This window comes from Amblyomma americanum, chromosome 6, assembly GCF_052857255.1.
Source record: "Amblyomma americanum isolate KBUSLIRL-KWMA chromosome 6, ASM5285725v1, whole genome shotgun sequence".
NCBI lineage: Eukaryota > Metazoa > Arthropoda > Arachnida > Ixodida > Ixodidae > Amblyomma > Amblyomma americanum.
The window spans coordinates 9,608,663-9,666,580 of record NC_135502.1 but is presented as its reverse complement, the minus strand read 5'-3'; the positions used below and the strand labels follow the sequence as shown (position 1 = coordinate 9,666,580).

General features: G+C 45.2%; 2 protein-coding genes across 3 annotated transcripts; both read left to right on the top strand.

The window, feature by feature from the left end:
• The first annotated feature begins 1,327 nt into the window (after positions 1 to 1,327).
• Ctu1 (Cytosolic thiouridylase subunit 1) lies at positions 1,328 to 41,513 on the top strand. Its single transcript, XM_077668487.1, has 15 exons — positions 1,328 to 1,447; positions 2,478 to 2,601; positions 3,612 to 3,730; positions 5,112 to 5,168; positions 5,848 to 5,905; positions 15,438 to 15,515; positions 16,569 to 16,610; positions 18,945 to 18,994; positions 21,087 to 21,151; positions 26,476 to 26,541; positions 29,299 to 29,357; positions 29,607 to 29,666; positions 32,133 to 32,220; positions 39,603 to 39,639; positions 40,404 to 41,513. The coding sequence occupies exons 1-15, from the start codon at positions 1,391 to 1,393 to the stop codon at positions 40,500 to 40,502; spliced, it is 1,059 nt and encodes a 352-aa protein (XP_077524613.1). The 5' UTR covers positions 1,328 to 1,390; the 3' UTR covers positions 40,503 to 41,513.
• Positions 41,514 to 45,279: 3,766 nt separating this feature from the next.
• Positions 45,280 to 57,560, top strand: p24-1 (transmembrane emp24 domain-containing protein). Of its 2 annotated transcripts, none has more exons than XM_077668486.1 (3): positions 45,280 to 45,561; positions 54,501 to 54,746; positions 55,687 to 57,560. In XM_077668486.1, exons 1-3 carry the CDS (start codon positions 45,382 to 45,384, stop codon positions 55,912 to 55,914), a joined length of 654 nt encoding a protein of 217 aa, XP_077524612.1. In that variant the 5' UTR covers positions 45,280 to 45,381; the 3' UTR covers positions 55,915 to 57,560. The 2 variants fall into 2 exon arrangements, with proteins under 2 accessions (XP_077524612.1, XP_077524611.1); XM_077668485.1 differs by lacking the exon at positions 45,280 to 45,561 and adding an exon at positions 53,272 to 53,387.
• Positions 57,561 to 57,918: the final 358 nt, after the last annotated feature.

Genomic DNA, 57,918 nt, shown 5'->3' with positions numbered 1-57,918 from the left:
GTTCTAGTGGTGTCAGAATCCGTCTCACATTCGGAAGGTGTTGGGTTCGATCCCCAGGGACGCGGGGAACTCACCGGATTTTATATTGGGTATGGACGTTCCCTGGCTTGGTAATCAGCCTTCTAAGAGGATGACGTCTCCAAAGGAGGCCTATGTGGCTCTGAGCACTGTTGCCAAAGAGGATAATGGGTTTCCCTTCCCGTCCATGGTCGGTATCATGTAGAGCATCCGCCGCTGCCATTGGAGACACCTCTCATGGGCGTTACTGGGCACACACCGCTAAAATAGGTACGAGTGAATCCCCCGGCCTGGCGGTCGGCCCTTCCCGGGGGCTGCAAGCTCAAAACCCTCTGAAGCGCATACCACAGAAGGACCACAAGTCTCGGAGCATCCGGCCTGGTCTTCGTGCGAGCGCCCCAGGTGCAACCGACGGGAACCCACCTGCAAAAATGGGTACAGATATATCTTTCGGCCAAGTGCTGGGGGCATCAGACTGCTCTGTCCGAACATGCACGGATGGCCTTGTTGTTGAGCACCAGCCACGGCCGTGGAAGGAACTTCGGTGTCGCCGGGTACCTACCGGCAAAACAGGAACGAGCGCTCTCCCGGCCTGGTGCGGTCCTCGGCCATTATGGGACCCCAACGCTCGGAAAGGTGATCCAGCTCGTTTTAGCTAGGGAATTGCCCTGTTGGTAGGGGCGGCCATCTTTTCCCCTGCCTAGATGGAAAGTCTATCCGCTAGAGATCGAAATCCGCCCTATGCCTTAAACCCCGTTGCGGCCCTTATACGAGTGGTGTCAGAGACCCATTCCCAAGCATTCCAGGACAGGGAAACGCGTGTACTCATTGTATCACCGTTGGGTTCCCGACGGCCCTAGGTATCGAACTCAGCACATCCGAATGCAACGCAGATGTTCAAACCACTAGAATTCGATCTGAAGGTGATCACTTCAGTGTCAACCTTCTCGAATATTAAGCTGCTCTAACACGGTTTATTTTCGCAAGAAGGCTGCTACGAATACACGAACTTAGCTAGCCGAAGGACTCCTATATTTTGCAACGTCGTGTTTGTTGCGAACTACAAGTGACTGCCACGCCGGGAAAAATTTGTTGGTCCGTTTTATCTTGAACAAAAATGTCGCGTGTTGAAATTTTAAATAGTCCGCCATTTTAAATGCAGTAAATAGAAGTTGCAGCAAAAATAGAAAAGCTTATTATTAATTTTTTGGAGTAAAAGAATTCTAAATGTCTGCCTCTTTGCAGGTAAGTTAAAACATATAAATAGTTTTTATGTCTTCCAGAACATTGTTGCGTTGTGTTGCGTAGGCGCCTTGCCAGTGGGCTAGCCATGCCAAGTCAAGCTAAACAGTACCGCTCGTAAACACGAAAGATGCGTTTGTGCAGCAGGTGTCGAGTCTCAAACGCTGTCCTCAAGCGCCCCAAAACAGTAAGCCAGTCCATATACAGTACTTATATTTTTCTTGACTCGCATTGGCTTGTATAATAATACTCTAGGAAGTACTGGCCAGTGCTCAACTAGTGTTTTTCCCGTGTTGACGTTGCAACACCTGCGTGCGTTCTGAGCTTGGCGATGTTCGCACATGACGAGGGTTATGTGCATTTTCCGCTTTATTGTCATTATTGTTACGATAATTGACCTAGTTGTGATTCACCTGGGAGTTCGTCCGCCATTCCTGTAGCGTTTAAAAGTCGCTCGGAGAAAAAGCAATATGTCGTCGATGTTACCTTTCAAGTCTCGAGTTGAATGATTGACTTCACTTTACGCGGGGCCATATGCATGGCAGCCGTTTAGACGTGACCGGCCGCAATGTCAAAACTGCCGACAGCAGTTTCATCGCCCGCGTTCTGGCTGTACGACACGGCCAACGTTGCTGACGTAAACGTTAACTGAACGGACTAGATTCTTCGGCTATCCTTCGAGCATTTCCGTTCGCAGGGCAATGCTATGCTGCAGCAATGCGGAATTGAATTGGTCTTTCTGCTCCTTAGGCTTATAATTTCTTTGAGGGCATGGTTTTGCCTTGTTTTCTTCTTGTGAGTTTGAAGTACGTTGTCGGTAGTATGTGTAGACATAGCTGCACAGCGCTGAAGCATAGGGGAATGCTGCTGAAAGCCACAAAAATGTTGTTTTGTCAATGGCAAAGTTATGTCATATTCGGTTTTTAAGCAACTTGAAAATGGGTCTTGAGAGCCTCTTAACCCTCAGCCTGCCGCAAGATTCTTTCACATGACTGCAGGTTTGAAACAATCTCAAAAAGTTGTCTTTATGTTAAGGAAGCATGAATGTGTAAATTACAGAAATAAAAATGCTAGCTATGCAATTTTAGCTCTCCTGGTTCTGTTGGTATAAAGTGACTGCCCCCACTTGCTTCTTTTCCTCGTAGTCCTGTATCTACGTGGTAAACTTGTGTTTTCCTCTGTGCACATATTCACTGTATTTGTCCTTGCTGTTGCAGGGGGATGCATTGTGCAAGGAGTGCTTCTATGTGGCCTTTGAAACAGAAGTGCATGAGACCATCGAACGGGCAGGCCTCTTTCAGCCGGGTGACTATGTCGCCATCGCTGCTTCAGGGGGCAAAGGTGCCTGATGCTTCTTGCCAACAGAGCTTTAGAAAGAATGCCTGAACGCTTGGCAGTGTGTTAGTTTAATATACTTAGAAAGGAGAAGCATGAAGACACAAGTGCTGTTGACAGTTTCTTTTGGTGGTGCCTTCAGTATAGCACTTGTGAGCAGGGGCCATCAGTGGTTGTGTAGTCCTAATGTGGAAGCTTAGGGCACGATACAGCTCTCGTTCTCATTCTCACTCCTTCACCTTAAGGTAAGGAGAAAAGTCTGGAAGTTAATTTCTCCACAATTCTTTCAGGTCTTGCCATCATTCAGATAATTTTCATTTTATTTGTCATGTCACAGATGTATTACACTCCCATTGCCTGGTTTTGTTTGTGAGTCAAAATGTGTTTACATGTGCTTTGTTAGGAAAAGAAAACGGATCAAACATTGTCTTGTGAATGGCAAAGTGTCAAGGTACGGCGCATACACTGAATGGCATGTGCCTTTGCTGCTTCCCACATAATGCTAATGCTAAGAGGAGAGAGAAAGCCTCTAAAAAAAAAAAAAGTGCCGTTGGGGGGGGGGGGGGGGTACGTGGCTTAAAAGCCCTTTAAGTGGATGTTAATTAGAACAAACTAAGTTGCCCACTAGTGACAGCATTTGGCCTGCAGAGGAGAGTCTTGAAATGGAGCACAAATATCAGCTGCCTTCACTAACTGCAGTTTAGCGCTCGTCCTTGTTTGTTTGTTCCGTCTTCGTCTTTATCTGCTTTTTCCATCATGCATCATTACAATGGGCTTGCCATCACATGTGAAACTGCAATGTTGCAAAAGATTGTTGTGCCACTGAGGTAAAGAAAGAGCAGTTAGTATTATTTAAAATGGTTCGAGGGCAAGAAGTGTTTGTGTTGGCTACCCATGATGATCTTTGATGGGGAAAGGCATAGTTCACTGTAGTTAACAGCAGTGGCCTGGCACATTAGGATTGAGGAAATAGTGTCGATTGTGCTTCTGATGTGCATGGCATGGGATGTGCACAGATTCAACGGTGCTGGCATATGTGATGAAACTGCTCAACGAGCGGCACAGTTATGGACTTCGACTGGTATTGTTGTCCATTGATGAAGGCATCGCAGGATACCGAGATGATTCACTTAAGGTATGTGAATCAATTTCAAAGCTGTTTGTTTCCTTGACCAACCCAGCGTAGTGAGTAATGAGAATTGCCAGTTTTTTGGTTGCTCCTTCCAGTTACTCAACTGCTTTATTTGCTTATTCTGAAGAATTGATGCTTTTCAGTAACAGAGAAGCATAGCTTGGGCGACCTTTTAAATGGACACTATTGTGATATTGTGGATGGAAAGGGAAGTGTTTATTAGGGGGGGGGGGGGGGGGGGGGGGGGTCAGAAATGCAGTGACAAGCTTAGAGAATTCACTATAGTTCGCTAAAACATTATGACCATGTCTGCGGCAAGGCAGGAAAAACGGAACATTGAGAGAGAGGCCTCTTGCCTTCAGTAGGCTGATACCTGCTGCCTTGGCTCAGTGGCTGCCTTGGCTCAGGCACTCATCTGCTGAGTGCAAGTCCACGGTTTGAGCTGTAACTGTGGCTGCTTCACTATGACAGAAGTAAATTGTGAAAATGGCAGCCTACTAGGATTTTGGCGTACAGTCCCAACCATAATAAAAACAGAGCACGCTTCGGTAATCAAGCTGTTTTCATTCCCTACCTAGCGAAGATTACTGTTGCGTTCACGTGAAAGTCCACTAAACCGTCCTGTCTTCTGAACTTATTGCACGAGAAAATTTCCTGTGCAGAACCGTACTCCGTAATAGTTCGGCCGCACCTGTACAATAAAGAACTTCATGTAGTTCACGAGTTCTGCTGAACTGCTTTACTCTAGTGTGCCTCATAGCCCTTACTGTTGCATTGGCACGCAAAAAATTCAGTGATGACGATGATGTCTGTGAGGCATTTGACGGAAGCATTGTTAGCATAGGAATTACTTATTGGTTGCGGGTGAGAGTTCTTGCTTGATTATCGCAGTAGTAACCTAGCGGTTTGGGCACTTGTCTCGTATGCGGGAGGTGTGGGGATCTATCCCAGTTCTGCCGGGTGCCCACCAGTTTTCCAGTGGGTGCGAGCTTTCCACTGGCCTGGCGCTCAGCTTCTCTGGGGTGAAAATGCTTGGAAAATGGGTCTCTGGCCTCACCTTGTGTAGTTGAAGAATACCTTGCATGATTAGACAATTCATTATCATCAGTTTGTACTTGAACCGAAAAGGTCTTGATACGCAAGCAGATATCTTAGACTGCAGCACACATGGCAGTTGTGCTAACAGAAATTCATGCTGCATGGATGTGTAAAGCCTTTTCGGCATTGTGCGGTGTTGAGAGGGCAGGCAACGAGATGCGGTGATTGTAATGGTACTTGAGGGCTTGCTTCTAGCTCCTGGTGGCTCCTATCGGTGCAATTTTGTGTGATAAAAATGTGAAATGCTGTTTGTTTTTTGTTTTGAGAGCTTTGCATTATTGTGCAGACCGTCGAGCGCAATCGGGAGCAGTATGGCATTCCATTGGAGGTGCTGTCTTACAAGGTGAGTTGAACCTCAATGACGTCCATGAATCTCGGTTTGGGTTGGTTTGAGACCAGGTCTAGGGAGATTCCAAGGAAGAAAAGCTTCAAGCTGTAATTTGGATTATGATGCACAGGCACATCTCATAGCCACTGTGCCATCCAGTTGAACTCAGGGAGAACTGCTGGTGGTAATTTGCTTTTGTTTTGCTTTCTGTGTGCACTAGATAAACCATAGTATGTATGTACTTGTCTCATTCTCTTCAGTTTGGTTGGTGACAAGTTAAGGTTGAGCTGTGTTCCCCTCCATCCAAAAGGGCAAGAAAACAGGTGTCTTTAAATCCGATATAATGTCACATGTTGATTTTTACTTGTGCAATAAATAATTGCCCTATAACCTGATGTGGTTATCCATTGCTTAAACGAATATAGCTGGAGGTACATCTAAAATACACATGGCAATTTCTCTTGGACGGCATAGTGGGACATTGTAGATCTAGTATTAGCAACGGCGCCCATTGCAGGCTTGGTGTCACTTTTCATGCACAGAACACCTGAAGGCGGCTGTGCACGTGCACAGGGGCAGCTTGGTCGCACTGGCCACCTCACTGAGTCGATTCCAATTCTCCTGTAACTCAGTTTCCTTCACTGCTGTGAGTCTGTTTCATGCAAGTCTCTTTTATTTCCCTGCTTTCGTGCAGGATCTGTATGGCTGGAGCATGGATGAAATTGTGGCCCAGATTGGACGCAGGAATAACTGTAAGTCTTTGCCAAGGAGATCAACACAAGCTGTCTTGTAGTACTTGAGGCAGCTGGATACAAGGTACATAGGAGTTAGCATGAGCTTCATGAAGAGTAGTGTGACCGGAGACACGCTGGGCGCTGACGAACAACTAATATCTTATTTCAGGGCCATGGTGTATAAATACAAAGGTGGCACTAAAGGATATATCAGAAAACGCATAGAAAACAACGATGAACAAATGCTTTGGAAAAATGAGGTAAAGGTTAAGCTTCTCCCAGAAGTGACAGCTCCTTGTGTGTTAGGACAATAAAAGGAGTGCCGATACTAAAATCTCCCAGCTTTCTAGTCTTCCATGCATCAATTATTTCTCGCGTGTATCACAATTCTTGGCAACCACCGTCATATCGTTGCAGCTTGGCACACATCTTTTCCACTTTCGTTCTTCTTTGTCACAGTCTCTACAGTGGATGCCAAGGGGGCTGAATATTGCCTTCGAAATGTAGTGGCTGTGCTGTTTTTTGTTAAGAAGCTAAATAGTCTGTTCTACATATTGTCTGTGGAGATCGCGATGAAGAACAAGGGGGGGAAAAAAGAGGACAAGATGCATGCTGCGCTACAGACGTACGGCTGTGGTTAACAAAAATTGGACAGATACATGCAAGAGATAATTGAAGCATGGAAGATCGGAAATTTGGGAGATCAGTGTGTCAGCACCCCTTCTATTACCCTCTAACGCAGGGAGCTGTTACCTCTGAGAGAAGTTAATCGTCTCGTTTTTTCCCAGGAATTTGTCCATGGTTGTCTTCTTGTGTTTTCTGATATCCGTTAGTGCCATCTTTGTAATTTTACTTGACATCACTGAAATAAACTTTTAGTTGGTAGTTTTATCTTCATCTGTGTTTCGTATCGTGCTCCTCATTCAACACTGTGTGCCTTTGGTCACGTTGTATGATTCATGATGATTCCAAATCAGCTAACCCACCAAAATGCCTCAACATACCATGATCTGATGTGTTGTATTTGAAGGAGTTTGTTTGTTGTGATAGGTAGTAAGACTCTTTGCGTAAGTGTATCTCATGTGGTATCTAAGGGTGACCATTTTTAAAAGCTTGCCAAATTCGGTACACTGAATAAGGAACTCAAGGCTTTGACTAAACTAAATTCAGCTAGAAGCATTCTGCCACAGTGAGTCTCTACTAAGGTTTGCTCACATCTTAAGATGGCAGTCTACTAAGATTGCCTACTAAGTACAATAGTTGACCTTGTCTGCTCCCAGGAGTGACCAGAGTCAAAGCATACAATGCAGTCTTCAATTTTGTCTTGGCCTGTTAAACGGTTCATTACTTGATGGTTGTGGATCATGTCGCACTCAATACCTGTGCCCGTGTTGCTGTATGGATAAGGCCTCTAGTTTCCCGTTACTCCGCGATTGCACCAAAAGTCGAGGATTTAAGCATTTTTCACAGAATTGTGTGTTAGCAGTCACATTTTTATTTTTTATGCCATTGCTGTTGTGGATATCAGTAGGAACGGCACTATGATGAAAAATTGACTATTTTTACTTTTCGTTAATAAGAACACTTTGGTTCCAGAGTAAAACTTTCCATAATGCGAGTCATCCATAATAATGAAAAAAAAAAAAACATGCTGTGATTACGGCTGGCTTCTGTGCATACTGGTATGCAGCGAAGTTGAACTTAGACATGATTTTTCAGAGCTACAAACCCATTGTCATGGTCGCCGTTCTGCTTAAAATAATATGGTGAGCTTGACGTGCCCAGTGGTCATGCTAGTCTGCTTAAAATAATATGGTGAGCTTGACGTGCCCAGTGGTCATGCTAGTGGTACAGTGAAAGCTCGTTAATTCGAATTCCACGGGGACGCTTAACGAGTTCGAATTAAGCCGAATTCGAAATAACGAAAGGCATGAAATAAAACGCCAGAAACGAGACTGGGTTGCTAGAAAACAATTGCAACTCACTTTATTCATTGACGAAAGTAATCAGTGATCACTTTCTGCTTTTTTTCTTTGAAAGCAATGTTCATCACTTTGCTTTCCAAAGTGCGACATTGACGCAGAGCATCATCCTCGCCCTCCTCAAAACTGAAAAACAGGCGCGCGACACCGATCGCCTCCATCACTTGCGAAGCTGAAGGCCGCACTGGCGCCTCTTCGTCGTCTTTTTCGTCGTCATCGACGACAGGTTCTTCACCCGTTACCTGCGCGATGATGTCCTCGTCGGTCAAAGCACCACACACCACTGCACTGTTGTCTGCGTCGTTGTAGTCGTCGAAGCTGACATCTTCCAGCGCATCACGCAAACCTGCGGGGATGATCCACTCCTGACTTGGCTCACAAGCTGCTTCCGTGCCTGGGCCCTCATCGGCCACACTGAAGCCACAGTGCCGGAAACAGTTAGAAACTGTTGCTGCCGTGACCTGATCCCAGGCACGCACCAACATATGCAAAGCTGTGAGCAGTGTCACAGAGTAGTCCGTGCCCGCGCACAAAACCAAGCGTTCCAACATGTGGCGCCTGTAAAATGACTTTACATTCTTAATGACGCCCTGGTCCATGGGTTGCAGAGCTGCAGTTGTGTTCGGCGGGAGAAAGGCCAGCTTAATAGTCTTCAGTTCCACATCAACCATGTGTGCGGAACAATTGTCCACAATAAAAAGAACCTTTCTTCCACTCAGTTCAAACTTGCGGTCGAGCTTGATCAGCCACTGTCTGAATATTTCCCGCGTCATCCACGCTTTACGATTAGCGGTGTATTCCACTGGCAGCGTCCGGATGTTCTTGAAGCAGCGAGGCTTCAGGGCCTTACCTACGACGAGCAGGGGCAGCTTCTCCGTCCCGGTCATGTTTGCTGCGACCAAGACGGTTACGCGCTCCTTGCTACGCTTCCCGCCTGCACAGCTGTCTCCCTTGTAAGTCATCGTCTTACTTGGTTGCAGCTTGTAGAAGAGCGCTGTTTCATCCGCATTGAATATATCATGCGGCGAATAGGCTTCCAGGTACTCCCGCAAAGCACCCATTTGCCACGTCGTGCATGTCTCGCTGTTGACATCTTTGCTTTCACCCGACAAAGCGCGAAACACGATGTTGTGCCTGTCCCGGAAGCGATGAAGCCAGCCTTCTGAGGCGTTGAAACCTTCGATGTGAAGGCGAAGCGCGTAGTCTGCTGCCTTCGTCATGACCATCGGGCCACTCACTGGAATGTCCTGGCTTCTCATCTCTCTTATCCAACTGACCATCGCGTGCTCCAATTCCGGGTGCTTCGCAGGCCGAAGTCTCTTGCGACTGCTGGCGAAAACTTCGGTTTCATAGGCATCCTCAATCGCTCTCTTGTTCTTGATATAAGTTGAGAGCGTGCTTTTAGGGATGCCATGCTTCTTCGCAATTTCCAATTTGCTTGCCTTCCCGGCATCCACTTCACGAAGGATTTCTACCTTCTCCTTGAGCGTTTTGGCGCTGTAGCCTTGGCCGCGAGAAGACATTGCGAACTCCGCAACGATCGAAGGAAACAGCTCTTAAGACTCGAGGCACGGATCGCACAGCAGCAGGACGATTCCGGAGCGTCGAAGAAAATACTAGGCCTAGTGACACGACACAAAGGGCGACCCGGCACAACGAGCAACCCACAAGGAAAAAGAACCTGTTGCTACTCGCGACACCTCGCTGCCCTCGCCCCCTCGCTCCGCTCATCCGGGACTGAGCTGATGGCGATGATAGTGGGTGAGCTGGATTGGAGCGTTCGCGCCACCTATCGTTACACAAAGAAAGCTTGTAGTGAAGTATGAAATATCACCACGCGGCGGCGCGCAGTTCGAATTATCCATGGAGGAGCCGATGTGCAGACGAAATAACGAGTTGGTTTACCCATAGACACCTATGGAGCGTGGCCGGACCGTAACGGTCAGTTCGAATTATCCAAAAGTTCGAATTAACGAGGTGCGAATTAACGAGCTTTCACTGTATATGATATGCTTGATGGCGTCTCACAAAGGCTAAATGACCTAACTACTATTATGACTATTCATGAACCGCTACTACATATCAGTAGTCAGTCGGCCGACAGCTGCTGAATGCAGCTTTCTACGTGGCACAAACTGTAGAGGGAGTTTTCATCATAGGCATTCAATGCAATATTTAAAATAGTGAGGCGATAAATTGAGCATCTTTTCACTGTAAAGCATGAAACCACCAAAGAAAAGGGCTATCGCTCAGCCATTCGCACTTATTCACTACATTCATCCGGTGTCCTGCGTTAAAAATGCAAAAATTGAAACTCCTGGTTGGGACAGTAAAGATTTTGTTCTCGCTATCGTCCATAGTAACGAGACAAAAATGCATGGACTCTATTGGGCACCGTGCATGCTACCCCTGTCTATCGTCCAGACAGAGAGTTTTCATATTAATGAGATGTAAATACGTTGAAAGAGGTTGGTCCCCATGAAAACTGTCTATAATTTGAGTCTATATTAATCGGGGTTGTATTAACAAGACAAAGCTGTATATGAATATAACGCAAGTTGGAAGTTTGAGAACTCTGGAGAATTTAAAAATAAATATTATTACAGATATACAGTTAAAACTCGATTTAACGACGTTGAGGGGAGCCGGGAATTATTTCGTTAAATCGAGAACTTCGTTAAATTGAATGAGGCATTTCTTGGGCATATAATTCAGTACATTCGATTACAGTAAAACCTCGTTAAAACGTACCCGCTTAAACAGTACTTTCGTTTTAAAAGTAGTAAAGTCAAGTCCCCGACTGAGCACCCATTGAACATAATGCATTTTGCATCCGCATAAACCGTACCAGCTTATCGCGGTCGTATCGGTTAGCACGTACCATTTTCACTTTTCGTCGCACTCGCGCGTGACGAATTCACGCCGGTAGCACCGACCCAAAGGACGGTTCGGCTAGCGGCGCAACAATCTTCCCTAAATACCGCCGACGGGACGGCAAGCCACACAGCTACTGACAAATTGGCGCCAAAGTTGGTAATCATACAACTAGCGCAATCTTTGGGGGTCCGTATGGTCATCGTCATGACCCCCCGCGCTACTTTTGAGTGGGTAGCGCCAACACCACGACCGGCGCCGCTAGCGCGTATGAAAAGAAACAACAAAAATTCTTACTCGACAAGAAAGGCCCGAGGGGACTACAAATTTATTTTCCGCCAAAGAAGTCGGTGATCTTTGCCTGCGTCTTCCGTCCCCTCGTGTGCGCCGGCAAAATGTCTCAGCAGATCGAGAGCATCCATCACCTGACCTGGTGTTGGCACGGGAGCTTCGGCACCTGCAGGGTCGTCGGCAGCGTCTTCAGCCGTCACTCCCTCCACGCTTCCTACAAGCCGCAACATATCGGCATCAGTCAAAACTTCCGTTGTGACTGCGTTTGCGTCGGCGTTCACGTAGTCTGAGAAACTTATGCCTGTGGGCACTTCATCCACTGAGCAAAGGTGTTCCCAGGCATCTTCATCCTCGTGCACGGCGCTCGCGCAGTCCGGACCAGCTTCGGCAGTTTCAGGGCCTAGTGTACCGAAACCGGCAGTCCTGAAGCAGTTGACAATTATCGACGGCCTCAATGCTCTCCAAGCCGCCGCCACCATCTCAACTGCCATAAAAATATCTATTTTCATCTCTCGCTTCAGCTCCAGGTTGAGGAGAACTCTGTCGACGACTCGACGCTTGTATGCGCACTTCACGCTATTAATTATCCCTTGATCCAAGGGCTGAACCACGGACGTTGCGTTTGGGGGGAAGTAGCGGAGCTCCACGCTGGTCAGCTCGACCTCTGCAACGTAGTGGGCCGTGCAGTTATCCAGCAACAGGCACACTTTCCTTTTCTGGCGACACATGTCGCTGTCAAATTCCTTCAGCCATGTAGCGAAAATGGCACGCGACATCCACGCCTTTGAATTGGCAACGTACTTCACAGGAAGCTTTTTGGTGCCTTTAAAACAGCGCGGCCTCGCACTCTTTCCGATGACAAGTGGGTCTCGTTTGTCGGTGCCGTCCATGTTGACGCACAGCAAAAGAGTCAGCCTTTGTTTGCTGTGTTTGCCGCCGTGGCACGCCTGCCCCTTCAGGGCGAGTGCTTTTTAGGCAGCATTTGGTAGAATAGACCGCTCTCGTCGGCGTTGTAGGCGTCGCTGGGGGCATATTTTCTCAGAATGTCGGGCACGTTTTCAGACTGCCAGTCGCCGACTACAGCCATGCTTACGCTGCTCGCTTCACCGCTAAGCACTTTCCCGACGATGCCGTGTCGTTCTTTGAAGCGCGACAGCCAGCCGGGACTTGTCTTGAACTCGTTGTCGCCCAACAAGCACGCGAAAGTGCGAGCTTTTTGTTGGAGCAGGTCTCCACTCACGGGAATACTAGGTATTCTTCGCCCGCAAATCCATAAACCAGGCGAAGAGGGCCTCTTCCATTTTGCTTTGAGGAGTGGTCTTCAGCGTTTTTTTGCGCGAGAGATTCCCCGACGAAGTGGCGCGGAGGATATCTTTCCCTTTCAATATTGTGGAGAGAGTACTCGCTGGAATGCCATGTGATGCAGCCACGTCACATTTCTTCTGTCCACTTGTCACAGCACGAATTATGTCCGCTTTGTCGTCCAGGGTAAGCCTTTTTCGTTTCTTGCAGGGCTCCATCTTCTAGTCAGGAGGGTTAGCGGCGCGCTTGCTCGCACACACCATGTCCGCGTTCACGATAGCAAGGCTAGACTGATGGAGGCCTAACAAGCTGAGCTTGACAAAGACGTGCGTTCAAAGGCACGGGGAAATCCGCACAAGAGGTAACACAGAGCACAACACACAAACACAAAAAAAACACGCGAACTGCAACAGCGCCATCTATGAAATGTGGCACGAAACTTTTTTACTGCTGGCGCCATCTCGTGAGCTCGACTCAAAATTAAAACTCGTTTTGCGCCGCGCAGTTTGAAAAAAGCGACGGGATGAAGATGCTCCGCGCTGTTACCGCTGACTCGCAATCAATAAATTTTGGGGTGCTGTCTACAAAATAGACCAAAAATTAACACTTTTTCACCTTTATTTCTCGAAAAATGTTCGTTAAATCGGGACAGATCACGGAATCGGTTTCATTATTTCGGATTAGTCAAAGCATTGAACCCTATGGGCGTCTGAGGGGGAATTAGGATACCTTCGTTAAATCGAGATTTTCGGTAAATCGGGTTTCGTTAAATCGAGTTTTGACTGTAGTGCAATCTCAAACTATTGACGTCGATCATAGGTCGAGGATCCTACAAAGAATCTTTGATGGCATGCAAAGAGACTGAAGCGCTGGATACGTCAGTGTTATTTACGAGGCAATACTTTAGATGCCTGTGTCACAATGGAGCAATACTTTAATGCACATAGCCTCCCATGCAGCAGCAGCCACCATCACTGTCATGCCCCCACCACTTGGGTACTTCGAGCTGCCCAGTCCTGCATAAGTTTGCTCTTAAGCGCTTCAATTTCCTTTAGTAAGGCTTCCTGACAGGCTAGTTGGTACATATTCATTTCTGAAAGTCTGTGCGCTAAAAAGACGTTCACAGGAAAAAAAAATGGGTAGAGACAACAGGAAAGAACAGGAAAGAAGCGCTTCTTTCCTGTTGTCTCTACCCCTTTTTTTTCCTGTGAACATCTTTTTAGCGAACAGCCTTTCAGAAATTTAGTTTCCTACTCCGCTCAATTCTTTCAGTGCTCTCTCTTTCCCAGAGAGACACACCGACTTCTTTCCATGTCCGTAGTCACCTTCTCTCTCGCACTTGCATGCTATGCGCTTTTCTCCAAGGTCATTAAAAAAGCTGACTTCCCCTGGTGGCTTTCAAAGCCCGGTAGCGAAGGTTTCTTTAGCTACCTTGAAAAGCAAATAAAAAAAAATGAATTTACACTTTATTCATACCTTGGCTCAGAATATAAAGCGAGGTGCGTTTTGAAGCATTATTTGATGTCTCCCATGGAATTTCATGTTCTTTGTTCTCAATTGGTGGAATTTAAAATCTTTTAGTGGAGATATTGCGCTATGAAGAACCAACTAGCCCCCACTCTTGCCTTGTTAAAATTATTTGCCGCAGAAAGTTCGGGCCTTGTGTATGGATAATGCAATCTGTTTTTACTTAGCACAGTAGAACTCCTTTATAGTAGAGTGATTTGGACCAGCAAAAATCTTTACTACATCAGGATCTTTATAATATCAGTTGTTGTTGATGGCATGTCTCTGAGGATGCTTTCTGGTTATTAATTGGCTACTCACTAAACACAGTTTTGGTTTATAAATGAAGCACTCACAAATACCTTCCATCATGCTCCTATTGTCCCTTTATGTGATAAATATTTATTTTCAGTCATCACAGTACATGTTACCATGTTTTCGATTTTTTTTACATCTTCTGGAAGTATCACATTTGCACAAATACAGTGCGGCTGCTAATATAACGCGAGTTTTATTTCATGTGAAAACCAAAGTTTTGCCTGAACACCTCATTTTCCACAGCCTCAATGTTGTTTAAGAAGCAGTAGTTAAGAAGCGTGCGTAACAGTCTAGGTGCGGTGGCACTACTCACGCAGTGCTAGCTGCTTCCCTGTGCTGTGAATGTTGGTGCTTTTCTTCCCTTTCCTACTGTTCACTGCACTTTTACTGTCTTCCCTTCCTTAGTGAGCTGCGCCGCCTTCTTTCTGCGTTCATAGCCAGCTTTACCTTTTTTTCTGTGCGCATCGTGCGCTTTGCCCCACAGCCCCAAGGAAGGTCAGAAGTTGGCTTCTCCTCACAGCTTCCGAGCTTGGTGGTGAGGCTATCTCGGAGCACCGTTTTATTGTTTTTGGTATTCATTTGCCTTCGAATGTTGTCTTCGCGCGTGCCGCGTTGCCGTCATTCCGTGGGAAGTACGTCACCACGGCCAGACGCTCTCTAATATAGTCGTTTCTTTTAAAAAAATCTTTACTACAACTGAAAAAAAAAAATGCACAGTCGTCTATGGAAGGCGAAACGGGACTGCAGGTTCACTTTACTATATCTGGCGGCCCGAATCAATTCCTTTAAATACTCCTTCTTCCCCAGAACCATAGCTGAATGGAATCCCTTGCCTTAGGACATTTTACAAGCAGACAATCTACACCAGTTTGAAACTTATCTGTCCCGTTATTTAAGCCTATAGAAACCATTTGTCATTGCTGTCATTCATTATGTTCATTACCTGCGGTTCCGATCCTCGGTGGTCTGAAACCGAGCGTATTATTATAAACACTTACCTATCTGACGCATGCACACTTGTGGTTTTGTCTGCTGGCAAGATGATTTCATATAGTTGTATAAATTTTGTACTTGTGGCTGTGTGTACTTCTTAAGTTGTATGCATCCACTTTGTAACGGCCTTACGGCTGACAGTCTCAATATATAAATAAATAAATTTGAGTTGTTACTATATCTGAGTTCACTATGGCGTGGTTCTACTGTATGCCTATGCCTTTCCTGGATTATTTAGTGCAGATTCTGATCAGACTTTACTGCCTTTGATTTTTCTGCCATAGGCACTTTCTGCGGAGTCTTTCGTCGACAAGCTCTGGACCGTGGAGCTTCTAAGTTGGGAGTAAACAAAATGGTCACAGGTGAGGGCTGCACTTATCGCACATCTTTTTTTTTCTTTTTGCAGCTGGAGAACCGTGAAAGAGAGCTTGGTGTAGAAATCGTCAAATGCTTTTATGTTGAAGGAGAGCTTTCTATGTTTTTTTTTAATGATGTGTAAACAATATTCAGCTTAGAAAAAGGATAACAGCTATAGTGAGTCAAGTTATTACTAATGTGTACCTATGTCAGAGACATAGTATCAGCTAACATATGTCCTGCATACCACATAAATACTAATGTTGCTACCTGTCAACGGATATTGATCTGTTGTGTGCAGGCTAGTGTTTGGTGGTTAAGAAAGTTGTTGCCCCATAAAGGTGTGCTCATGCTGATGGCCTACTTTGCTGTGTAGACATCACTTTTTCATGCTTGCTAGACCTTCCAGGCGGTTGGTGTCTTCTGGTCCTATACTCGAAGATGGCCTTCTGTGCCTATGCAGTGTAAGCTGCGAGTGCAAGATGCTGGCTTCTTCCACAAGCGCACTGTTCACACGCGCTCATGGGCCAAAGACACAGACCTGTGAGCTGGCGGCGCGTACCCATAGTTTCGACTGCATGGCCACAGAAAGCTGTCGCCGAATATAGAACTTGCAGAAAACTTAAATGTATCCATAAGAGCAACCACTTGAAGCAGAGCCAAAGTTATCAAACAAAGCAATTTTTTCGTCATGCAGAAGGTATGCGTCTATACACTTGCCTTACTGCCCGCCACGGTGGCTCAGTGGCTAGGACGCTTGGCTCCTGAGCCGGTGGACCTGGGCTCAGTCCCAGCCATGTTTTGATGGCGGCAAAACACAAAATGCGCCAATGTGCTGTGCAATGTCAGTGCACATTAAAAAACTCCAGGTGGTTTAAATTAATCCGGAGCCCTCCACTATGGTGTTCCGCATAGCCCATGTGTCACTTCAGGATGTGAAACCTCACAATTCATAATTTTTTATTTGTGTTATTTGCATCACTTGCTCAGTGTGTAAAGAAGCATCTGAGTGTGTCTTGTTGAGTGCTGTGACCAAGGGCAAATGTTGTTAACTGCAGGCCACAATGCAGATGATATTGCAGAAACAGTGCTCATGAACGGTGAGTGGCAGCTGACTTTTATTTTGCCTTTTGTCTACATATTTGTCTCTCCTATGGTGCATGTCTTGGGCAGATCTAAGCAGGAAGCCATCCTTACTTAACATTAACGGCAACCGTGCCATAGGCCATTGCTCATATATAACTGACGTTTTGAACCTGCCGTCGAAACTTCAAGTCAGCGCTCCTGGACAAGCTGCACCATCTAGTTTGCTTCTATAACACCATCTTTTTAGTTTCAATCTTGTTTTTTTATTCTCTAATACGAGTAGGCAACATGAAAAATGAAACTGACTGAATGTAGTCCGGTGGTCTGCAATTATGGCATCCATTTTGTGTGCTTGCATGTGTGCGTGTGCGAGTGCTTGTTGGGAACATTTGGGGATAACAGTTAATCGAGAATCTCTTGGTAGTCTGCAATTCGCTGATGACATTGCCTTGATAAGTCACTCAGGAAATGAATTGCAAAGCATGATCAGTCACTTAGACAGGCAAAGCAGAACGATGAGTTTGATAATTAACATGCAGGCAACTGAAGTGGTGCTCTAAAGTCACAGAAAGGATCAGCAGTTTACTATAAGGAGTGAAGCAATGGAAGTGGTATGCGAATAAATCTACAAAGGGCATATAGTGACCTCTCATCTGGATCATGAGAGTGAAATAACTAGAAGAATGGGGTGGCGCACATTTGGCAGGTTCTCTCAGATTATGAATGGCAGTTTACCATTATCTCTCAAGAGAAAAGTGTATAACTGCTGTATCTTACCGGTACTCACATATGGGGCAAAAATGTGGAGGCTAACGAAAAGGGTTCAACTTAAATTGAGGACAACGCTGTGAGCTACGGACAGGAATATGATAGGTATAATGTTATTAAGAGACAAGAAAAGAGCAAAGTGTGTTGGAACAAACGTGGGGTAATGACATCCTAGTCGAAATCAAGAAGAAGAAATGGGCTTGGGCAAGACATGTCAGGTGAAGGCAAGATTTTTATTTATGTATTTATTTATTTAAGATAACCGATATTTGTTAAAGGGCAACTCTCGGTTTTTTTTTTTAACATTTTGAGTCGATATTCACTTCGCATTCTTTGGAGTTCCCTCTCTCCGGTGCAGAAACCCGTTTTTCAAAATACCGCATAGAACTATTTTAAAGTGGCAAAAACTAGGAAACCGAAACCGTGTTTCGTCCAAACTATGATGTTGCAACATACCAATCTGTGACGTCACGGATACTGTCCCAAAACTATTGTGTGCACAATAATTGGATAAACTGATGATGGTAAGCGATAGCTTGGGTCATTATTTGTCTTACTGAGCAGAATCAAGCGTGGTCTTGTTTTTCAGCAAATGCAGGGTGAATATCAACAAGCGTGCCAACCTGTGATGTCACACATGCAAGGTTGCCCATAGAAATTGCCCCGATTGAAGCCACGAAATTTAAAGTTTTATAATTCATTTGCGTTGCATCAATATGTCGCCCGGTTGCGAAATTTTCCACAAATGAGAAAACCACGGTGAACTTACCTTGAATGTTTCAGTAAAATCTGTGGGGGTACAAAAAAGCATTGAAGTTGCCCTTTAAAGGTAACAGACTGGACACCAAGAGAGAAAGCAAGCATAGCAGGGGTGGCAAGAAAGTTAGATGGGCAGATGAGATTAAGAAGTGTGAAGTTTGTGGGGGTGAGGTGGCCATAGCTGGCACAGAGAAAGTTAATTGGAGAGGTATGGGAGAGCCTTTTGTCCTGCAGTGGGCGTAGTCGGGCTGCTGCTGATAATTATAACGATGATGATGCGTTTTAACATGGGACTACGCGTGTTGCACTGAACAACAGAGTAGCAGCAGAAATATTGCATGAGTAGGACAGGCAAGAGTTAGTCTAAAAAAACATTCAGAGGGGGGGAGTTACATGAGAGGGGACTATCAGAAGTATGCAGCTTGGCAAATCTGGGTCATCAGCCAATGAGAGGTCCGCTTCAAGGCCAGGCTTAGCAAAGCTCCTGTGCCACAGTTGTTTCAGTGCTGTAGAAGTTAATTATATCAGAGCAGAAGCAGTGGTACACTGCAGCAAATGGCACAATCAGATGTTGTGGAAGGGAGTTCTCAAGTGCAAGCATAGCTGGCCAAGGCAGAGTGACAACAATGGCCCAGCCAGTAAGACTGGCCTGCGGGTGTTCTAGCTAACACACTGAAGTGGCTCATGATACAGACGAAGTGCAGCAGCTTTGATTACTGCGGAGTGCATCATAAAGTGTGTTTTGCCCACATTTAACCACATGGCTTTCAGCACTCTGTTTCTCTGTGTACTACAAAGTTACTACTGGTTCTTCACTGCAGTGCTGAGGGGAGACATCGCCCGGCTTCAGAGGTGCACAGCTATAACGACGGTGAGTCAGCATTCACTAACAGCTGTGGACACATTGATCTAGACATCCAGAGACGGTCAAATCAAACAACCTAGGCTCACTTCTAGACATACTGGATCAAGATTTGTATGAGGTCGACGACTAATCTTTCGGACTCTCCAGGGACTGCGAAAATGTCCGAAAAAATCAAATTTCACCGTAAAGGTCACTTTACATCAACTTCTGATTGCCACTATGGTAGAGGAAGGGGTAAGCAGTATTGTGCATAATCTGATGTTTCAAATGACTCTAAATCTCTGCTCACGTTGTGTGCACAGATGACGTGTGGTGACCACTTGAGCTTGGCATTTGATGGCTGTACTGCCATTGACATGTGTCAGATGAACGCACAGGCTGAGGCAAAGTCCAGGTGCAAAAACAAACCCACTGCTGTGGGAACTACACTGCACCCGTCATATGGATGGTGCGAAACAAAAAGCTAGTGGTAGAGATGAACTGACAGATGGCTGAAACAAGCGCTCCTTTGGCATTAGCCTTTGCAATTGCCATATGCTTAATGACTTAGCCGAAAGCCAATCTCGAAACTGGTGGTATGTGTTATTGTATGCACTCTGCTGCAGCTTGCTTGTAATGAAAGGCATTTTGCCTGTCATCAAAATGCAAGTTCTGACGGTGTTGCGATAGAACAGTTGGGACTGCTGCAGTGCGCTTTGTCGTGGGTAGGGGCTTCTCGCTTTGAAAAGCACTGCTGTTTTCTTCCTCTTAGTCTTCAGGAAGCCGTAAACCTCCCACACGCTTAGCTGCTGCATTGTTGCTTATTTGAGATGAAAGAGCTGGGCTCAGATGAATTTCACAAACTTTGACTACTATTCAAGTTTGCAGCAGCAGCTGACATCTAATAATAATACATGTCAGCTCGTGAACGCGTGTGCGTGATGGGCAAACCCATGGCACATATTGGCCCTGCCATTGAGGAGGCTCTCTTCTAGCTTGAATTCCATTTTAGTCAGTCAAGTTTTTGATGCCAGTTGAAGTTTAATGAGTTTGCAGTATACGCATTATATGGTGACTTGGCTCTTAGTGGGAGTGCCGTGGCGAGTGTGAATGATGTCCGAAAAATCAAGCAACCACTTGTGATGCTCTAAAATTTCACATGCTCCTGTACATTGGCTCTAAGTTGGTATGTTGCAGTGGTGCAAAGAAGTCCAAATAGTGAAGCTTGTCCAAAAAATCGGGGGCCCAAATTTTCAGTCATCGACTTTAGTAGACTCTCATAAAGATGATGGCGGTTCAGGTGATTTCTCTAATTATATGCACTGCTTGAGAACATCTGTTTAGTTTTTGATGGACAGAGCTGAAAACAAAATCTGGATATCAAAAACTGTTGTTCACATTGGTTGATGTGGACACCGACCGCGCTACACCAATTAGCATTGGTGGTGCTTGGTTTGTGTCACTGATAGGCATTTATGCAAGGAAAGACCATGTAACAAAGATCAACAATTTGGGAAGATGAGAGTGTAATTTTAATGTGTTTGTGATTGCGGACATTTTTATAGCCCGGCAGCAGTAACTGTTAACTGCGATTGTCATTGCACTTAGCACATATTTCGTTGCATTCAATTCTTATGTGTGGCACAGCACAAGTTTGTGTTAACTAGTGTGCTGGAGTTATTGGTTCGTGCTAAGTAAACTTTTTGCATTGTGTTTATGGGAACCTAAACAAAGGTTAAGGACAACGCGGCAAGCCATGGAAGGAAAAATGATAGGTGTATAGTTAAGAGACCGGAAGCCGGCAACAATCAGAGACATAAGATTGCTGTATTGTTTGTAGCATTCCCAGAGGGATGCTGATAGACTTCATATAGTAGTGTACTTTAAAAAGAACCGCTGGGCAAGTTTGTTCTCTTTGCACAGAACACCATTGTATTAGAAGCCTGGAGAGTAACACACCCTCTGTTTTAAAAGGGCAATGGCACATTGGAACAGAACAAGCTCTGAGAGATTTTTGTGCACACTGAGCTAACCAGCTGCTTGTATCTTGGTGTATTTATTCCGAGCATGCGGCCATTTGCTCAGCATCTGAATGTGTCTTGTTGTGGTTATTCCTCAGGGATCAGAAGGTGCCATCCCACGGTCAAAGCCTTTCAAGTACACCTATGAGAAGGAGATTGTAATGTGAGTATCTCGTTATGCTAGTATGCAGATTGGTGCATGTGAGTTGAAAAGAGATGCTAAGAACAATTAGATGGGATGATATAAAGAGCAGGCAGCTATCGGAGCTGTGTCTAGAGCTGTTGTGAGAGGTCTAGTATACAGTCGATGACCAATATTTCGGACTCTCAAGGATTGTGAAAATGCCCGGAAAACCAAATTTCACCGAAAAATTCAGCTTATTGCCAATGTGTTGCAGGAAGGGATCAGTAGTTTTGTGTGCATTCTGAAGCTCCTCATGGCTAAATCAGGCCAGACCCTTCTGAGCCTGGTACACCTCACAGTACCCTACACGGTCGACCAAAGGACAGAATTTCCTCCATCGATCCGCAGGAAGATCTCTATCCATCAAATTCCCAGAAATATGCATCCTACATTTAACTTTGAACGAAGAAGTGATAAGGCCGAAAGCCTGTACAAGAAATGGGATGGCCACCCGGACTCGCTCTACATGGATGCACCCAGTCTAATCCAAGGGCGGATGACCATCGCCATAATGAATCCCGAGGGCAAACTAATCAACTGCGCGTCAGTGCACATGTCCTACCCCACTCACTCACAGAAGGCAGCCATTGGGCTAGCGCTAGCTACCGACCCAAATGCTAATGTACTGATTTATGCAGAAATATAAATATCGGACTGATACTGATCCATCAGTCAGGTCTCACACCCTTAGCAAAACATCCTTCTAATCAAGCCTCAGTCATATGGTTTCCAGGGCACACGGAACATACGGGAGGGAATGATGCCACCTACTGGCTCGTCCAAGCTCTCTCACACTGGGATTCCTCTTTAGCCAATGAGGCAGAGGAACACATTACACAGCCCATAATCAGCTTTGCTGAACACCTACAGGCCTACAGAGAGGCCAGGCAGACGTACACCACACCACAAAACTCTAGACATGGCTGAAGAACACACCCTTCTCCAACTACAAACAGACACTCTCGTAACACCACTTAAACTCCAGCAATGGTACTTCTCACTCTACAAACCACAGTGCGCACACTGTGGAGAAATAGCTATGGCTTTTCACAGGGTGTGGGCATGCCAATTCAGTCCCGTTATTGAGAGACGTCCGAATCCAAATTTGGAGCAACAGGAGGCCACTCTGCACAGTGAGGACCCTGAGCAGCACTGAGGACTGGTTCTCAGGGCCTACGCTGTGGAGCAAACCAATGCATTGTCGGCGATTGCAAACGAGCTCCAAAAATCAAGCAGTCAGTTGCGGTGTGTCCGAAATTTCAGGTGCTCTTATACATTAGCTCTGTGAGCCATGTTAAGGGTAATGGGCTGGGTTCCAAGAGAAGGCAAGCGTAACAAGGGGTGGCAGAAAGTCAGGTGGACAGATGAGATTGAGAAGGGAAGTTAGTGGAGGATAAGGTTTCCAGAGCTTGTAGAAGACAGGGTTAATTGGAGAGATATGGGTTGGTCTGTCTTGCATTGCAGTGGACGTAGTCAGGCTGACGATGATTATGAGGATGGGCCATGTTGCACGAAAAAGTCTAAATAATCAAGCATGTCTGAAAAATCAGGGGTCCGAATTTTTCGTCAGCTACTAGTTAGTGCAAAGATTTTTGTTAGTGTTATAAATTGATTGCTTCCCCAATGTCTGTAGTTGCCTGTGTTCAGCACACACATTTTCCTTCTGTACTGACCTTTGTCCAGTGTGAAGAGCAAGCCTTTGCTATCTAGCCATTTCTTTTTCTGTGTGTGTGTCTGCAAGGTCTGTTTATAATTTTGGTTTTATTTTTGTTATTGTTTTCTTTCTTCCGGGTAATTTTCAGTCTTAGGTTTTGTCACGCAGTTCCCAGAGTGATAAATCTGCTGCAGATGAAAGTAAGGAGCTGTTTTAATTCTGCTGCTCCATTTTCTCTGCTTCCGTTTTCCGTTACCGTTTTCTTGCAGTGATGGCGCGAGACTTCTATCTACAAAATCGTGGCACAAGCAACGCTCTTTGTGGTGTGATCCGGAACATCAATACAGACCCCTTCTTCGTATTGACCCCACTTGTGACTTTCGCATGCCGCACAATATAGCTAGACGTGATCAAAATTGCCTCCACCGAATTCACCTGGACGTTGCCTTCACTAAAGCCTATATACATAAAATTGGTGCAATAAGTAGCCCTCTGTGCCCCACGTGGTGTGCCTGAGAATCTGCCACATTTGATCTCCCACTGCAAACGCTTCAACAATCATCGCAAGACACTTTTAAGTGCTTTAGGACTCCAACAGGATGGCCCCGTGCTCATCGAGCATGTCCTTGGACCCTGGAGGAACGCGGCTTCGGGTGTGCGCGGGACAAAAGCATTTTTAGTGTTTTTAAGAGACACGGGTTTGGTGGACATTCTTTGACAATTTTGTGTGTGCGTGTGTTTGTGAGTGTGCAAGTGTGCTTGATTTCACCATTCACCCTTTATTTTTCTCTTTTCTTTTCAACATCCTCTTCTCTACCATTCTGTTCTTTCACCCTCATCTGGAGTAGCATGCCAGGCCGACAACTAGGCAGACATCTCCTATTTCATTAAAGTTCTTTTCCTTCCTTCCTTCCTGCTGCTCATACATTACTGCGATTTGCATCTCTGCAATTGTAGTAACCATTTTTAGCAGAGTGTAACGCACAGTCTGGGGCTGTGAACCACTGCCTGAAGGTGTTTACCTGGCACATAATAAAGGGGGCATAGAATATCAATCCTTTCCTTGGAGAGAATGAGAAGGGGGTAATGATGCTTTTAGAGGCTAGTCATGTGACATGCAAGAGAAACCTTCTTTAAGAAAGTATGGGTGGGAAAAGGGAGGTGAAATTGCTTGATTGCGGTATCTGTGGGTCCACTTTTAGTGAGCAAGTTTTTTGTTTGTTTATTGGAAACATGCTTTCCTTGACGAGTTCCTCACAAACATTGGAGTCTAGTAGCATTTTTCAAGGAGGGAGGTTTTGATTTGAGGCCCTTGAGGTTCAAGCCAGCCAAGGTGTTTGCAACTTCCTGTTACCCTGCATACATACATAAAAATTGATTCGTTACTGTGAGTGCAAAGCAAACTGTGGTATTAACCCTTTCCATCCCAGATTAAAACTGTTCAATAGAAAAAAATCGATATCCAGAAACTAGCGTGCACAGTAGGAAGACAATTTTATATCAGAAAATCGAAGTTTCGTCAGTTCTTTAAAGCCTTTTTGCATGATTCCAAATGGAATCATTGGGACTTTGGGGTGCGAAATGCTTAGTTTTGTGATTTCATTGAAAATCTAAATAAATCTCATCTGCTTTGAAACTACGTTAGTCTCTGGGGGAGTAGAGGATGCCATATTTCTCACCAAGAATGCGCGAGAATGACATGACAAAGCTTGTACTTCCGCTGTTATTTTCTCATTGTGTACAGGCCAGTATGCGATCCTATGTAAGCATAATTTTTGAGTTGGTTGAAGATAAGCACTGGTTCTTTTAAGAAATGCCGTTTGAGAGGCAAGGCAACCACGCTGCCAATATTCAGATTTTCAGCCTCGAGCTCACAGCACCTACTTACTGCAGAAACTGAAAATTTGCAATGCGAAAGTCTCAAATTTTGAGTCGATGTTGAAGCATTTGATGTATTCATACACTAAAGGTGCTCCTTTCAGTGGGGGTTCATGTTCATGATTTCTGGCTTGTTCAGCAGTATCGTGTTGCATCCACAATAAGGATTTTTTTTTGTGCTAACTTTTTTGGTTGGACGACCTGAACTGTTGAGCGACTGGGTCGGCTTTACAGAGGTTGAAAGCTGTATGTCTTTCAACCTTCGCTGTAGCTGCGCTACCACTCGCTTCTGCATCGTCCTGCAGTTTTCGATTTGTTGGTACTGACAATATTCCGTTGAAGTTCAGTTCTTTTGTGTTATACCTTGCCTTTGGGTTGTGGTTTCTGATCTACGTGCGATGAATGCTATTTCTTCATGATCGGATGAACCAACACCTCAACACGTCTGGTGGGCTGCTCTTGAAACTTCTTCCTTTCTGTATGAAAAGTGCTTGCACTGAATGTATGCATCTTCTTCGGAAAAAACGCCTAATGTCACATTTAGACTGCAAAAGAGGCGACATTTATACGCTACAAGCAGTCACAGTTATCTCAGATACGACCGCTCTGATTATTCAACAATGGGGCCTCCAGGTCCCAGTGATTCCGTCTGGAATTATTATTATCCGTGAAAGATTTTAGCGCTTGTAAATGTGCTTAGCCGAAAGATTTGATTTTGAAGGAGCAACATGAGGGCTTACTTGTACCCCTCCACGTGATTAGGGAAAACAAAAATTGATTTCTTTCTTCTACACGATGCAAGGGAGGACATGGTACCAGGCGATGGCGACAGCAATGCGTTCGTTGTTTCTATATCACTTATCTACCTACTAGCATACATCAGTCAGATGAAAGGCTGCTAAAATATGTAGATGAATTGCTTAATGTCTGAACTACTGCAAAAACAGCAGGACATTCTCGCTCAATTGAAGACTGGTGGCCCCCAAATTTGGTGATTCCGAATGGAATCACTGGGCCTGGAAGGGTTAATACTATACTATGTGAAGCACTACATGTATGAATTCTGTGCACTTGTTTTCTGCAAAAATAATTTGGCTGTTTAGATCAAGATAGGGGAGCGGAAACTCTTCAATAGTACTGGGTGGAGATATCATCCTGATAATTCACCTGGCAGGTTGTTGAGTGTGATGTGTATAGGTATTGCAGCAGCAACTCTTAAAGACACTGCACTAATTGATAATGTGACACCTTGCTGAATATGACATCAAGATTGAAGAGAACCCGGGTTCGAACCCGACCGCGGCGGCTGCGTTTTTATGGAGGAAAAACGCTAAGGCGCCCGTGTGCTGTGTGATGTCAGTGCACGTTAAAGATCCCCAGGTGGTCGAAATTATTCCGGAGCCTTCCACTACGGCACCCCTTTCTTCCTTTCTTCTTTCACTCCCTCCTTTATCCCTTCCCTTACGGCGCGGTTCAGGTATCTGCCAATATGTGAGACAGATACTGCGCCATTTCCTTTCCCCAAAAACCAATTATTATTATTATTAGATTGAAGAGGAATGATCAGAGTTCATCTGCTATCCACAAGGGACAACAAATACTAAAGGCACTAATGGCAAGCTGCCATTTCAACACTATCCATGTAGCTATTAATGTCTGTGTGCTGCTTCATTAATTGAGAAACCGCAAAACATTGCCTCAGTACAGCTCTTGCTGATGTGCCGATGCCTGGGTTTGTGCTAGTGCTTAAAAGTCCTGGACTGTCTTGCAGGTATGCCCACTTCAAGAAGTTGGACTACTTCTCTACTGAATGCATCTACTCACCGAATGCTTACAGGTAGGTGAGCTGACCCATGCTCATGCCTTTACTCCGTGGAAAGCCTTCCTGCGCTGAATAGTCACACACATTGGGACTTGTAAAACAGCGCAAAACAAGAAACCTGCGGACAGCACCCTCCGTCCTGTCATTCCACGCCCATAGTTGTCCTTGTTTTGCTCTGTCTTGCAAACGCCTCTAATCTGTTGTACTGAAGGTGTGCGGTATTGGCATCCCAACATCCATTGCTTTTCGTGGCACATGCAGCTGAAACTGTTGTCTGCTTTCCTGAGGAAAAGCAGATGACAGGCACAGCTGAAAGCAAGGGGATTTGTCAGTTTGTCCGAGCAGCAAGAACACAGTCTAACCTTTGTTGAAGCTCAGCACTTTGCTCTTGCGTGCACTTAAGGCTGCATTGGTGCACGTTGTAGCTTCCACAATACTGGTGAGCGAAACAGACTATGATGCAAGCACATGACTCTGCAGCATTCTTCTTACATTGTGTGATTGCCATTTGACTAAGTATGGTGTTTTTAGAAAAGTGTTGAATGCTCAAAATTTTGCTCTTGGGTGAAATTCTAGCATGTTCTTATTACGTTGGCTGTAAGAGGTGTCCACTGTAAAATGAAAGAAATTTTGCTGTTGGGTTGCTTGGTTTTTTAGTTCATGATTTTAAAGGTGACGAAGAACAACACAGAACACTAGGGAAGACGACAGGACGATGTGCCACTTTCCACTGGGGTATCAATAATTTGAAATGAAATGTTGTGTCTTGTTTTTATCTTTAAAATTGTTCGCTGGCACCTAACTTTGTTCATTCTGCCTTGTTACAGTTTTGTTGCTTTGATCAAGAATTAAAGTATGCCTACGCTGTTAGTGGAAATGAATGTCTTTGCACAGAGCTTTAAAACTGGGATTCAGGAAGGTAATTATTAGGAGCAAAACCTGATGAAAAGCATTGCAGGAACAAAGCATCACTCATGTGGGACTGGAGCACCAAAACTGTACTTTGGTCTACTTTGACCTTTCCTTCTCAAGCAAATCTAAAGAAAGTTTTGTGACGTAAGGGCAAACAGAAAATTATATTATGTGCTCACACATGTACGCACACATGCGTCTCAGAAGAGCACTTGTGTGCATTGTGAAATGGCTAGATAAGCTATGTGAGCCACTTGTTTGGAGTGTTAGATCTCTTAAACAACAGCTTCGCTAGAATTTTGTTAAGGGCAGTGTTTCTATGCTGGTTTATAAACAGATTCCAGTGTACAAATGCAGGTAAAAGTAAATTGGAGACAATATTATGTGAAGAATTTAATATCTTTGCCCTAGCCTAATTGTTGTTTTGCAAATTACACACTGCATCAAGAAATCTCGAGCTATACATCTTGGATGCAAAGAAATGAATTTTTTTCGACAAAGTTGCCTTCCATTAATTTTTGATGGCGAGTGTACTTGAGCATAAGCCTTCTTTCATGAACTAACATCACTGTTAAAGGGACTCTGAAATGTTCTCTCAATAAATTTGAGGTATGCCTGGGATGTTAAAACACTTCGCTTCACGCATATCCTCCAATGAGTTTGTTAGAAACTCTGTTATATCTGTAGTCAGAATTTTAATTGCAGCCTTTTCGTGCCTGTCCCTCTCCTCTCGTCACCTTTTGCACATTCAAAGGTCTGTGATGCTCCGCTGGCCACACCCGCTCAGAACCAGTGCGGGCTGCTAATGCGTGAGGGAATTCCTGGGGGGGGGGGGGGGGGCAGTTTTTAAGCGTGGCCAGTTTCCAAGCGTGTTACCTCCTCTTCTGCATTGCTGGTCGCGACAAGTTCTGTATTACTGGAAAGCTTGTTCCACCGGAATTCTCCTCACGTTAGAACCATGTGTCTACGATCAAAATTAAGTGCACAAACATGAAAAATGCGGCGGCCTCTACAAAGCTGCTGCCATGAGATGACACAAACAGTCATGAACTTCTCATGCAACTTCAGTTCCGGCTTTCTGTTTTTTTGGACCCGACTGCTCTGCTTGCAGAAAGCATAGCATGACAATGGCTTGACAAATTTTCATGAGGTTTGTTGCATTGTATTTCTTGATAAATTTTTTATGCAGTGAAATTCTTATATTCTTGAATTACTTTCTTATTTTTTTACTCTCCAACTAATTTGACATCACAATAATGAGTGCATTATGCAAGCATAGATATAATGTTTTGTGTAGAAAAGAAAAACAGGTTGATAAATATATTTTTAGAATCTCACTGCATGAACCATTCCTTTGGCAAAAATTTAAGCGACTCTAGGTTCATACCATGTTTTACTGTGACACCAGGCTTTCTGCAAGTTAAGTACAGCAGTGAAGCACATAAAAATTTATAATGTCAAAACTACTGAAGATGTATGAGTAAAATTTTGTATATTATTATTTAGTGCACTTGCCAATATACATGCCAAATTTCATTGCTCTGCGCCAAAAAATTAAAAATTTCACTTCTAAAACCCTCATCCCCTTTAACCAACATACCTACGCAGACGCGTGACATAAAGGAGAGTGAGAGTTTCAAAAAGTCACTGGTAAAGGCTCGCCAACTTTCACCTGTAATTGGGGGTTTTCTGCTGCTTGTAGAAGCGTATTATTTGGCTCAGGTGTTTGTGACAACACAATGTAGTGATTGAGCACGTTCGTGTACTCTCCTCAGAAGGTGTTTCAGGGCCCCTTTAAGGCCTGAAAATGGGGAGATGGGTGTGCGGTATGTGACTGCAGTGTTTTTCCTTGCACTGCAGAGGCCACGCACGAGCGTACCTCAAGGACCTGGAGGCTATCCGGCCAACGGCCATCTTGGGTGAGCACCGCTGATCTTGCCAAGTGAGGCACACATGTTGGATGGTGAAACCTTGTTTACAAACTGCTGAAGCATTAATTTCTCTCAATTCACGTATATTTGTTCGAATCTTAACTGTCCTTCTGGGGCAAATGTGGCGCTGCACTGAATCCACAGTAGCTGGCTGGCTTTTTTATTTCGTTTATTTATTTTTGCACTGCATTATTATTGTACTAAAATAAGCAATGCTTGGTGCTTTCCCATGTGCAGATATCATCCACTCTGGCGAGTGTATGGCGGTCAAGGAAGGTGTCAAGCTTCCCCAGAAAGGCAAGCCTTCTTCTTTGCAATTTGCTGCAGCAGATAGAAGTTCCAATAGGGCAGCTTGTGCTTCCAAAATCTCCTGCAGGAAGATCTACTGTGCAGATGTTGTAGTTACCTGCTATTTTTTGACACATGGTGTAGGTGACTTGAGCAAGGGCATCTTTTGCACACTTGCAGGGACACTTGAGGATAAATTGAAGTTGACCTCTGTAGATTGACTACCCATTCTAATCACAAAGAGGCTACTTTAACTGAAAATGAAGATGTACATTAACCTAGGACAGGTCAAGAAATTAAAAACTGGCAATGCTACCACCAGCCATCCTTGCAAGCAGGCTACAGTGATGTCTGGACACTTTCCTCACGTGGATCCTTGAGACTAGGCTACACCGCCATTCACTTTTTAAATGGTGATCACAGAGTCCTATTTGGTCTGACGTCGCTACTCTGGACCAAGAGGCAGGGAAAATAAATGTTTTAATCTTAAAAGGTCCAATTTTATTTGCAATAAATATGTCTTCTGCTGCTGAAAAAAACATCCGTATAGTCAGGAAGAGTCGTACAGAGGGTTTTTACTGAAGGCGAAAATTTTGTGGTGTTTTTCTGGCCTGGTGGGAAAATCTCTTAGGTAGCGATAAATCTGCACCTGCAAAGGAAACAAGGCTGGGAATTATAAAGGTATCCTATGCATTTGCTATTGGTGCGTAACGTCCCCCTTCTTCCTCTTATGCTGTCCCTTCAAGAGCGGGCCTTAACTCTTTCCTTATCGCGACAAAATGACCAAGTTTGAGTGTTTTAAAATAAAACTTATTTCTTCAAGAAGTGCTAAGTGCACTGCGCATTGTAATACATCAAACTGTAGCTTATTGATTATGCTTTTGAAGAAAAAAAATGCCACAGTTGTGTGTGCGAAACTTTTAGAAAATTTATTGGTTACATATGCTGGTAGCACAAAAAAATACAAGCAAATCAAAAATAAGCCGCTGCACTAAGCCAAAAATTGATTGCAAAAAAACTTAAATATACACTATGTTGTACATGCTCTTAGTTACCATTCTTGCGATTTTCAGCTGCGTACTAATACACTGCACTTTCCGCGGCCTTTCAAGTTAGGCAACATGACTGCTATGCCACTAGATAAAGCAGCCATGTGAGGACGTGAAGTGGAGGTAGATGATGTGCTGCACATTACACTAGTTCCGAGTTCTGTTCTTGTTTTTTTATAGCAGAGTTTGCAGTTCCTACTTTTTTCCATTTTTTTTTTCGATTGGTAGTGAATGGGTTCTATGGGTGAAAAGGAGGATGGCCTTCTTTGAAGTCATCATAGTCAGAAATCTGCTGGCCGATTTCATAAAATATCTTGGTAGTACATTGCAAGGACCCTAAAGCACCAAATAAAGGCACACACTTCATTTACAAATCAAGTGCACTGCATAAAATAGATGAACAGCAAAACGAAACGCGCAAGCACTTGCTGATGTTGCGGGCCTCTGAGACGAAGTCTCGCAATCGGAACTGAAATCCAACCATTCCACATGGTTGTCTAACTCACCACTGCTCCTCCAAAAAAAAGAGCATAAGAACCGACAAAAGTGCTCATTGTAGCTTTTTGCATTTGAGGAACGCGCGGCGAAACGGATGCCATGATTGGTGACCGGCAGACTACATCCGGTCAAAGTTTTTTTTTTCACATCGCCTCCTCGCGTTAGAAAATGAAAATAAAAAAACCGAAACCAAAGAAATGGTGTCATAGAAGTAAACTAGATGACGCAGCTTGTTCAAGAGCGCCGTCTTCGTCTTGAATTTTTGGCAGCAGGTTCAAAGCGTGGCCAAAGGCCTGTGTCGCGATAAAGAGTGAAAGGTTGTTCTCAAAATTCCAAACAGTTCATGCAATTTCCAGAGCAATTTCTATGAACCTTTTAAGTTGCAGAGGAGAAAGCTGTACACCTGAGCATAGTACAGAGTCGATCACACTTATCTAGAGCGCTTGAGTGGTGTGCTCTAAAGCAAATTAAATTAGATCTTATCACAGCTGCTTTGCAGGGGATAAGGCACTGGTGTCTGCGCTGTTCACATGTCTTTTAGGCTACTCTCCAATGCAATTATTTTCAGTGGAAGTCAATACCTACTTCAGAATTTCGCTTTGTTTCCACCGGGTGGCATTACTCGAGCGCTCTAGGCAAGTGTGATATACTGTGGGGTTAGTAGCTTAGCTATACCATTTGTCAGGTGTTAACAGTGTAGGTCGGTGTGCCCTTCATTTTCCTTTTTGCTGCTCTGAGAAAGTTGCAAAAATACTACCTCTTAAAGAAAAAAAACTGGCTCGCTTTTAGGGAAAAAATAGAATAGAATAGAAATCTTAATTTCAAAGTAAAGCAGAACAGCAGATTTGTTGTACAGTAAGTGTTTCACGTCAGTTTGCATCCACACAGCAACACGCTCTGTGAATGCTGTGTTACATTGTTTGTGCAGGCACATGTAGCCGCTGTGGCTACATCTCGAGCCAGCAGTTCTGCAAGGCCTGTGTGCTGCTCGAGGGGCTTAACCGCGGAGTGCCCAGGTAGGTGCCTGTCACTTCTATCGTCGCACAGCTTGCCGCGAGCAGCACCGGTGAACGTTGGGCTCACACTGTAATTAAAGGGATACCAAGGACAAATTGAACTTGGTCTGTCTTGATTGACTGCCGTGTTCTGATGTCAGAGGAGCTACATTACCTTGAAGACCAAGAAATTAAATATGGGTATCGCCGCTGCCCGCTTTTATAAGAAAGCTGCAGTGATTTCAGAACTTAAGACAGTTGTATGAAGATCTCTGAGGCTGAGCCACCCCAGCATGCACTTCCAGCCAGCAATTATGGAGCCTATACGGAGTGATTACAGAGTCATCGGTTTCATCATCCTCGCCAAAGTCATGAGTTAGGATAGAGTGGCAGGAAGAGATATTTCTTCTTTCAATTTTATCTTCAAATTTGAATTCCAAATTTCTTCTAACTTCAAATTTCTCAGCTTCCAAGTGAACCTCAACAGAGCAACAAAAAGCCAAAGAATTTCTTCGAGAACAAAAATTGGTTGCAGTTGAACGTAGTCTCCCTTTAAAGCTCTTCTTTCTGTGACGGGTAAGCTACCAAGGTAATGATTAGTGGATACTTAGTGCCAAGGCTACCCCTACCTGTAAGGCTTCCTGGTATTCTTCTGCATGCACCACAATTTCATTGCACACATGGTTTTGCAGTTTGTCTCCATTGAAAGATAGCTGTTGCCACTAGGAATCGAACTCTTGGACCAGTGTTTATTGCTTGAAGCCACTTTGCTTTTATATATTCATAAATTTTCCAACTGCAGGGATAAAGCCCCACCTTGGTTCTATATGCAACTTGCATTGCTGTTAGTTTTGAAGGGCTCGAAATAGCTTAGCAGCTTGCTTTTGCTCCTTTTAAATGTGAACTAATGAGCAGAATTAATAATTTAGTAGTATACCATATTTACTACAGTAGAACCCCTCTATAGTAAAGTAGCTGGACCAGCAAAATTCTTTACTATGTCAGGGTCTTTGCTATATCAGTTGTTGGTGATGGCGTGGCTCTGACCCTCTGGCTGCTTACTAAGCACGAAGTGTTGGTTTATAAGGTTTATAAAAGAAATGCTCAGAAATACCTTAAATCCTGCTCTTATCGTTCCTTTATGTGATAATTATTTTTTGCCAGAAGTACCGCATTTACATGACTGCAACGTGGCTACAAAAATAAAGCGAGTTTGATTCCATGTGAAAACCAAAGCTTTTCCATGATCACTGCGTCGTCTTCTGAGGCTGCAGCATCATTTAAGAGGCAGTAGTTAAAAAACCCATGCAACAGAGTCAAGCTCAGCAAAACCACCTACGCATTTCTGCGAGTTCCACTGCGCCTCCGCTTCATGCCGCTGCTTTCCCCTCGAGCTGCCGCGCTACGGACGCACGCCTTTTTCTTTCCGTTTCTACTCCTCACTGCACTTTTATTGGCTTTCCTTCCTCAGCGACCCGCGCCGCCTTTATACGTTCATAGCCAGCTTTACTGTTCAGTGCGCGGTCTTTGCCTCATGGCCTTAAGGTTTTCTAAAAGTTGGCTTCTCCTCGTGGCTCTCGAGCTTGGTGGTGAAGCCACCTCAACGAGCGCATTTGGTATCTCTTTGTCTCGCAATCCTAGACTTCGCGAGTGCCCCGATGTCGTCATTCCGCGGGAAGTACATCGCCACGGCCAGACGCTCTTTACTATAGCCGTTTCTTCGAAAAATTTTTTTGCTATAATCGAAAATATATACAGTCGTCTATGGACGGTGAAATGGGACCGCAGCTTCACTTTACTGTATCCGAGTTTTTACTATAACTCAGTTTACTATAGCGGGGTGCTGCTTTAGTATGTTGGTTGATATGTTGCATAGGTCGACCCCCTAACTTCAGGAACTGGGAAAGAAAAGAGCTCATAATGTTGTATTGGTCGACCAGTGGAAGCTCCAAACTGAAAGCATAAAATTAGGGCAACCAGCACAATGTGCCATATTTGGAGCGGCAGAGGCACTGCAAGAAATTCATCATCGTAGATGGTTATTTGACACGCTTTGTTGGTCCATTTTCTGGTACCCCTGCACGTAAGTTGCCAGCTTGCTTAAATACTGCTGAGAATGGTTGCCCTAGTTTTGCTGGCATGCCTTGCCATACAGCTGAGCAGTTGAGAGAAGTTTTATTTTTATGATGATGGGCCTCTAAAGTGCATGGTTGATGCAGTGTTAGTGCAGTAGGGCATTGTTCTTATCTTCATATCAGACTTTTTCATGGCTCGCTTGAAAAAGAAGGGACATGAATGGTGACAGCAACTATCATTGTTTGTGAAGGCTCGAAGGTGGCCAGAACACAGGATTTTCCACAGTTTGCATCGTTCCCCCCCCCCTTCCTTTCTTTAGTTTCTAGCTGGGTTTGCATCTTGCCTTGTCTGTGATCCATGTATTGGTCTGCCCCTGAGTTTAAACAGTGCAGTTCTGAAAAAGCAGGTTGACCTATGCTCCAGTGAATACGGCAGCTCAATTACAACTCATACTAATCATTCTGTTTCTCATAGAAGTTGAGTTCTGATCATCTACTCTTCTGGGATGTGATATCCGAAGCGCTGAGTTCATTATAATTAAGCAGCGCCTGACCTTTGGTCTGAGTGAAAACTGCTGACTGTCTTGTTTTTGCATCCCAATGCAGTAGAACTCCGCTGTTACGTTTTTCACAGGACCACGAAAATAAAACAGCGCACCATCTGGGAAATGTAATAGGAGGCAACCACTCGGGGGAAAAAAAAAAGTACACCATTGTCTGCTGTTTTTTTTTTTGTTTGATTGCTTTACTTCTAGTAAGGAGAGCATGCTTCTCAGGAATTTGAAGTGCTTTGTGGCTCTTGTGATCATTCACATGCACAGAAGGGCCCAAAAGCCCTGCAGTGGCTCCCAGTTTGCCTGAGCAGCTGTTAGTCAGCAGCTTTTTTCACAGAGGCCACTTTAATCGTCGATTGGAACCTAGAAATTTGTATTTTTGGTCTGCAGGTGACAGGGAAAATGCAATGACAAAAACATACCTTGGAGCCAACCTGTGCAATTGCATCTTGTCAGTGCTTGAAGTCTGGCTCCATCGAAAGGGGTCTCTAGTGATTCCAGCACAGGTGGAAAAAGAAGAGGGAGAGAGAGAAAGTGGCTGGTGGCCTGTTTTACACATCATTTTATACAAAGGGGAGAAATCATTTTTAAAGGTGATTGTTTGCTCAGTTTAGGACAGACTTGAATGGTTTGTCAGTTTGCTCGTTGTTGTTGTGTAGCCTTGGGGCTGAGTGGCCAGCTCTGGACTGACTTGTGGCGTCAGGGCACGGGCTTCTCTTTTTCTTCCAGCCTTTGTGTGGAGCTGCCGACTTTCTTTTTTTCTGTGTCTCGGGTTTTAGAAAACATGTTAATGATTGTTACTTAAAATTATGGCAAAATTTTCAAAATGATACGGAAGGAATGTTCTGACCACCACTGACAGGAAGAGTCAAAAATGGTTGCCTGCTTCGGATTCATGCACTCTCCACATTCCAGCGCGGGGGTCTCAGATCCCTTGTCCTATACTGGTGAGGAGGCCAGAGATCCCCGTCAGAGACCCCCTGAATTTAATCCCTGGATCTCGTGCAGCCCTACCCGCGCAGCGTTTGCTGCGGCATAGTTTCGTTTCTGAGCCTTCGTTTCTGAGCAGTGATGGAACTACACTAACTGCCGCATTAAGATTCATGCTGTTGCACTTGGCGTTGGCGTAAGTGCAACACGCCGCAAGCCGCCGAGCACTGTGATGGCCAAGCATTGATACAGTCTAGAGTTCTACTTTGGCTTCGTTGCCATTCCGCACACGCCAAATGTTGGTTGTCGGAATGATGACATGGGGTGAACCGCTGTCGTAAAGTGACATTCGCGACATAGCATGCGGAAAGCTGTCACAGTTGCAACATAACAGACGAGATTGTATTTCAGGGGTTTCTGTGGCAACTGGGACGGGACTGCTTGTGTGGATGCCAATGGTTTAAGAGCTTCCTTAAAGGGCCCCAGAAAGGGGCTCTCAACAAAGTTGTGATATGCCTGGCATGTTAAAAGATGCCACTTCACAATTATCTTCCAGCAAGAAATATTTTAATGCCTTTTGTGGAAGCTGAGTTATATGCAGACAAAATTTGAACTTCCGCGTCATCGCGCTTTTCTTTCTCCTCTTGCGCGCCAAAATGGCTGTGCTCCTCCGTCGGCCCCACCCACTAGGCCCTTCCCCTACCTCCGCTGGCTGCGGTGTGCGCAGAGCGGCCGTGGCCGTGGTAGCGCGGGACGTCTGAAAGAATTTGGCGCTGTCATTCAATAACCCTGGCTGCTGATGTCACTTGCATGGTGACGTCGTGCGCTAGGTTTTGCGTGGAAGCCCAGCACCCCGTGTTGCCGCGAAGTGCGAAAGCGGGAATTTTTAAAAGTGTATTGTAAATTTCCCGCTCGCTTTTGAGGTCTTGTACGTGACATGGACGCTCAATGGCCTGTACTCTACATAGTGCAAGCATTTTAAAGCCAAACTCAAACACCCCTTTCTGTGGCCCTTTAAGACAGTGTGATCCTGTGCATTATTTGATCAATAGGTACCCTCCTTGTGGAACTCATTATAAAGCTGGAATATAGTTAGAGTTTTGGCTTGTGGATTTTACTGTGTATATTATTTTAATACAAAAGCGTTGTATGTCTCATTAGCACAAAAGCCGCTGTCTGTCGCCGTCCATGGCATGAAATTCTTCAGTGACATCAGCAGTAGAACACAAGATAGCGACATCTACAGCAAAGAAAAAATAAAATTTATTCCAAAGGTGCATAGAATAAACAAGGACCTTCAGGTTGCGAAGCGAGCATGCAAACCATAGGCCACAAAACTGCGTTCCTTCTTGGCGATTAAAGGCGAACCTAGTGTATGCGTTATGTGTTAGTGTATGTGTTTAATGAACCTCGCAGCAGAACTCACGATAAGACAATGCATTCGCATTCAAAGCATGTAAGCAGTCTTTTAATTTTCCTCTGTAATGGTTTAAAAAATTCAGCTGACCTTTTCTGTGTATATATTTGAGAAGGCAGTCTTGGAACCCTTTTTCTTGAAAATATTATTTTCTGTGGAAGGATTGCTGTTTTTTTTTTTTTTCAATGATATAACGTGTTAATCCTATGTGTTCAACAGTCATATAGGTTTCATCTTAGCTTTTTGTTAGCACGACCAATAATTGGCCACTAATTAACACACATTCATATTTAGAGCTTTGCTTGCCAATAGAAATCTTGTCAGCATTGAAAACTAAAAAACATGGGAGTTAAATAATCATACCATCACATTAAAACATGAGTGGAAGTTTTGTACTTAGAACCAGGTTGTCACGTTCCTGTTGCACTCTGTGTTCAGTGACAGGGTGGCACATCGCAGGGCCTGCGATCTGATGGCAGAGGTGGGACTGCCGCTGAGCCTTTGCAGTAGCCATAACATGGCCTTTTTTTTTTTTTTCGGGACGGTATGGTGATTTCACATCAGAGTCTTTAGATGCAGTCGGAAAACATATTTAACCCTTTGCAGAATGGCAACTACAGTTGTGTAGGAGACTTTTAAAACCTTTTTTTAGCAACATCTGGAGGTGTTTTCACAATGTTAGTGATGCCGGCCACATTTGAAATTCCTGCTGGACAGAATGGTGAGGGCAATTTTGTGCCCAGAAATAAGGATCACTTTTCAAAAGCAAGAAAAAAGATGAACGCTGCAAAGTTCTATAGTGTGCCTAGGAAGTGCTATTTGGTGCCGTAATTTTTTTTTTCTCGTGCAGTAGAATATTTTACGTAGCCAAGTTTTCTTTGTGGAAATTTCTGGTTGATAAAGAAATTAATTGAGCATAAGTGTTTTAAATATAGGGTTGCAATTTTGTGACCTTGGAAGCATGCAGTGTGCATGAACTTGTAAAGTTTCTGAGCCATTTATGGTATTTTTAGGATTGTACGAGAATTTCAAAATTTCTAAAGCGAATTGAATATCTTCTGTATCAATTATTCGAACGATTAAAATATTGTATGTTCAAAATGATTCGAAACGAATGTAATGTGTTCTCACCTTTTTGAATACTTTTAGAATAATTGGCATCAGGTTCTTTGAATACAGCTCGTCATATTTTTTTTCAACGACTGTTCCAAAAACGGGGCAAACACTGGTGCCATTTTCCTGCCATGATCAGTATTTGCGGGGTGAAGGGCTTAGCGCCACGATGCAGTCCATTCATGTGACAGTGTTCATAATGCTCATACATGGCCTTAAAGACTGGAGGGTGCGGCAAGGCTCAGGGAGGTTCAGCAAACCCTGCTATGATGCCCAGTCTCGAAGGCCATGGCTCATACATAGCTGTTACCAGTCTCATGTCTTGAGATATGGCTATATAGTGTATTCTGTTTCGTCATCAGTAGCAACACGCGACTTTCCTCTATGTATAACTTGACGGTCATGGGGTTAATATACTAACTTTGTGTTGTGATCCTTTTATTGAGATTAGGGCTGCATCTTTTATCGGCTATAGCTTTAACTCTAATTTATAGCACCATACCGCTGCGCCACCACTGGTGCTTCAGTGTCTCGCACGATTGTTCATTTTGTACAAATATTCGCACAAGTAGCGAATGGTAGCACAAATATTCAATTTTTATTCAATTCTTATTCGATGCAGTTCTATCACTATTCAATTCGTATTCAGTTCAGTTTCTAGCTACACTATTCGTATGTGATTCATTCTGTAAAAAGTGCTATTCACACATTTCAAGTTTTCTTTTGAAATTGGTGGTTCTAAATATTCATTAAATATTCCGCTTTTGCTTAATGTCCAGTTGTGACCGAATGTGACTTGTCAGCGTAGCATACATAGCCGTGATACTGGCCTTTTTCGGTTGAATCGTAATTGTTAAAATTTTATTCGACGTATTGCCGGCGTCTTATCGGCTTTTTCATTGTAATCTGAAAAGTTGGAACTCCTAAGTATAGTACATGTGTGTTATTCTTTCCGTTCTTTCCATAGTGGCTTAGTGGTTATGGTGTTTGGCTGCTGGCCCGAAAGACGCGGGTTCGATCTCGGCCACATAGCATTTTGACGAAGGCAAAATGCTAGAGGCGTGTATACTGTGCAATGTCAGGCGCGTTAAAGAACCCCAGATGGTCAAAATTATCCGGAGGCCTCCACTACAGCAACCCTCATAGCTTCAGTCGCTTTGGGATGTTAATCTCCCATAAACCTAAACCTAAGCCTTTGATCAAATCTGTCGCTAACAAGTAGCTTGCCCGGAGCCCAACAAAGTTCTTTTGCATTCACAGCATATTTGTCTTGGCCATGTATTTTTATGGCGTCATTTCTGACTCTTTTTCCAGGTTGGGAGTTGGAAAAAGCTCGAAAGATAAGGCAAAGGTAAGTGCAAAGCAAGTGCTGGCAATGTGTGGTGCCGTTAACAGGCTTATCAAAGCTTATTATTTCTGCTAGACAGATATGTTTAGTAAATTTGGTGAATTTGCTATTTCAGAGAATAGTGTGTGTGTGTGTGTGCTGGTGTCCTAAGCGGGAAATGAATTCTAAATGAGCATATGATCAGAGCACTTAACACAAAGCATTGCTTGAAATGGAAGCTTGCCTGATCTGTGCAAATCAGCTGTGAGACAAGTACTTAAGTTAGGTCAGGCAAAGCTAGAGCTAATTGTTTGGGGCCTTAAATGGCAGTCGCCTGATCACAGCCATATAGCAAGAGCAAAATGAGCTGCAGGGCTTCAGTGAAGATTTTACATTCAGGGAATTGAGTGACATCAATCTGATACAGACATTTCGCCACTTCATAAAAGCTGCATCACTCAAATTAGCTCCAAGGCATTTCTTTGTCATTGTTTACCATTACTGAGATGAGCATTAGTTGGCTACCTACAGTTACGGACTGTTGAAAACTCTGGGTGGGGAGGCGAACCAGAGAATCACCATTTCATTTATCATTGCCATAAACTAAGGCATGTCACCATTTTTTCCTGAAGAGCTTGCTTAGGCAGTGCTATTTATTGCATTGCTTTTTTCCATAGTGGTGGAGGGTGCATATATCGCAGATCGTTTATTCAGGTCTGGTTTTGGTGCATTGCACACATGAACATGGAGGCATAACTTGGGATGTAAAAGTCTTTTGTTTTTCATAGTTTACAGAGCTACAAGCCTCTGGGACACAAGAAGTTCTTCGAACATCCAAGGTCAAGTCTGCACCACTAACTGAGCAAAATGTGGCATTAGACTGGTGAACCCAGGCATGGATGCAGCTACAAGTTGATCCATTCTTGGATTGTGAACTTTCATAATCACTCTGGGACTCTGTAGAAAGTTTTGTATACATGTTGCTATAGCTAGCTCAAACAACTCCACTCGCTTCGTCAAAAGGTTCAGGCAGTTAAAACTAGTGGTAAAAAGAGAGTTGTGCCAATCACCCCTGCATTTGTCGATGTGCTACCTAGTCAACTGGCTTCCTTGTTCTAAATTCACTTTAATTCCATTTCTTGTGGCATAGCTGCTCTACACATGGCTGCTTTTTATGCTAGAAAAGGCTAAAAAATGAAATACGGTTATCACTGCTGTAAGCCATTTTAACAAGCATACTATGATGACATCAAGTAGTTTTTTATCTGTGCATCTGTGAAGATAGACTGCACTAGCAGCCACTTTTGCCCGGCGATTACTAAGTCCTCAACGTACTTAATGGCATCATCAGAGTCATGAGTTTGAATCGAGTGGCAGTAAAAAATAATGCAGCTTTTGCTGTACGAAATTTCGCACATCCCTGCAAAAAATGAACCGCTAGTATTTTGCATTGGAAAACTAACAAATTGTATTTGTTGAGGCCTGAATATACTATTTAAATGGGAAAATATTTAATCTCACTGGAAACGAAAAATGGCATGTCAGAGGGTTGACAGGGCATTTAAAAAGCTTTGCTTGGTCGAGTGCGTAATCTTCTGTGATGCTTTCCTAAGCCGCACCATATTTTGCATTTGAGTGCTGTAAAATAATGCAGGATGCATTCTTGAGAGCTGCAGTTGGTAAGATTTGGTAAGATGCATCACTTAAATCTTGAGTGTGGAGTAGCTGTGTAGGAATCACGCTGAATGTAATTTAAATTATGCTGATATAATCAAGTGAAATGATCTGACTTGAGTTAGTTTAACGAAAAAATTGAAGCAACTTTTGATGCATAATTTTCTATTTTGTGCATATGTTAAGTATCTGTCAAATGGATTGAAATAAATATTTTATTCGCATTTGTTCTGTTGATTTTTGTTTACCTATGTCACTGAACCATTCCAGCAGCTAGATTGCAAGCGCAGTTGAAGAGTCATGAAATTGCCATATTATTTTTTTAATGGTGGTGTGAGGGCAGCCTTTGAGTGTTAATTCTTGGCTGTATATTGAAGGAAATACAGAAGGGGTTCTATCATGCATGTCCTAAGAAGCACAAGCACGCTCTTAGGCATTGTTTTTAAAATGTGAATGAAGGAAAGCTGATTGTTGAGTGGTACAGTGGGGGAACTGCTGCGCCAACTGCACCAAACTGCGCCAAATCAGAAATCCTGCTACATGCTGCTACAAAATCTATTTTTTGCCGACTTTTGCACCACATCTGCGCCAAAACATTGCTGAATAACTCTGCCGAGAGCAAACACGAAATTCACTGTCGCGGAACCCGAGGTCTGCCGGCAACGCTGCTTAAAACCTGTGCTGATTGGAAGAAAATGGCGCGAAGAAAGTGTCCATCTTCATCCATGTTGGTCATCGCTGCTGGAGGTCATCGCAGCTCACGAGGTCTCCGCCCTGATGGATGAGTTTAGTCTTTGTGTCTCAGAAGATATTAGCCAGACAATCCGAACGACTTGATGATTTCTGGCAAAAATTTTTTGAACTCAATCAAGAGGATGGGGCTCGAAAATAACCCTTGTTGGCGGCACTCGTAAAAGCACTTCTGTGCCTCTTGCACAGCAATGCTCATATGGAGAGTGGCTTCAGTGAAAATCGGCGAGTGCTGAGAGGGCGATTGTCCTTTTCAATACAAATTGTAAATGGACTCAGGTCTGTAATGACATATTCCCAGCGTTTCGGCTGAAATCCAGCTGCCATTCCTATGACAACGATTAATCAGAGCACTGAAAGTATCGCGGAAGTGAAAGCTGCAGTGTTTGGAGGCAGATGCAGCAGAAGAGACACGTGCAAAACAAGCAAAAGAAGGCTGATGTACCGGACAAGGACACCCAGAAAAGAGGCCAGAATGAAGAGAAGGTACTGAAGATCAGGCTTTCCAGGAATATGATTACCAATGCTGAGCTGCTTTTCGCAAAAGGCGTCAAGTCTAAAAATTCTGCAGATGTTGCAAGCCCTTCTGAAGCATGGACAGGAAAGGCTCGCAGCGGCGCTGTCTTAGCTGGAGTCATCAAGGAGAGAAAAGAAATAGTACCTTAATTTTGCAGTTTTAAGAATGGTATAACTTTTATTGCTTTGTTGCATATCTCGTTATGTCGTCCATCTGAATAAAAACGGCTTTATTTTTAGCAAAATCTCCTGTTTGCATATTTTTGCAGCTTTTTAAGGAAAGAACAGACTTTAGACTGAATTTGGGCTTGAAGCTTGTTTTTGCATGGCTATGGTCGTCATAAACACCTGAGCAATTGACTGTTCCAGAAATAAAACAAGCATTCTTTATTGAAATGCTTCGAGACATGAAATTTCGCTAAGGAACAGTTTTTTTCCTCCTACAAAAGCTCAAATATCTGCTACAATATGCAATTCTCCTGCTACAAAACTTGAAATTGCTGCTACAAACTGCAATTTCGTCTGCTACAAAAGCTGCTACAAGAAGCCAGTTGTCAGTTCCACCACTTGTGGTATCCCAATCTGTAACCAAGTGAATGAAGAAATAGAAAACCACCAGCTTAACTGAGACTGTATAAAGCTTAGAAATTCTTGCAGCTATATATTTTCACCTCAGCATGTATTGCTGCACCAGAGGTGCAAAGCCAGTTTTCAAATTTATCGAAACACATTTGAGTAGCTGGAAAGTGTTGGTCTGATGTTCTTGCCACGAGATTTGCAATTATTCTGCAAGTTCATTATTCTTTACCTCTGTAATAACTTGCAGATCGAATCATTTTGCTTTGCCGAAGCTTATGAAAACAGATTGTTCTCATATTGTTTTAGTTGTGAAAAATTAATAGAGATCATAATTTTTGCACTCGCACCGAGGCAAACATAACTGATTCAAATTTTCTACCCCCGCTCTCTCTAACGAGGCACTTTCAGGCGAACATGAGTAACAAACGACATGCTGCTACGCTCTGTACCTCGGAGAAAGTTTTGTTGCGAACGCCCTAGTTCGCCTGTTGATCAGTGTTGTAATCGTGTTCAGAAATTCTGAGCTGTCACTGGGAAAAAATGGTTACCGTCGGCGATGAGCCACCCTACCGATGTAGCACTGGCCACCATGTTGGTGCACCATGCAGGAATGCAGCGAAAGCCTGTGCGTTTTTGTCTTATCCGCTTGAACTTGTGTACAGTGCCTAGAGTATATTCAAGGCATTATATTGAGTTTCGGCGATCAGAGAAGATCGGAAAAAATTCTTGACCTAACTGCTGTGGCTTGTTCGGGCTGCAATTTCGCGCAGGAGTAGCATTTGGCAGTCAGTTCTGTTTCAAACTTTCGTTTGGGTGGGCTACTTGCCTGCTTCAGTCAGAATTAATCGAAAATCTCCATCCACTGTGATGACGGCAGACCAAAACTGCAGGCTTTCACTGCAGTGGTGCCAGTAGCGCCATCTGTGTCCACTGGAGGAACCTGTGCACTACGATCATGGCCGGTGTCTTCTTGTGGCTACGTGGGGGGAATGTGCTCTTCTGCCACCCTTATCTCGGGGGCACTGCTTGGAGCAGGGATGGGGAGAGGGGATGGGGGGGGGGGGGAGTAGTAATAATAATTGGTTTTTGGGGAAAGGAAATGGCGCAGTATCTGTCTCAGATATCTTTGGACACCTGAACCGCGCCGTAAGGGAAGGGTTAAAAGAGGGAGTGAAAGAAGAAAGGAAGAATAGGTGCCGTAGTGGAGGGCTCCGGAATAATTTCGACCACCTGGGGATCTGTAACGTGCACTGACATCGCACAGCACACGGGCGCCTTAGCGTTTTTCCTCCATAAAAACCGCAGCCGCCGCGGTCGGGTTCGAACCCGGGAACTCCGGATCAGTAGTCGAGCGCCCTAACCACTGAGCCACCGCGGCGGGGGGGGGAGGGGGGGGGGTGGGGGGGGGGGGGGGGGAGGGGGGGAGTAGTAAATGTTGATTTGGGGTTCTCTCCAGGGAGCGCACTCTCCCCTCGCGCTGCGGCGAAATGCAAGGGGGAGAAAGTGGTTGCCGGGTTTGTTAATTTGAAAGTGCTTTCTCGGACCACTTCATTAAAATTTGGCGCAGAAAGCGCTGTTTGCACGTGACTGCCCCTTTCCCGCACCTTTCGTTTTTCCATGCGTTTCCCCGATAGTTTCTCCGCTCCGCAGGCTCCCTGCACGGTATGGTGCTCGTTTGTCCGGAGGGCGCTTGATGTAGCTACTAGCAGCAGTAGTGCGGAAGCTCGCAGTTAGTTTCGCGACGGCTTCCTGCAGATTGCAGATTCATTGCTCCGTGGCACACGCGCCTGCCGCCTTTAACGCGCCCCACTTTTGAAACCATGCATCTGATTCAGTGTCCGAACTGCGGTAAGCCATAGAGTTGTGGCGATTGGCAAAACGTGGTGCGAGTCTACACCAGTGGGTCTACACCTCTACACCATCTGGACTCGATACGCGTAAGACGCATTTTGTATGGGTGATATAGTATAGTTGTGCATTCAAATTTTTTTAGTTTATATTTGCGCCAACTATTCGTCTCATTCAATATTATGTTCGACACGTCGTTGTTGAGCGCAGACTTTCAGCACTTTCAGACTTTTTGCTATGCATCTAGCGGAAGTGCATAATACGCGCCTCCTGTTTCGTTTTCAGGTGGCGCTGCCGCGCCGCTGTGGCGAGCTTCCGCTTGCGTCTGCCGCTTGTACACGTTGGAACCTGGTGAAAAATCGGATTTATTCCGGTGCCAAAGTGCCCCTTATTTATTTAATGCGTGCCCTTCTCCACACCCGGACCTCTCAAATGTGCTCCATGCGTATGCTTATAGCTTTTGTGGCCGTCGTGCAGACTGCATTTGGTGTGGAGCTGACTTTCGAGCTCCCGGACAACTCGAAACAGTGCTTTCACGAGGACATCGAGGCTAACAAACAGACTACGGTGGAATTCCAGGTAACCGCTCGAACGTGGCGCAGTGCGAGCTTGTTGACCACGTAGTTCTGTTTCTGATGCCTGTTAGTGGCGCCATGGCAAGCTGCCGGAGGTGTCCGGCGCGGTGATGCCGGTATCGTCTCCCAGGGATACGTCAACGTTAGCGCGTTGTCATATGTTACGAAACGAAATCGGTAGAAGCCTCAGCGCCTTACTTTGCCCTGAAATTCAGTCTGTAATTCCTTTCTACTTTTTCTGCTTCACTGGGGCTCCCTTAACTTACGATCGGTGGCCGTTGCATGGTGTTAAGTTGAATGAGCCGGCTGTAGTGCGGTGCGGTGTGATGGCGCATCGATGCCGGCAGGTGTCTGTAGACTGCTTCGAGCACTTGCCGGTGGGGTTGTTATAAAGTGATGCGTGCCCAGTGAGTACGGGCACAACCTAAACTCGAGTGTTGGTGTAACTTGCTCGCAACGTGGTCGCTGTTTGTAGGTCTTGTATTCAGCGGTGCGGGAACCTGGATTGCTCAAGTTGCTTAGGTGAAGTGCGGTACGGCTTTCCAGCACCGTTTCAGCACCACATACGTAGACACCTGATTGTGATTTGCAGTGTGCGGCGAAACTGACGAGTTTAAAACATATGGTAGGTGAAGCAAACTCGACGTGTGCAGTAAATAGAAATATTCCACGAGGTTAAAAGAACGGTTTCAATTGGAAAAGGTAAATTTTTTGGCATATATTTTTTTATCAAGAATTGATTCATTGAAAGTAGTGTGGCGTTAAGCACTACTGTTCCATCAGGTTTGAGGCAGGCAGTGGTCGTTTATTTTTTCTCGAAGCAGGTTAAACAGCACTATTGTTAAAGCACATAGGAGCCAGAGCACAGCAGAACAATGGCTTGGGGTACACGTAGGATGCATGTGTGGCTGCTTCACGACAACCTGTGGCTTTTGTGTTTGGCTGTCTGGTGAAATGCAGAAGACTTGGTCTGTTCATTTGCCATGTAAGGAGTGAAAAACTGTCATACGTTTGAATCCATGGTTTCTACATCACGGGCTGCCTTTATTTAGCATTTCTGTTGCAGCACAAATAAGTGACAGAGCCTTTTCATTTCCGAAAGTTGGCCCAGCATCCATGTGGCACAATGATTCTTTCAGGAGTGTGCATCATGAAAGAAACAGGCATTTGTGCCTTGCAGTTACCTCCTGAGGAGTCGCACATTGTGCTGGGGTTTATATACAACCAGAACCCAAGACTCAAATCAAGAATCAGTCAATACGTACCTGTGTATTTATGCATACCGCTTCATCTGAGCAGTTCTGTGCTTTGACATTGACATAGCCAATAATTTAATCATGTTTAACCATATGTGAGGCAGTTTAGAAAACATTTTTTTAATAAGATCTTGTAGAGCATGTACGTCTTGTAACTACTACTACTGCTCTGTGAGCTGCTTTGGCAGCTGTTGGATTTGATCAAGGGATTTGATCAAGTTTGGCTACTTTGTATGACGAGACTGTATCAGCTATACAGACTAACTCACATGGTTATCTGGTATTGTCTTAAATTGCACTGGAATGATAGCACTACTCTGTAGATTTTGTCAAGCATTTCTTTATCTGGTGAGCATTTAAATTTGGCCAGGAATCCAAGGGTGTGGCGCCTTCATTCCCACAGTGGTCAGGGACGAGTTGCTCCAAAATGACCAGCCAGATGTGCTATCCAAACTTCGGGTTGACCAGTGAAACACTCAGAGTTCACCACGGAGCTGTAAAAGCTGCTCCTGTCGACTGCTGAAATTTGCTAGAAGTGATCCAAGTTGCTTTGGGGCATAGACCACCTGAGCATAGTTCATTTTCAGTCTGTGGTGACAAGTCTGTTGGGGTTAAGAGGACTATGGAGGAAAAGAAGTATACCTGCTGGGCAGAAAAAGAAGGTTGTGTTGTGATTAGGAAACAGGCAACATTGTGGTCATAATTAATCATGGCACATTGTTATATTTGCACATCCGGATATCTCCAGATGTCTTAATATTGTTCTGTCTGCACTGAACATGACAAACCGCAGCTAAGCTTTTCTCACGCTGACATATTTTGGTGCGCACAGCAGGGCAGGTCATTAGTTTTCTCAATGAAATGTACGGTCGGTTGCAGAAACTTTCATTAGGTGGCATGAAGAAAGGATGTTGCTTCTTGAATAGGAGTCTTTATTCTTCAGGTCTGTCTAATGCAAGGTAAAACCTGCTGCTGCCATACTTGAGGCAAAGTGCTCTGCAGTGCGTAGTCTTTCACTTCATTGAACATAAGAAGAGCATCACATGAATAACAAAACGGCTGTGATTAAACTATTTATGCTTGCTAACAGAAGGGTGTTCATCCCTGATTGCCGCCCTCGACAGTATGCGGCAGACCATGTCACAGCTTATATGGATGTCAGACAGGCAAATTTAATGTCACTTTGGTGGTGCGATGCCACATGGGGAAGGAAATGGTCAATTGGAATTGATGTCAAGAACAATAGGTGAATTCGTCGCTAAAGATTTTTATAAGAGCATGCACTTTCAACTGACCTTACATTTTCGTAACTAATGGGCTTTTATAAGGCCATCATTTTACTGCACAAACGCACTTTCCACAACTTTACTCGTGTAATAAACTTCACTAACAAGTGCAGACAACCATGGGGCACGTCAAGCGCACTGTAAGCAGAATAGTTCGATGTCTTGTTTGAACTTAGCATGCTCATAGTGAGTTCGAAGTGCAGTTTTCAGGAGCAAAATTTAATATATCGTAGTATGAAGCACCCTTGTTTTTATGTTATTTTCATTCCCAAAGCAACGTTATTAAGGCTATGCGCTAAGCGCCTGTCTCGTGTTATTCTTTGTCTGTGTGCTGTCTTTTGTGCGCTTCATCTACTCAAGCTATGCAGGTGAACTGCGTGGAGTGTGCTCCCTGAACTCGCTTTGATGTGAGTGCTTTCTGCAGAGTGTCACTAACATGTATGGTCTGCGCACTGCTTAATTGACTTTAAAGGCAACTTAATTCATTGGAAGTGACTGTATTTTCCCATGTGTCAGGAGTATTAATCATCACATAAGTAATGCACCTCTCACGGCTTTATCTGATCAATCCTGCCTTTTGAGGTGGATTTGATGTGCTCAATGACCCCACTGTATCGTAATGAAAGTGTAGTAGCACACATTAATTCTGATTAAACTAGCAGTGTGCTCGCAATTTTTGTCGTGCTCTTGAAATTTGGAATTTGGTAAAGCAGAAAAGTGATTTATTTAGTAAATTATAGCAGGGCCTTATGACACTCGTCCTTGGCTCTCCCAGCCTTCTTTTCAATCTCTTGCTATTGTTCATGTTTGTGCTGCACCAGGAGGGCTTGTGCCCATCAATTAAGGTGAAATTGTGGTGCGTCGGTTGTTGCAATAGGACTCAAATGCATGATGGGTCAAGAATTGTGTACATTGCATGTGCTGCATTGCAACTGCTTTTATAGCACCCTAGCAGTGCTCAGTGTACAGCAGGCTGAGAACAGTAGGTGCCCTGGATGCAGTGGAACAGGCGCACCCATGAAATTCTGTAAGGCCCTTTTCAACTCTGCATTCACCCTGTAGCATGAAGATTATGGCTGGAATTTAAAAGGTAATGCCGATTGGTTGCTCTTGTCTAAGGGCTTAGGAAGACCCACTAGCAGACCCGCAGTTATTTCCGGTGGCTAACGTGGTGTCTTTGTTCAAACATTAAGATGTAAGAGATTGTTAAATGGATATAAAAGTTTTTATGGTATGCATGTGAAGTGCACACTATTGTACAAAATAAGAGTTGTTTTTAGGATAAAAACAATTAGTTTCTTCAGAGTACTGGTATTGCTGGCTGTTGATAGCAACATTACAAGCCATTATGGTAGAACATGTAGACGTAGCAAATGGATGCTATACAAATAACTCTTGGGCTCTTCATACATAGCAGTCAGCATGTGGGGCATCTTCTACGTACATTATCTTCGTGCTGCATAAACAAACTTTACAAATTAAAGTTGGCCAGTATCAATAGATTACTGTATTCTAACTACAAAGACACTACTTTCTCTGAAAACTGGGATTTTATTAGCTAGAAAAGGCCAAAAAGTGAAATACACTGGTCATCATCATCAACTGATTTTGGAAGTAAACTGCAGTGTTGGCATGGTTTTTTTGGAACGGATCTGAGAGGCTAGGCTACGTTGCCATTGGCTTGAAAACGGGGATCACAGATTTCCTTTCAGTTTCGACTACACAAGTTTGAGTTCAATGGCGAGAAAAATATTGAATGCAATTTTCTCCGCAGTGAATGTGACTTTCGCTGCCGGACACACATCAGCATAGCCAGAAAGAGTGATAGAACTGGTCGTTATAAAGAAAAAATATTGGATGGAGTTGTCTTCAGCGTCCCTTTAAAATTAATGCTACACGAGCTAGAGTTGTATTTTTTATGGTCACATCAGCATAGGCATGTGCAGCTCCCTTCATAAGTGGGGGCAGAAGCTCATGGTTTCGTGTGTTGATGTCTTCTGCGTAACAGGGAACAGTATGGGACAAAATTTGCATCCCCATTCCCACATCTATTAGAGGGGCCACTGCCCTCCTTACTGCCCCTTTGTGCGTTTGCCTGTGTCAGAAAAGAGCAGGAATGGGAGTGAATGGGGTCACAACCACTCATAAGTCGCTGCACGGAGCACTGAATTGTTCAACTGGACCTTAGTCATTATCACACACAAATATCTTCCTTCTGTCTGCTTCTCTGGTACCCGAACTGTGGGGTTCACCTTAGCTTCCTTCTCTTCAGCCAGGTTTCAGCAGCGTGTAGGGATAGAAAAGGTTAATGACCTGGTCCTAGAACATCTATTTTTTTTTTATGATGGTCTGAAGCATTTTACTCCTTGAAGTCTTGGATCCTTTGTGAGAGAGTGCTAACTGGCGGTTGGGTTTCGGTATCCAGGACAGTGTGGAGGAATGAAGGTATAGAGATGGCAAGGCCGGGAAGGCCGTGGCTGCTTTTGTGGGAAACAGTGGACAATTGTGACAATCAAGAATCTCTTGTATGATGCCATGACTGCTTTTATAACAAATAACCTTTCAGTGGCCTGCAGTGCTGGTTTGATGTGCATGGTATGGCTGAATGTGCTCACTGCAAGGTTCTGCCCCATTTTCCTTAGCTTCTTAATATGACTAGATAAAAAACAGGTAGCTGCAACCTTAGTTTTCTCTTATTGTAACATGGCTACACTCCTGTAGAGGGCTATACTGTTAATAGTATTGAACCATATGTCCCAAATAGCCAGTGTGGTTGCATTGTTACTGTGTGTGCCGTCATTCGCTGCAGCAGCCTTGACAGGTATATGTCTGATGCCACTCTGTCATGACTCGCAATTTTAGATGAAACTACTGAATGAAAGTCATTTAGACCTTGCAGAATATATCTTTGCAGTGCACCAAGCACGAGTTTTATGATCTACAAGTGTAACTTTACTGCTTCTTTCTGCTGAATTAAGTGTTGACTGTTTTTTTTTCCGTTTTCATGCAAGGCTCACCCTGCGCATTCCGAAGTGGCCTTATCAGTATGGTTTATACTTATTAGTCGTGTACCCCATATACTCTGGCGAGATGGCGGCGGCACAGCATCACCGCAGTAACATGCTCGCACATCGGGCTCCACTGCCACATGGACCTTACTCATTTACTCTGGCAATGTACTGGATTTGAAGGACAAATTATAGGTCGTGTAACCGTCAACAAACAATGTAGGAAAAAAGATGACTGACCCGTCCAAAAGGATTGGCATCGTCTATTCTTAATTCTTCCCTGTTTTAGCTGCGGTACCGTCTGAGCAATGCCACGGGCTCAAAGTCTGATTCGCAGCAGCCTCAAAATCTGCGGCACACTTCTTTTTTTGAGTATCTAGTATCGTTAAGGTTCCTGATACTGAAAAATTGTATTCTCAATACCGATATTTCGATACTTTCATTTTTGCAAGCGATACCTAATGCAGACACACAAAATGTGTCAAAATATAGCATCGAAGATACATGTACCTTCGATAATGCCCATGCCTGGTTTTGCAGCCCATAGCAGTTACCATTATATCATAGATTCACTCTACACGAGTTCGCTTTGAAAGGTGACACGAATACTAATGTCAAATCAATATTCGTCTCGGTCCGGCACGGGCTCGTGTGAAATTTTGCGCAGGAGGGCAGGAGGTGAGAATTTCAGCGAACCAATTTCGTGTATGGGACAGTGGTACTCTTCAGTAGTCGTTTCCCAAATCGGTGCTTCTGGAGGTCATCTTGTTCGCACTGTACTGATGTACTGAGAGCCGCGCTGTCGTCAGCAGATTGGAGTCCGAGCTTTCTGCTCTTGAGGGAGCTCTTCTTGTCCTGTTCGTGCACCAATTACTTCGCCGGCCGTGATTGCCTGGCGTAAGGCAGCAGAGGTACAGACCATTCAAAAGCACGAGCAGCTTTACGTCCTCTGATTTTCTGGGGTGTTTGAGAGAGTAGAGCTTTATCACTCTGTTGTGCTGTGCCCTGTATGTTGCTCTGTGCTCCTGAATGTGAGCGGTGCTCTTGGGAATGTGGAGAACACTTTCCTGCTGGTGGCTGTGGTCGAGTATCGCAGATTTATAAAGTGCGGATTCCTGCTGTAGTGAACCTTTTTTTTTATCTCCCTGGCGATTCTTCCGTGTGCGCGCTCTTAATAATCTACAATGAAAACATGATGGAAGCCAACAGACACTGAAGCCAAGGAGCATAGGGGATGTTTTTTCTCTTTAATTTGTGGTGTTCATCAATGGGAGATAATAGGGTAATTATTGAAAGATAACTGATTAGAAAGCAGAAGCAAAATCCCACGCTGCCGGTGGGATCCGACCCACGACCTCCGAATTTCGCGTGTGGTGCTTTACCAACTCAGCTACGGCAACGGCTGTCCAATCTGCTTTCGTGGGTATTTAGGTGCAGTGTAACCTAACCTTGGGAGTGTTCACCAGCGCCACCCTCGTCCATAGCGGCGGACGTAGGACGTCCTGCATTACTGCGAGGGCCACGTAAAAACGTGATCAAACGGTGAGGGCGGAAGCTGTGCGAGAACTCTTCTTATGCAATGCAAAATTGGTTATTAGGAGAGGAAAAGCTCTGTAGCTGTCTCGCTCTCGGTGCACACGGCAACAGCTCCGGGAGGGAAGGAGCGAAATAAGGGGTTCTGCAACGTACACTCGCGTCGCAGGACACAACGGATGTCTATGCCTTTCGACTCCATCGGAACGCGGCCGGGATTTAATCCCGCATCCTCGTACTGGGCAGCCGAACGCCATAACCATTGAGCCACCGCTGCGGGTGATCTTTACAATGAAGCCGAAAATGAAAAATTCAGGCGCTCCTCGTGATTGTGGCAGGGCTGGCAGAGTGGCGTATACCCTCTCGCGCGGAAGTGGCCTCGCCAGAGGGTCGCGGAGAGCGAACTGGTTGTCTCCTTTCGTCGCCTTATCGCGCTTCTAATCGGCCGCCCGAGAAAGAGCATCAGGATCTCGCTGTAATGGAGAAACCCGGCCGACGAGGAAAACGGCTCTCGTCTCCGATCCGAGGCGGATGACGCGCGTGCAATGGCAGAAAAACGCGGCCTTGCTTGGTCTGCGCCGCTCGCTCACGTGCTTCGATAGCGCGCGGAGAATGCGGTGGCGGTGGACGCGGTCTTGTCTGCCACAAGTGCGCGGCGTACACATCTGCATGCGGCGGCTTAGGACGCGTTCTCTCGCATGGAAGCCCGTCACCGGTTTGCGGAACGCTGCGGCCAAGGAATGCCGTGTCCGTATGAATTTGAGAGCTTTTGCGAACTCTTCAGCCGCTGCTGCATAGTTCGATGATTGCACGGCCTTTTTTTAGGCCGGGAAGCCACTTCTCGCGGACGTCTTAGTGAATCTCGCCTGATGCACGAGGCGGTATAAGGGTCTCACCAACACCGCGGAATGATCGCGAGTCTCTCGTGCGGTACTTTCGACGGAGTTCGCAGCGTCGCTTGTTTCATGGAAGGGAAATTTTGGGCGCCGAAAGCGGAAGTGTTCGCGAGTGTTGCTTTGCCATCCGGGACCTGGTTTGGCCTACTAAAGTTTTAAGCGAAGCCCGCTTCTCGGTCCCTGTACTGCTGGTACAAGTAAACAGTGGCCGGAGAGCACTGCATTCTTCCACATTTGCCTTCATGAGGGCCCCGTCCAAAGCCGCCTGAATACCGTCTGACTCTCTCCCTGCTCGGGAAACTGGTAATATTCCGGAAGGGGGGGGGGGGGGGGGGCATAGTTCTGTTAACGGCCTTAGAAGGTAAGAGCAGTAAGGCTGACAGAGAAGAGGCATCGCGCTATAACTTTGATCCCATCAGCAGAGTACACTCTGTGCGACAGTCGACTCTGTCCTGACTTACATTTTAAGTTCTTTGAGTCGCTGCGAAGTTTAGTGGATAAGTCGACTTGATAATGCTCGCAAATAAATTGCAATAGTGTTATGAAAACAAATTGTCGATCGCCCCTTCATCCTGCAGCGCGTAGCTGCCCAACCAACACCGAACTGGCCACCATAGCGGCATTGGCCCCTTCCTTCTTTTGCTTCGAGCTCTGTGTGGGGCACTCCTGTCATCAGAGCGCATACGCCATTTATCCCAGACTTCTTCCATTCGTTATTTGTGCTGTCCGACGAAGATGACTTCTGTGTACACAGTGACCCCAGGTGCACCTATTTCCAGCTACACTTATTCTTACCAATGGGTTAATTAGAATGTACACCACACCGATGGACACCCGTACATAGTTGCACAGGTGATTAAGGTGATGTATTTATGAATGATCTTAAGTTTGCAGGGCAGCTATCGGAGTGCAGCACTATCTCCTTGCCCGTGTGTGTGTTCTGAAGGAGGTTGGCGCGGCGCAGGTGGTGACGGGCGGCCACTACGATGTGGACATGACGCTGAAGGGGCCGAATGACGAGACGCTGTACCAGGGCGTGAAGAAGCAGTTCGACACGGTCAAGATCACGCCCAAGACGACGGGCACGTACACGGCCTGCTTCTCGAACGAGTTCTCCACCTTCTCGCACAAGCTGGTCTACATGAACTTCCAGGTGGGCGAGGAGAAGCCCCTGCCTGGCCTCGGCGAGCACTACACGGCCATGACCAAGGTACGTGCGTCTCCCTTTGTGTGGGTCCAGAGTGGAACGCACCCCCTTGACAAATATTCTTTAATAGCCAATGGCGACCCGCGAAATGCATCCCACGACATCTTGTGTTATTCTTTCATGAAAGTAATTGATTAACAACGGAAATTGACTTAAAGCTTTTAGATTCCCAAACATTTTTTTTCTTATCTTTGAAGAGGGCGTAGCTGGTTTAACGTGTAAATTTTCACTACTCAACTTCGCAAAAGATAACCCAGGTAGCTGGTGTGTCCTATAACGTAAAACACAGCCATCATCATGATCGTCCTCATGATGCGTTTCCCCGCCATTGCTGAATTGTTTGGCAAATGACCGTAGTTTGCAGTTTGCCAATAGGGCGACCGTCGTGATGTTACTTGCACCTCACTTTTCCAATGCTGTGGCCTTCTTCATTTAGCGTTTTTTGCGAAAATGGCAAATCAGACTTTCCGCCTTATTTGCATGTCATGCTAATTCTTCCTACTTTGTCAAATAGCGACGCACTATTTAGTCATTCAATATGTAGTGTGTTGGCCCCACTCGTGGCTTTGATGGAAGCGATATAACTGTCGGAGACTTCCATTTCAAGCACTCTGCGTTGTCCAGGAACTGGTTCGCTTCTCGCCCTCTTTGGACTGGCATGCGTGATTTTAGCGCACCTGTGTGCTACGGTACTTTGCCCCCCTCTCGGAGTTGGGTCAGTGCCAACAAGGGGTCACGGAATACCCGTTCACGGTACTTTGCCTCTTGTTCAGGCTTACTCATTTGAGTCGAAGTAGGAACATCCCGTTATCATAGTCATAATGCTACGCTGTGTTGATAACCCTTCAACGGCCGCTAAAGCTCCACGTCTTTAACTGCACGTAAGGCGCGTGGGCCGAACTCTGGCGTGCCGTTTGACCTGTTTTTTCCGCTCCCCTCGCAGATGGAGTCCTCTTCCGACTCAGTGCACAACAACCTGAATACGATCGTGGACTACCAGACGCACCACCGGCTGCGCGAGGCGCAGGGCCGCAAGAGGGCCGAGGACCTGAACGCGCGGGTGCTGTACTGGTCGATCGGCGAGACGCTGGCCATCCTCGTCATCTTCGTCGGCCAAGTCTTCGTGCTCAAGGGCTTCTTCACCGAGCGCAAGACCATCGTCTCCACGTAAAAGCCGCCCGCCGCCGTGCTGGAGGACTGTTGCACCCCCCCACTCTCCCGGCCACCCCTTCTCCTCCGTTTTGTTCCCCGTTTCCCCATTTTTCCCCCTGATTGTTTTTGTTATTTGTCGTTGTACACCGGGATAACACAGCACATTGCTGCTCGCTTGCCGGGCGTCACCACCCTTTCGCAGCAGGAAGCGAAGTCGAGGCGATGAGGCGTACTGCTCTGCACTGAACTAATTGTTCGGTAGGAAGGAAGGAGGCTTTCAGTGCGCATTTCTCATCTTGCGTCAACCAGGTAGGAGCCTTCTCCGAGATCAGCGGCTAGCGCGACAAGAACGCTGAAAAGCCGGACTCTCAGAGCACGCATCTTTGCCCTCCTCCTCGCTGCCGCCGACCGTGGCACGTTAGGTGGGCACAGGGTAACGGACCATCAGCTGTCTGCAGCATGCGGGGAGCTCGGCTGCATCCTCAAGGCAGCATCGCGACATGGCTGCCGCCGTCCGCCTGAGGTCCTTCGGGAAGGCTATAGCGAGTGCCGCAGAGATCTCTGGCTTCCGCGCTTGGCAAGCTGCTGCAGAGCACTGTTGCCGTTGCCATGCTCGCAACGTGTTCCGCTGAACTGCACATGAATTGGCCGCCGGGGCTCAACGCTGAAGAATGCTGATGAATGGGTACATATATATGTCACATAAAGTTACAAAAAAAAGTGCATCCACATTGTGAAATTCCTTGGCCTTCAGTGTGTTTCCTGTTTCGTCATGAAACGTGCGAAGGAGCTTGAAAAGCAGCTGTACTCCGTGGGTAAAAGTGGTTATAAACGGTACCGAACCAACTCAACTGAAGCTTTCCTTTGGTGAGAACTGACAAGGTGAACGAGCAAGAAGCCTTGCTTTCGGGCGTTCTGCAACTGACGGGATGTTGATGCCTGAGCGACTGGTGCGAGTCTCAGCGTATCTGCTTTTTGCCGAGTGGGCTGAGGCAGTGCCTGGGAGGCTTGGCTTACATATGCCCCCGTGACGGTTGTTTTTAGATGTCTCGATTAGACTGAAAGCTTGGTACGCTGTTGTGCGCAATCGAGCACATTTTTCTTTTGGGGAAAATGTGCCTAGGGAAAAATTATAGATGGCTGAACCTGAAGCACCGATTTGGCAAAGGTTCAGCCTGCCAAAAAGCCACCCGAACGGGGTGCTTGTTGAAGCCAGCGATCCGTGCAAATATACTTAAGTCATTACATGAGTAGTTGCCCTGCTTGAAAATAATTTGAACCTCCTGCCTATTAGGTGGTTACAAAGACAAGGAAGTCTCGATGCAGCTGTTCAAGAAGCCACTGCTCTGTGATGCTTGACGTGCACGAGACTACGTGTGCCCGGCGCTTGGCGATCCCTGTACATAATCCTTTCGTGACGTCAGTACCCCAAGTGGGAGCGAAATGCGCTGTGCCTCGTGGCCTTAGGGGCAGTTGCTGCAGAGGCGGGAGCGTGAGATTTTTAGTACATTGTGCTCTTCAGCGCCGGCACGGTTGGGTGCGGCCTTCCCTAGGGAGGAAGCGATACGTCGACGAGAGGCGGGGAACGGGCCTTGCGTTTTCTGTTTTTATAGGCGTGCGTCCAACCGAGAGTGACAAATAAAGAGAGCACTTGCACGACGAGAACTGCCCTCTTGTTTGTGTCTGACTTGTCTCCTGTACACGTTTACAGTTTAGACTCGCAGGGGAAGGGCATTAATCAGCAGCGGGTGGTGTTGGGGGAGTTTTCACTAAAGACACAGAGAAGTTAACATATTCCGGACCTATTTACGATGTTCCTTATACAGAAACTTCGTTATAGCGAAGTTAGCGGGGCGTCGCGATTTCTTCGCTATACCGGTGCGCGACCTTGGTTTCAGCTGTCGCATGCCAATGGGCTTGCCTGCCACTATCTATACCGAAAATTACAAAGCCGGCGTGTAATGCGCCGCCGGTGTGTATTACGGGAACCCTGAACACGCGCACCGAGCGCCCACCACATGGC

Coding starts and splice junctions, on each gene's coding strand:
- Ctu1 (XM_077668487.1), top strand. CDS start 1,391: ATGCGTTTGTGCAGCAGGTGTCGAGTCTCAAACGCTGTCCTCAAGCGC. Junction 21,152..26,475: donor TATGAGAAGGAGATTGTAAT/GTGAGTATCTCG, acceptor ACTGTCTTGCAG/GTATGCCCACTTCAAGAAGT. Junction 39,640..40,403: donor GCTCGAAAGATAAGGCAAAG/GTAAGTGCAAAG, acceptor TGTTTTTCATAG/TTTACAGAGCTACAAGCCTC.
- p24-1 (XM_077668486.1), top strand. CDS start 45,382: ATGCGTGCCCTTCTCCACACCCGGACCTCTCAAATGTGCTCCATGCGT. Junction 45,562..54,500: donor AGACTACGGTGGAATTCCAG/GTAACCGCTCGA, acceptor GGCGCGGCGCAG/GTGGTGACGGGCGGCCACTA. Junction 54,747..55,686: donor ACTACACGGCCATGACCAAG/GTACGTGCGTCT, acceptor CTCCCCTCGCAG/ATGGAGTCCTCTTCCGACTC.